This window comes from Serinus canaria, chromosome 2 (assembly GCF_022539315.1).
Source record: "Serinus canaria isolate serCan28SL12 chromosome 2, serCan2020, whole genome shotgun sequence".
Classification (NCBI taxonomy): Eukaryota; Metazoa; Chordata; class Aves; order Passeriformes; family Fringillidae; genus Serinus; species Serinus canaria.
Genome location: NC_066315.1, coordinates 3685427 through 3757515, shown reverse-complemented (window position 1 = coordinate 3757515; position 72089 = coordinate 3685427). Strand labels below are relative to the sequence as shown.

The window sequence follows — 72089 nt, the reverse complement described above, 5'->3', positions numbered from 1 at the left end:
TTTTGGAGAACTTGGAGAAATGACTGATTTCTGTCTCCTGCTCAAGCTTTGGCAGGAATGAAGCTGTGAATCTGCTCAGAACTTGAACTTTTGGCTCTGAGGGGACCTAAAGACAACCTGGTCCCTGTGGGAGCACTTTGGTGATTTGGGCACTCGAGATTCACATGTTTGAGTTGTGTTTCTGTCCTCACTCAAGGACTTTGGCTTGTCACATGAGGACTTCTCACATGGATTTTCAAGCACTTCATGCTTCTGTTGCATCTGACCTTTTGTCAAAACATCCAGAGTGGTTAATTATTATGCTGTGGTTTCCACTGCATGAACAATAGCCTCTTTCTTTCCCTAAAGGATTGTTTGTCCAATTAACTGCTTTTGTCTGATATTGTTAAAGAACCTTGACTTTGGCTCCTTGACACATAATAGCTCTTTCCTGAACCCATTCAAACTTTGAATTCATTGTTAAATTTTAATAATGGCCTCAGAAAAACCGTAGGGTTTCACCACTAGGCATTTATTCCAAATATAAACCAGCATAAAAGATCTAAGTTGTGCCCAGTTTTATGAGATTTGTTTAGTAAAGTGACTTGGATGTTTTGCATGAATAAAGAAAATGGAATAGAAATGGAAGAGCTGCAAAGTCTGCAGATTTAATTAATTAGCAATGTATGGGATTTAGTGGTAGCTGAGGTATGGAAACCAGTGGGACCCCACACTGTGCCAGGCTGGATCCTCAGACTGGCATCTGACTTCCATGTGACTCAGTAAAAAGTGGGTGTAGCTGCATAAAACTGTGCATGGAGTCTTACCCATGGAAAAAGCACAGATGTGGGCCAGAGTTATGTAAAATTACTGAAGAGTCTGTGTGGAACACACCTCTCCAGCTCTTGCTAGCCCAGTGAAGACAGAAAGCAATTCTTGGATGAGTTTTGATGGAGATGCAGGTGGAAGCTGATATTAAGTTCATAGACATGATTTGAACAACTGTTTTTATTGCTTCTTTAAGGGTTTGGGATTTTTTTTTAATTTTTTTTTTATGTGGGAGGGAAACATTATCTCTTCATACAGCAATCTGTGAATGTTTTGAAGCAAATTATTATTTTTAATAATGTTAGGACACTGCATAATTATATTGTTCCAAGGAAGATGAATTTTGACTTGCAAGCCAAGACTTATAAATTTAGATGTTGGCAAGGCAGGACTTCACTTGTGAGCTGATTTTCTAAAGGCCCAAAAAAGTCACTGCAAGTCTACTGAATTCCCTTAGAGAAACATGAAAATTCTTCAGATGATAAAATTAGGTTTAAATGGATAACTGAAAACTTCCCTGACAATTTTGATGGGATCCTGATAGACTCCAATAGAAACCTGTCTCCCTTGTATGTGCCTGTACAGATTTACACAGTCAGGATACCAAGACAGGATCTGTAGTTTTGAAGAGAATATTTTTTAAAAATCATAAAAAATCCAACAGAAATAAAAGCATTTGCAATATTTGACATGGATTTTTACACTCTGGTTTTTTACCTTATAGCTGAGTTTGAAAACTCAAAGGCAAATATATAAATTATCAAAAATAAAATGCATTTCCTTGACAGAATGACAAGCACTGGAGAAGACTTTAAATGTAGTCTTGTCTGGTGAGAAAGAAGGATTTTATATTCAACTGTGTCAACTGCCTCTCAACCACATCTAGATATAGACAGAAATTATTTGCCAGTACTGAAATAGAAATCCAGCAGAACACTAAAATTTTAGTACACAGTTGTCTGATTAATCCGTGCCTCAGGCTGGTGGAGGCAGTTTGGCTGCTCTGCAGAGATTTTCAGGGTCTCAGTCTTCCGTGAGACCTGGGACAGAACTGGGGGCATTCCCTGGGGATACCTGGAGCCAAAATCTGCTCAAGTGGAGGTAGAAGTAGGAAGGACAGGCTAAGGGGTCCCAGGCTGTAGGAGAAACCTTGAACTTGGGTATATAAAACAATGTTTCTAACCAGAGGGCAAGTGAATTTTCTGTGCATAAAACTTTCTCTGCCCATGTCTGTGGCCTCCAACAGCCACCTAAAGCCAAGAAAATCTCTGACAATAACATAAAAGTTCCATTTTTCTTTATCTCAATTCAGCAGGTTGTTCTCTCAGCCATGCCACCTTCTGCCTGATGGTTATCTGTGGAAGGCTGAAGCCTCCCAACCCCTCTGGAGCTGAGAGTTCAGCTGAGATTGCATCCAGAGGAGACAGCGAGGCTGGAGAGGGGCTGGGAACACAAACCCTGAGAGGAGCCCTGAGGGAGCTGGGGGTGCTCAGCCTGGAGAAAAGGAGACTCAGGGGTGCCCCCATCACTCTGACAGCTCCTGAAAGGTGCCTGTGCTCAGCTGGGGCTGGGCTCTGTCTGCAGCAGCACTGACACACCCAGAGCTCACAGCCTCCAGCTGCACCCAGGGAAATACAGGCTGGAGAGCAGGGAAAAGTTTGTCATTAAAAGAGTGATAAAGTTCTGGAATGGCTGCCCGGGGAGGTGGTGGAGTCCCCATCCCTGGGTGTGTTTGACAAAGCCTGGATGTGGCACTGGGTGCCAGGGCTGAGTTGAGCTGTTGGGGCTGGGTTGGACTCGATGATTTTAAGGTCTCTTCCAACCTGGTCATTCTGGGAATTCTGTGAATTTTCCCAGGAATGGATGTTCCCTTAGACACCCTCATTTGTACAAGGTCAGCCCTGCTGCCTTTCCTGCTGCACTTCAATTCCTCAGGATCCCTGGGATGCAAACAGGGGCCTTGCTGCTCCGTGCACTTCTCTTTCAGGCAATCCCAGAGGAGTGGTAACTAAGGAAAACCGTCTGCAACCTGGAGTTTTAAAAATAGCAGCAGATGGCTGCAGCTCTGCAACCAGCTGGGCTGCAGTTTGAAAAAGCTCGTGAGCCATTTTAAGGTCAGGCCTGCACTGTGGGAACAAACAGCCCCTGTTGTGTTGGAACTGGAGACTGAAAAATGAGCCACAGCAGGAGCTGCTCTCTGACTCTGTTCAGAGCCTTTCAGGAAGGTTGTCCTGCTTTGTTCCTTCAGCCAAGCAGACTGGAGATGGGACAGGTCTGGCTGTGCTACAGAGAACATCCCTTGTCAGAATGCTGAATTCTTTTTGCATGTCTCCCTTTCTTTCATCTTTTATTTCAGATATTCTTCGTTAACTTTTAACCTGACATGGTTTTCTTCTCCTCTTCTTCACACTGGAATATGTCATTGGGCCAGCCCCAATTTTAGAATCATGGAATGTTTGGGTTGAGAAGGAGCTTAAAGGTGGTTTCATTCTAACCCACTGCCAAGGGCTGGGACAGATTTTGCTGAACCAGATTGCTCAGATGTCAATTCCACCTGGCCTTGAACAGTTCCAGGGATGAGGCATCCACAAAATCTCTGGTCTTGGTATCTTTCTTTGCTTAGCACCTGTCCCTGATGATGATGATGATGATGATGATGATGATGATGATGATGATGATGATGATGGTGATGATGATGGTATCTCAGGTTTCAGCTTTTCTATTTTCAGGTTCTGTGCTGCTTTAGTGTGTGGGTCTGAGCTTCACATCATGGCATGGTGAGCTCTGTGCACAGAGCAGGGAGACAAAACAATTCCTGCTCCAGCTGGGCACCAAGGACAAATGAGCCAAATCTCAGGCCAGGAGCACAAACCCCGTGGGCTGGAGAGAGAAAAACAAGCAGGGTGGGAGTGCCTGGGCTAAAGCTGGGCTGGGACAATGAACTGCAAGGTGGGAATGGAGCAGAGCTGATCCCAGGGAGAGACCCCGGGAGCGCTGGTGCATTTTGGGGCCATTTTGGGTCATCTTGGGTGCAGCCCTGGCTGGGCTCTGCTGCTGCCCAAGGTGCATCCATGGAGGAGATCCTTGGAATCAATCCCTGCTTTATTCTTTAGCTCTGTCCAGCTTCTGCTCTAGCTCAGCCTTCACAAGGCATCAATGATGATGATGATGATGATGATGATGATGATGATGATGATGATGATGATGATGATGATGATGATGATGATGATGATGATGTGTTTTACACCTTTGTCACTGCCTTAAAAGGAATTTGTTATCTCAGTTCTGCAGCATCTTCCCTCATTGGCTTTCAGAGCAGATGTTCTACCCAGCAGCACACCAGGCAAACAGCTCTGGGCTGCTCAGCTCCCACCTTTCTCACAGGGCTCCTGGCACATCCATGTGTTCAGAACACCCATATTTTGGAGTAGGTAAAATTAGGAGTCTTGTTTTCATTTTCCCTGCTAAAATATACAGTAGCATTCCCAGCTGAACAGTTTTGACTTGGACTGTGGGTGATCAGCGATTTATTTTGTTTTTATTCTCTTTGTCTTGAATTCTTTTATATTTTGTTTTTCCATAGAAGAAAGACACTTTTCTTAAATATGTCAGGTTTGAAAAAGATGCTCTAAAGCATTTTACAGACCTGGATTTACTTCTTAATTTGTGTCTAGAGCATTTCCACAAAATGCTGTAGAAGTTACTGTCTCACAGCTGGCTGAAAATATCTGCATGTCCTGCTTGGTTTCTTGCCTTTACCCAGCCACCTCATTAGAATTTGAAATGACAATAAATATTAGGCTGATAAACTATTAGGGACATAGCACAAGCTGAGCTACCTGAAGGCAAAGCTCACATTTCTTCCAGTGAGCAGCTCCTCAGTGATGGAGTTCTGAAGAATATTAGTGTTGAACAAGAAAACCACATCCCTGATCTGTCAGGACAGGACTTGAGGCCTCTTGCAGAGAGACATCAGTGCAATCTGAGCAGCAGAGAGGCAAAAATCATATGGTGGGTACAGTATCCAGCCTTGTGCTTGCTGGCATTGTGTCACCGAGGAACATACCTCCTCCCCTGAGCTAAGGGAGAGACAGGAAACCTAAAAGCAGCATTTATTCCAGCAAATGTAATCTTCAAGGGTTTTCTCCATGGATGAAGTCATTTCAAGGCTTTGTCAGACAGCTTAAAACAATCTGAAGGATGGCCAAAAGCAGTGACGGCTGCTGGACTGGGCTACAGCTGGGACTGAAAGGTTGACAATGGCTGAGGTGGGAGAGGGAAGTGCTGCTGCCCAGGCAGATAAGTCACTTGATGGAAAAGCTTTGCCAAGCTGCAGTGGAAAGCACATTGTCTTTAGAGTTCTCAGCTTTGTCAGAGCCCTCCTGCACCACGGGGAGTCAATACCTTGAGTTTTATTGGTTTCTCTGGGTCTGGACTGAAAGCACTTGAGACAGCAGTTCCTGTTCACACTCAGGTGTTTATTATTTCTGATCAGTAAAACAGTCTCACTGCTGGGAGTTCAGCAGCTTTTCATTAGAAGGCACAAAATGGCCACAATCTCTTGTTCCAAGGGCTTTTAAGATTAAACTATCCAATTCAGAACTGACACCTGCATTGTTTTCCCTTTTAACCCAATAACTGATCCCTCAAAGCCTGCAATGGGGACTGTTCTGCCCAATGACAAAACATCACCCAAACCCAGGAAGAAGGAGGAAGAAGGTAAAGAATAACCTACCTCCACCCTAAAACCTCCATCTTGCTTCCTATTTATTTCTATATTATAAAATCCCAAACTCTGAATTTTTCCACCCTGTGGTATCACACACTTCTAACCAACCACACACCTGTAATCCCAGTGCTATCAATCAATTTTGGAAGCCTTCTCCACAGCCTCAGGTCAAATGCAGTGTTCTCTTGTGGGTCTGTGCCTTTAAGCACAGAAAGTTTAAAATTCTCAGCATCCAGGATTCCAACAAATTCCTTTGGGTGCTTCTTGCCCTTTTTACTGGCTGGGAAAGAGGGATGAGCAGAACACACTGTGATTTAGTGAGAGAAAGGCCCTTTGAAGACAATCAGAACACAGCCTGAAGATAGTGGGAGGGGATAAGACCAGTGCAACTTGCCAAGGGAAACCTCCACAATTTTGGCCTCAGTGCACTGGATGCAGAGAAGTTTCTCCCAGGAGTTGTCTCTCTCCTGTCCAACTCTTACCAAGGACAAAGGCCAATTCTCAACCTCCCAGTGTGACAGAGACACTTTGGGGATGGAGATTTCCCTGCTCTCTCTCCCCAGGCTGGCTCCAACGAGGTGCACAGACCCTTTGACAGCTTGACAAATGTTTTTCAGCACCATCCAAGTGCACTTCTTGGTTAGGCCCCTCTCTCTTCTTCACAAAGTGGCTCTGTGTTGTCCCTTTGGCAGCCAGAGACAGGGCTTGTTACTAACCAGTCTGAAGGACTCTGCTCTTTAAAGGAAAATAAAAATAGATCCTTCACACCAGCAGAATAAGGAGGCAGTGAGACCCAAGTAACTTGCCAGGAAGTTCACATGGGTGGGATGCCCAGTGTGTTTTCTCCATCCCTACTCACAAGGATTTGGGTGCCTGCCTTTCATAAATATAGCCAGCAATGAAAGGAACTGGGAAAGGAAGGGGTTCCACCAGGGATGTGCTCCAATTAAAGGAAAAAATAGTGATTTCTTCAACCTAATTTAAAAATTTGAAGCAATTCTTCTACAGGGACTTCCAAAATGCTGGTGTCTGAAAGGCTTCAATGACCTCACAGCCACCAAGAGTGGGAACTGGTGTTTTCACACTGGATCAAGGTGGATTGTTTGGTGTTTTATTTTTTACATCTCCAATAAGTTTGCAGTGCTTCTGGAGCGTGCATGGGGATGTACTTACAGATTTCATTTCCCAGCCAGGGCCCAGGGTGCAGAGTGCCAGCCTGGGGCTGTGCCAATATTGTTGTGTTCTGGGAAAACACACAAGGAGAACTTTTTTGGGCTGTGATAAGGGGTCCAGTTAAGCAGAGCAGAAGCCAAGTCATCCCAATTTACAGCAAAATGCAGACTGTGAGAGCAGTGAAGGTGCAGCATGAAGCTTTCAAATAGCATGAGCTAATGTCTAGAAAGGGAGAGTGGAGGAAGGGCTTTGCTCCTGGTCCAGACACCAATTCCATTCATGTCTCAGGCAAATCATTGCAATAATTGTTAGGCAATAATTGTTATCCTGAAGAAAAAAAGAGGCTGTATACAAATAAAAGCTGGTAAAAAACCCCATCAAAAACAAACAAACAAAAAACCAAAACAAAACCCAAACCAACCAACCAAACAAATCCCAAAAACCCAACCAAACACAAAAACCCCACCACCCAACCCTGGAATATTTGCAGAACTCCAAAATATTCTGGTGTCACACTGTAACACCAGAAATGCACCTAAATATGGATGTACAAGACAAACACACAAGTTGTACTTTTCTTCCTCTCAAGTGAGATTTTTGAAGATTTGGACTGAATTAGGAACTCAGATCTCAACATTATTTTCTGGGACCCTAATTCACTCACATTTCTGAATTCCTGTGATATGTAATTTTCTGTGTTTTCCTATCTCTGTCTGGGACAGGGGCTGTGTGTGAAAAATAATTGTATTTTTACATCAACTCTGTCCCTAGCAGCAAGCTCTGTCTCAGCATTTTAATATTAAAACTGCAAAAGCAACATTTTATTACGATGCAAAGTTCCTGTGAACTTTAATTACTTAAGACCTGCAAATACTCTGAGTTACAGTTTTCATTTAGTATTTATTGTCATTTTAATGGATATAATGACACAGGATGAAGTTATACCAAATATTTCTAGCTTAATATCTATTTCTTCAGGTTTGAGGGTTTAAGTCTGGTCTTTGCTGCATTGTAGTCTTGTGTGTATTTTTAATATTTTTAAAAGGCAGGGCAATGCCTTAGCAAGATCTACAGCCAACAATTTAATGTGTAATTAATGAAAAGGATGCTCTGGGGTCCCTCTCAATTTGGTATTTTCTTTCTTTCTTCACATTGTGAAGAATTACAGTTTTTTTAGAAATTTAGATATCCTCTACTTTTTCATTACTCAGAAAATATTCTGTGTGGTGACTATAAACAAAGCACCACAACGTGGGACTCTCTGAAAGTTGTACCAGCTCTTCTCTGGAGAGCTATTAAGGAAGAAAAAACAAGAAACAATAAAATCTTGCTTTGAGATGAGTTATTCCAATTTCCTTGTCCAAGCTGAAGTATAGCAAAGAAAAACCAAAAAGAATCACAATGTATTTGAGTATTGAAATGCCTGACTGTTAATGATAACACTCATCTGGTACTTCTGCTTTCTTGGAGCCTTTTGTGGATTTCTAATTAACTCTCTCCCTTTCACAATTCCAGAAGTGCTTCAGAGGAGATGAAGATGCTACTCATGTAGTTTTGCTGTTTTTTAATACAATTTTCCACTCACTTGTTCACTTTAGGAAATACTTTGATGTCACTGATGGTTTGCAATTAAAATTGTTTTGTAAATATCTCCCTCTCTTCCTCCCTAACTGCTCCTCTTCATTCTCTGGAGAATTATTTCTCAGACTCAGGCACAAATCTGCCTTTTTGCCCAGGTCAAGTGGGATGAACTTGTGACCTTTTATAATTCACAGAAGATAGATTCAGTAGTGGTGGAATTACTCACAAGCAGACACAGTTCCTCTGAAACTCCCAGAATTGTCACCCAAGCAGTGCTGAGGGCCTGCATGGGCTCTGTCAGTGGGAATGAGATTCTCACAGAGGGGTGAGTTACCTTGCACTCACAGCTGGGTCTTTCTGGTCAAATGAGATTCCAGAAGAGAGAAGAAAAAAAAAAATCCCCAAAGCCAAAAATCAAACCAAAATAAACAAAAAAACCCAAACCAAACCAACAAACAAACCCAACAAAACAAAACAAAACCAAAAACAACCAAACCAAACAAACAGAAAAACTCAAACCAAACCAACCAAAAAAAAAAAAAAAAACCCAACAAAAAAACTCCAAAAGAGAACAAAAACTGAAAAAGGAAAAAGCTGTTTATTCTATAGCAAGAAGAAAACTAACTTGGAAAAAAACCCCAACCCAACTAATATCAGTCACATAGTCTTTGGAAAAAGGTTTATAAAGTAGTATGGACAATGCACACAATAGTAACACTCAGGGAAAATCAAATATTTCCTGAAAAAGAAAAATAAAATAATCAAAAGTCAGCCCTCATGACCTCAGTGGAAGTGATTGTATGTGTCCTGAAAAGGGAGAAACAATCCAACAGCAAAATCAAAAATTAAACCCTTCATCTAAAAGGCTTTCAAAAATCTCCTGGGCTGGCCCAGGGAGAGTTAATTTTCTTTTTAGAGGCTGGTTCAGTGCTGTGTTTTGCATTCAGCAGGAGGATCATGTTGACACCACCCTGGTGTTTAGGCTGTTGCTAAGTTGTGCTCACCCTAAATCAAGGACTTTTCAGTGCCTCCTGCTCTGCCAGTGAGAAGCTACACAAGAATCTGGAGGGGAGCATGGCCAGGGCACCAGCCTGACCTGGCCAAAGGATGTTCCATCCCATGGGACACCATGCCCAGGGCAGAAACTGGGGGAAGTGGGGCTAATCACAGCCTGGGGATGGGTTTGGGTGGTTTCAATCACTGGGTTTCAGTTTGGGTTTCCATCACTGGGTGGTGACAAACTGCATTGTGCATCTCTTGTCCTTTTGGGCTTTAGGGCACTGTCCTCCTCTGCTATATATAGGAATGATCATTATTAATTGTAATAATTATCATTATCATTACTATTATTTTTTATTTGTTTCAATTATTAAACTGTTCTTATCCCAAACCATGACTCCTATTTTCTTTTCCAGTTGTCCTCCCCAACCCATCAAAAAAAGGAAAGAGAGTGAGGGCCTGTGTTTTAATTTGTTGCTAAACCTGGACAAAAATTTCTATAATGTGTTTTATCCACAGGACACCACTTCTTTCTGGGCTGATATTCAAAGTTTCACAACCCCACATCAATGGGTGTGATCAGAGGCAAGCAGTGATCTAATAACCGTGGTGAGATGCCTGCTGTCAGCATCAAAGGCTGCACTTCTGGAGACAGAAATTCCAGCTGGGACATTCTTGTGTCCTGTGTCACACAAATCAGGATGTTCCCAACACTTTGCTCTCTTATCCTCATCCAAACTTCACATCATGGAGTCACTTTGGTGTGAAAATCACACGTGGTTCTTGGGCAGGGCCAAGGTGTCAGGAATGATTTCACTGCTTGGAACATCCCAGGAATTGAGATCCACACAGGGACGTTGCCTGAAGGGGGAATTCTTTTGGAGGCAGATTTCTGCTTTTTTCCTACTCTTCCTGGGGGGAATTGGCTGTTTCTTTGCACTCCTCAGGACAAGACAGTGCATTTCACTGCTCATTTGCATTGTTCTTACACAAGCAATGCACACTCACCCTGATCACTGCACTTCATTGCTACCACATGATAAAAAAGGACATTTTTGAGCCTCCTTGCTCATCCTCTAGGAACCTACCAGATAACCACTGCTGCTGCACAAGCTCTGCCCTCCCTACATCCTATTCCACCAACTTCCCAGAAGTGAAGCAGATTTATAAATGCTTTCCTGCTTCTGACAAGGCCTCTTGGCTAAGTTTACAACTCAGCTTTGTTTGCAGTTGTTTGATTTCTTCCTGTAGCAAGCCTCTCCCCACCCTGGCATGGATGTGGTGATTTGATAGTTGGGTGGCTGTCCTGACACAGCAAGAGGGGAATGAGAGAGGGAAATTACTCCACTTCCCCTGTTCTGAGCAGAGAACAAACGGGAAGCTCGATGACTTTTGCTGTTTCAGAGGTCAGTGGGTCACACTGTCCACTGCAGTGAAATGGCTCAGTCATCCTCAGCCCTCTCCTTTTGTCTTTATGAGGAACAAAACTTAGAAAACCACTTAACCCAGATGCTCCTTGCAGTTTAACTTCACAGAAATCACAGAATCCCAAGGCTGGAAGAGACCTTCAAGACCATCCAGTCCAACCCAGCCCCAACACCTCAACTCACCCCTGGCACCCAGTGCCACATCCAGGCTTTGTCAAACACACCCAGGGATGGGGACTCCACCACCTCCCTGGGCAGCCATTCCAGAAATTCATCACTCTTTCTGGGAAAAACTTTCCTGTAGATTTATGATCAGCTGGGAGAAAATAATGGTAGAACCATTTGCTTTACAATGAAAATGTCAAACCCTACAGACAACTGATTGATGTGGGAATCCCATAGTTCTTATGGAACTGTCCAGTTGTGTGAGCAGGAGGGACTGGAGAGCTGCAGAAAAAGTGGAAAATTCTCCAGGATGTTTCTTACTCTCTATAGCCAATCTTTGGCAGAATTGTCATGGTCCTTTTGGTCACATTTAGGTTGGGAGCAAAGCCTTTGACACATTGGCTTTTACATGGAAGCACTTAAAAGAATCTTTAAAATTTTGGGGTTGGGTTTTTTTGGTGTTTTTTAAATTTTTTTTGGTTACAATATTCTTATAAACACTGCAACTCTGCAATTAAATAAAGCAGAGGGACAGAGTGAGCTCATACAAAGCTGCAAGAATGGAGAAGCTGGGCAAGCAAGCAAGATCCAGAAGAAACCTTAAAGAACTGGGCGTGTGATTCCAGAGGGAAAGGAAGATTGGTGATTAACTGAGGATGGCTAAAATAGATGTTACATAAGAGACAAGCATCAGTTATTCCTTCTCATCACTATGGGCAGGAGAAATGGGTTTACAAGGCAGCAGGGGGGAATTAGACCAAATATTAGGAAAAAACATCACAACTAAAAAAAAATTCATAACTGCAAGGAAAACCAGTCAGTGGAGTTGGTTGCCAAGGGGAGGATGTGAATCACTGTCAGAGAAGATCTCTGTAGTTGAACAGCCATCTGTTGCAGAATTAAATCTCCATTGTAGTGTTAGATTAGGGTTGAAATCCTTAGTTATTGCTGTTATTGCTGTTAGAACAAGTCTTGCATAACTGGTATTCATAATTATGGATAACCCAAGTGAAACCTGCTTTTTTGGTTTTTGTTACAGGTTTTGTGCTCTTTTTTTTCCCTTTTGATATGTCCTGTGTTTATGAAGGATTGTGTAATACAACAGCTGCTACATTTTGTTTTTCCATCTATTTATCCATTTTAGGAAACCACCAAAATACAGCAAATAAAATGGGAGAGATGGGGAATATGTCTCTTGGTTCTTCCAGTAAACTTCCAAAATCTGTTTGCATCCCAGGAAGCTGAATAAGGAATTCCTTGTAAGGAAAAGAGGTACAGAAATGCCTTAGTCTAAATTGCAGTGATAAAAAAGTCATGGTGAGCTGTCCCTTCTCTGTTTATCATAGAATTATTAAAATATGTTAAAATTTGAAATTTGTCTCTTCCTTTCTTCTGTGCTGCAAAAATGGATGGTTTTTATCCTTACACAAGTCTTTACTTCAGAAAGACACAAACTTCTGGAGAGTTCCAGCAGCTTTAAGGGGTAAGCAAAAAGAGTATTGATCAATTCTGATTTTTTAAGATAACACTTAGGAGTGGAACAATGGAGAATTTATGGAGAAAACCCCCAATTTCTCATAGAGAAAGACTTTGAGTCTTTGTAAACTCCTGCTAGATTATAGAGCTGCTCAAGGGTTGGATAAAATATGGCAATCAGGTCATAGATATCCTGATCTGTCTGTAGAGGCTGAAGCACAGGCTTGGTTTATTGGGCTAATTTCATCTTTTGTCTTTCTACTGAGCCCTGAAGTTGGTTTCAGGATTTCAAATATGCAGTCTTCAAAATTAAAATATTGTCTGATCTTTCTAGGAAAGCAGTTCAAACCTGTGCATGAAAAGACACTGAATCTTGTTTGAAAGAGATAAAAAATTTATTCTTCTCCAAAGTTGAAAATGTATCATAATCATCACAGTTAAACCATTTCCACACTCATCTATACTTTTATTTGTATATATTCCTTGCTGCTTTCCTTCAAAATCTTTTATTCCAGTTTTCCTGAAGGTGAACAATTTGCCTGTGCTGAGAACTATTTCTATGGCCCTTAGGTTTGTAAAGAGAGAGCCCTTCCATGTCATTATGTCATTTCCTCAAATAAGGGTCTGTGTTGCAAGATAGAGGAGTTAATTATGGTTCTCTTTTCTCTTCAGTCAGTCCTGAATCACCACGTTGTGTAATTACTCAGCTACTACTGTGCAATCAAAATAATAATATGTTTCTTACTTTTCTCATCACTGTTGTAACCAGTTCAACCAGAACCTTTACTTTTTGGCCCAGAATGTGAGAGTGTGAAATTCTGCAGAATAACCACAGGCACAGGCTTATCTGTGGCCCATGGGCCACCAAGAGAGAAGAGTTGACTTATCTCAAGCCACTCATAATTAACACCACCATCATCACTTGGGTGTCACTGACTTCATTATTGGGCTTTTCTTTTTCTTCCAGTATGATGGATGCTGTGTGAAAATTTCTGATAATTACTGAGTCTCTAGAAATTAAGGTCTCTGAGCAAGAGGTTGGTCCCTGACCTCACCCAAATTTTGACCCTTCTTCTGTCCATTTATTCTAGAAGCAGCATAACATAAGAACTTTTAAATTAGTGTGATGGGTTAACCCTGTCTGGATGTGAGGTTCCCACCAAGCCACCCCATCCCTCCCCTCCTCAGCAGGATAGGAAGGGAGGGAGAGAAGGAAATAAAATGGATAAATGTCACAGGTCAAGAAAAGCCTGCTCAATAAAGCAAAGGCCTCATGCAGAAGCAAAGAAAACCAAAATCTTTCTTCTCTACTTGGTGTCAGAAGGGGCTGTTCAGCCACTTCCTGGGAAGTAGAGCTTTAGTACACTTGGTGGCTGCTCTGGAAGACAAATGCTGTGACAAATGCCCTCCCAGTCCCTTCTCCTAACTTTTATTGCTGAGCACATGTGATATGGTGTGGAGCATCCCTCTGGTCAGGTGCTAGGTTGTGAGTTCAATCCCTTTATGGGCCATTCATTTTGAAGTTGGACTTGATGATTCCTGTGGGTCCTTTCCAACTCAGAATACCCTGTAAGTGAGGTTTGGATCAGTTGTCCTGACTGTGTCTTTTCCCAGGATCCTGCCCAAACCCTGCCTAGTAGTGAAAGAGAAATGTTGGAGAAAGTCAAAGAATCTCGGATTGGTTTGGATTAAAGAAAGCTCAAAGCTCATTCCAATTCCCCTGCCAAGACAGAGACACCTTGCACTGTCCCAGGGTGCTCCAAGCCCCATCCAGCCTGGCCTTGGACACTTCCAGGGATCCAGGGGCAGCCACAGCTTCTCTGGGCACCCTGTGCCAGGGCCTCCCCACCCTCACAGGGAATAATTTCTTCCTAAAATCTAAACCAAATTCCCCTCTAGTCTGAAGCCCTTTCCCCTTGTCCTGTCACTCCAAGCTCTTGTAAACCATCTCCCTTCATCCTTCTTGCAGGCTCCCTCCAGGTACTGAAAGGCCACAACAAGGTCACCCAAATCCTCCTCTTTTTCAGGCTGAACAATCCCAATTCTCCCAGCAGAGCTGCTCCATCCCTCTGATCATCCTGGTGCCTCCTCTGGACTCACTCAGACAGGTTGATCTCAGCAGTAGCCAAAATGCTCCTGTGTCCCCAACACCTTTCTAGCCACCAACACACAGCTCAGCTGCTTTGTGGAAAATTAATTCCACCTCAGCCAGGCCCAGTAGAGCCAGGGACAAGGTCCAGACTGAAATCTGGACACCTTTTTTCAGCACCTAAACATGCGTGTGCAGAGGGAGAAATTTCTGACCCAGGCACTCAATGTCCTTGTCCTGACATGATGTCTGTGGACATTTGAGAAATGCCAGGGTGTTGAACACACCAGTGCTGATGGATTCAGGGAACACCTGTGCTATTCCTGTCCTGCTGGAAGCTGAGCAGGATGAACAAGAGCACCTCAAATATCAATAACCACATGTGGTCAGGTAACTGAATCCCATCCCAGATGTCTGGGTGCACACTGAATTCCACAAGGACCTTTTCAATGTGTCAGGAGGCAATTTTCCTTTAGGAAGGTAAAAAAACTGACAAAAGAAAGTTTTTCAGCCATCCTTTATAGGTCTCATCACATTGCTCACCCCAGGTCATGACATGGCTGCACTCTGTGTTCTTGCACTAAAAAGAATTGGATTTGTTAATGAGCAGCACAGAGAGTGAAGCAGAACCACGGAGTCCTGACTTTTCCAGCATCCATGGTTAATGAATTCCATTTTTGAATGCATAGTACTCTGGTATTGTCATTATTCAGGGGGAAAAAAAGACCTAAAAAAGCCTCAGTGGTGTCTTTCATCAGCCCACTTTTTCTCAACCTCTCCCATGATGATGATGTTCAGGGATTTACTGATTATCTTAACCTTTGGCCACTGATACAATCAAAAGAACAGCCAGTGCCCTTCCCAAAGTAAAATTTGGCAGTGCACTGGCTCGAAAGAAATAAACGTGATTTTGTAAAAGAACAGGGTTATAATTTAAGTAATGAAATTGCTGTCCACCTGCTTAATTAAATACAAATGTTCCTTCCTGAGTGAATTTTGCCTATCCCTGGCCAGGATACTGACAGTTTATTAGAGAAGAGTTAGAAAAAAATACCTCAGTCCTACTCTGTTCAGTGAAAAGATAAAGGTCCCTAAAGACTGCTTCAGTGGGTCTCTTCAGTTTATTGTTAATATTCTAGCACTATCTGTGATTTTCTGTATGCTGTATCAAGAACAAATGGGTTTGCTCCTTACTGAGAGCATGGCAAACATTCCTATTTCCACTGACTAAGATATTTTTTTTTTTGCCAGGAATTGTTCCATTAATTTAGAAAAATAATATCCCTTTTATATCTTATTCCTACTCATTCTTTCAGTAAAAATATTTTTTGATTTTACAAGGTTTGCACAATGGAGCTCATACTGAAGTTCATCTCAGAGACATGAGTGGTAGTGACAGTTTCAATTTGTTGTCTAGAAAAAAAAAAAGGGCAGAAAAATTGTCTTTTCTCTCATTAGTTTTTGAACTGAAAGAAGTAAAAATAGAATAATTAATTCTGTTTTTTCTGCCAGTTTGACTACGAAATTAATTCCTGGTATGGAAGAGGAAGTATGACACTAATAAAAACTGTTTTCTCCTGTCAAGTTCTGCTCACTTTTCCCACCACAAAAGACAGCTATGTTGGCAGAGCACTTCAAGGGCTGATCTTCTGTGACTGATAAAATTCCAACAGAATACAGGAAAGCACCTTGAAAAGACTTCAAAACATCAACTGAGCCATTGTCCAGCCCCAAGGCAGTCTAAGACATCACTCCCATGGTGTTTGCCTGATCTTTTTCAAAACCCATCCAATGATAGAGATTCTACATTTTCTTCTCTTCATTTCTTAAACATTTTAACAATTTTTACTGACAGAAAGATTTTTTTCCAGACATCCCATCCACAATTTTCCTCTTGCACTTTTAGCCAGCGTCCTTTTGCCTGACCTGACACAGCAAAATTACTCCTGTTTCCTTTCCAAAGGTCTTTTAAAATACCAGATATGTCATGTCACTGTGGTGTGGTGGAAGGTGTCCTGCCCACAGCAGGGGCTTGGAACTGGGTGATTTTTAATGTCCCTTCCAACCCAAACCATTCCATGACCCTGTGGTTCTGTGATGGATCCACTCCATCTTCCCTTTTGGCAAAACCATTGCTTTCCTTCCAACCTTTCCCCTTGCTCTGCATTTTCCTGGCTTCTCCTCAGACTCTCTGCTTGCCTCTGGATTCTTTCCTGCACATCCAAAGCTTTCTTGAAAAATACTTCCTAAAAAGGCTTTATCTTAGACTGGCCAAGTGGCTCTGGCAGTTTGACTGCTTACCACCAGAAGTATTGCTTTATGCAGGAAATAAGTGATTCCCTCATTTATACACCCTAAAAATAATAATTTTGCACTTTCTCTGGTATTGTGACACCACTGACATCATTTACTCACCTTTGTGGCCACCTCAACCCTTGGGTGCTTTCTTGGAAGCCTGTTGATTTTTGCAGCTGTTTCTGTCCATATCTTATCCCGAAATTCTTAATGTAGAAAGTGAATTATTTTCCTTCTCTGACATAAGGCACTGGTTGAGTATGACCAGCAGATAATGAGGAATTGTGAATTTAAGGACCATCTTTAGAACTTGAAAGTTCTAATGAGTAACTGATTAAAAGAGGAGCAAGAGAGAGAGATATTTTGGATCACACAGAAAACATCTTCCCATACTTCAGCATCCAAAAAATTCTGGGTTTTTTGTTTTTGTTTTGTTTTGTTTTGTTTTTTTTTAACTGATTAAGAGAAATGTTAAAGGCAGCACTCAAATGGCAAAGTCTGTTTGTCTGGAAACATCACCTGATGGGCACCTGCCCTCTCCTAAAGCTGGCCCCACTCCCCTGCCAGGGGCTGCCTTCTCTCTTCCACTGCCAGCATTTCTGAGGTGCCCTGGGGAACTGATTCTTTTGGGGGAAAAAATATGTGTATTTCTAGTCTGGATCAGCTCCCTGCTCCAGTTCCCTGCCATGCCCACAAACAGCTGTGGCAGAGAGGGAGCAGCCCAAAAGGAGTTGGACTGGGAGAGGAAAGAAGAGCTGAAGAACTGTGTGCTTCGAGCCATAGCCTTGCTGCCAAGCTAAAATCAATTATTCCAATGGAAATAAAACCAATCAAGCATGCTGGTACAGGCCCCATATTCTAGTGCTTAAACAGATTTAATTTCACATGATAAAGAGTTAATGTTCTACATTGTGTGCTGTTTAAGCAGCTTTAGTTGAAATCCATCAGCCCATTTCATCCATGATGTGAGCAAAAGGAATAAAATTATCAACCTCTTATACTGCAAGGAAAAAATTAATTTGACTGCATGATTATTGACTCTGCAAATTTTCCAATCTTAAAAAGTGATAATTCAGGGCCTCACTTATAATGAGCTTCTTTGAGGTCTGGGCTGGATAAAGTTTTGAACATTCCCTTTTTTCCTGGGAAATGAAACATTCATCTGTCACGTCTGCACAGCAAAACTGCCTATTCTTGGAGCTGTGGTTAAATGACTTGGGCCCAGCTTTCCTCCTCCCCTCCCTCCCCTCCCACACCTTCCCTCTAAATTTCAATAGTATTAGGGAAACATCCTGGCAATAAGAGACTCTGGGAGACACCAGTAGAGACTGAAATTTCCTTTTATTTCTCTGTAGATTTGCTCCCAGTATTACAAATTTCACCACAGCAGTCTGTGCCCATCAGGGTGACCTTGGTAGCCCACAGAAGCATTCCTAGCTCCATTTTCACTTTGGACACTGCTGGTTCCATTAGTGACTTCAAGAAAAATGCCATCTGTAGCTTTTTTTCCCCCAATATTGAATTCTAATACTTTTTTTTGGTCATGTTCTTTGGGAAATATGAAGCTGCAGCAATGTCATCTCAGAAGCTGTAAAAATTCAACTTGAATTGTTTCCTTTATGGTTGGAAAATCCACGGGGTTTACATGTCAATGAAGTAAGTTGTTACTGCCTTTTTTTAGTTAAATTGTGAAATAATAATTTAGAATGTTAAGGTTTCCTCCATCTTTCCATCATCATAAGAAAACTAAAATCATGAAACATGGACAGGTTTAAATTGAAAGGGACCTTAAAGTCCATCCAGTTCCAGCCCCTGCCATGGGCAGGGACACTTTGCACTGTCCCAGGTGGCTCCAAACCCCATTCAACCCTGTTGAAAATTTCAGCTGTAGATCAACCTTTGTGTAAATGTCTTTTTCAGGACAAGAGTTTCCCCAGAAAAGTTGTGGAAATTCCATTCCTGGAAGTATTGAAGCCCAGCCTAGATGGGGCTTGGAGCAGCCTGGTGGTGTGGAAGGTTGGGACCAGATGATTTTAAGGTCCCTTCCAAGCCAAAGCATTCTGTGATTCTGTGATAATGAAGGGGTGTTGTAGAGGGAGAAAAAGTGGCAGAAAAAACACCAAGAGCTTTTTATAAGTTCTGGGATGTTCTATGTGTAGGGACAAGAGTACAGAAACAGGGATGGCAGGGCTGGGAGGAGGCAACAAGTTGTTTTGAAATCAGCCAACATTTTATAATCTGTGAAAAATTTAACAAAAACTGAAACCATTCCACAAAAAGCTGCAAGGGAATCCTTGAGAGACTCGTGCAAATGTCAGGTTTTCACCTTTGGAAAGCTCAAGGGGAGAAAAGCAGCTCCTTTTACTGCATATCCAGTGTGTCCTCTGCAGCTGTGCCATCCTGAAGGCAAAGTGCCACCACTAGAAAACTTGGCAGAGGAGCTGCTGGAACAGGGAGTGTGTTGATGGTGGAGGTGATGAGTGGAGAGAAGATGCAGTAATTACTGATCTACTCCGTGCCTGCCTCTGCTCAGGAGGAGTGTGGGAGCAGACTTGCAGAGGTGGGTGGTGTTCAAGGAGTGGTAGGAAGTGAGAAGTTTGTGCCTGTGGAAAACTGGTCCTTCAGATGTGCTTTTCTGGTGAAACTAAGCAGCTCGAAGTTCTGTTGGTTATTGTGGAGACTTTTTTGTTTAAATGTAAAAAAAAAAAAAGAAGTGATTTTAATGAAATAATAATAAAAATAAAGACTCACAAACCCTTATTTTCCTTTTAGACATGTCTTTCTCCTTAACCACAAACAGCTGGAAATTTGCACACAACAGCGACAGAAGGAAGGAACTCATTTTAATGGAATGTCTGAGCTGCAGAGTGGCAGAATCAGGCTGAAAGCACAGAAAAGCCAGGTTTTCCAAAATGATCCATGGTGATCAGAGCTCAGCATAAAACCCCTCCACACCAATATTCATTCTGCCTGAAAAATGAAAACCTTTTGAGATACCTTACACTGGGGTTTCTCTGTGTTCTCTCCTAGGATGAAAAGTGGCAGGCAATGCCTTCTGTGGTTTTTATAGCCATGACTTCAACAGCACTGAATAAACACACAGAGGGCTTCAGATGTGGTGGCTGAAATGGAAAATTCAGATGTGGACACCAGCAGCTTACTCAGAGGCAATTTATTTTTCTGATACATGGACCAAAAAAGTGGATCCCCGTGGGATGGGAGGTGTTGCTCCTCTGAAATGGGTCTGTTCATGACCCTTTTCCAAACACTGGTTGAAGGGGCTGTGGGGTGCATGGTCAGTGGACAATTTGTGCTGTTTAAGCAGCTTAAAGATTGTTAACCTTAAAGCACTGATCCATTGCAGGAAACCTGATGGATGCTCAGTCAGAATTTTTTTCTTAAATTTGCAGTGTTTTTGAGAAGGAGGGGAATGTGTCCAAATTCTGGCATGAGCTTGTGATGACAGCACTGGTCACAATAGTTTTATAAGATTTTCAAGGGTTATAAAAATATTAAATGTTTGTAAGACATCTAACTGTTGTAGTCTTACTACTGAAAACACTTTGAATGCAGAACAACCTGAATATTTACACTCTCCCCAAATGGGAATACAAAGTAATCAGCAAAATTCAGGTAAGAACAGAATATTGTCCCCAGACATTATTTTGAAGGTATGTGTGCTGGTGGATTAAAATTTTGTAGGTTTAATTTCTCTTACCAGCTTTTTTTCATTACTACTGAAAAAGTAGATTTAACATTATGGGATGAATTTTTTCCATGTTGCACCTCTGCAGGGAAATCTTGCAGTTCTTGAGATTCTGTAGCTTCTGAAATGAGTTTAGGAAAAAGTATGAGATTTGCCCATGGTAAATACATTTACAAGTGTTCATTTACCAGTCTAGGGCTTCATCCTCTGGAATGAGCTGGTTAGAACTGACAGGAACACAGCTCTAATTTTATTTTAGACATGCCTTTGAAAGTTAGCATAAGTAAGGAAGGTACAAGGCTGTAGGGGAAAATGAAATAAGTCCTAAAGCACACACTGCAAGGAAAATTTGCCCACTTCAGCTCTCCAGAGACACTTTCTTGCATTGGATATGCTCAGTTCCCTCCCAGACCCAACCCACAACTAAGCCTTGGAGGCTTCAATCCCACAGATATTCCCAAAAGTAGGTACAACTGCAGTTCCTCTCAGCTGTGGTGACTCTGGGAGGTGAGAGGCTTCTTTCCAGGCTCTCAGCATTCCCACAATCTGTGTAGAGAAGCAGAGAGAAAATACTTGGAATAATTAAAGAAAGATGGACAGGGTTGATGGACAAAGAGCAGCTCCAGAGGTGGAAGCAGGGTTGTAGGATGGACTTTTGTGTGGGAAGTTGGGAGCTGGGGTTTATAAATTAATTTAAGGAATGGCATGAGATGAGAATAGAAGAGCAGGGAACAACATTTGAAAGGGATTTCATATCCTGGGTCTGATCATGCAGTGTTGGCACTTGCCTAATGTTGATGGGGAATTTGAAGTCCTTCAAGGTGGTACAAACTGAGAGATAAATGAAATAAATGTTCCTTTAGCTCTGAGTGAGAATGGGCATTTCTGGAGTGGGATTCAGCTGGCCTGAATGAATCTCAGGATGAGATGAATGAGCTGAGTGTTTGTATTTCTAGACTTTGGCTACAGGACTTGACTCATTGATATTCAGACACTGAACTTTCAGAAGTCTCAAGCAAACTGGGAAGAATGGTCTGTGAATTTTTCCTTCAACTCCATGCCCAAACAGGTACACAGTAAAATTTGTATTCACAGGCCTGTCAGTAGGGTTTAATTTTGCATTTTAAAGTGGAGCACTGTGGTCATTACACTCCATAAAACACCCAGATACACTGGACCCATATAAGAAAAAGGTTTCATTATAAAAAATTGATAATAACTGTTAGGAGACTGTTTCTTTTATGCCAATCATGTTGATTTAATATAGGATTAGTAACTGTCCATCCCCCCAAAACCATTTTGTATTAAAATAATTGAGTTTTGCCAGGAGCATAGACAATTCCCATAATCCTGGCATCAATCACTCATTTCATCCAGTCCAGTCTTTGAGCAAAGTCAAAAAGTTGCAAAGCTTGAACACAGCGTGGAGAATTGTTAATATTTATCTCCCACTTCACATCCCTCTTACGTCACTTCTGTGCAAAAAGATAAATGCTTCAAATCAGCAACTGAGAGGAGAAAGAGAAGCCAAAAAGCAAAAGGTGAAAGATGCTAGGAGAAGCTGAAGAAGTGAGGTCTGGCTCTTGCTTTGGAACATGAACTCTTGTTCTTTATTTCACTGTGCCCTGCACACCCTGAGTCTGGCAGTGCTTGTAAGTAATTGCATGGAAAAAAAGCTTTTACTTCATTGTGTTTCAATAATTGTTCATTTCCTTGTGGGAGCAGATGGTCAGATACAGCTTTATTTTTAATTTTTTTTTTAGTCTCTTTTCTCTCTGTTTGCTTTGGATTCCAGTTAAACAAGGCAAGATGCAATGAAAAGTGTGAACAGCAGCAGAAGGGACCCACGTTGTGAGATCTTTATGTCAGTTTATTTCTCTGCTTTCTTATGACACACTCAGTGAAGAGAAACACATAAAGAGAAACTCTTATTTTGTGTGTGTGGGCTTTGAAAGACAGTGACAAAGAAGAAAAAACTGGAGGAGGGCTGTTACACCAGAGCAGCTGAGTTTTGATATATTTCTTTTTAATTTCAGATTCTGGAGATTTTTTGTTACAATTTCAACTGCCTTGGTGGTAGCAATGATATTATTTGGCATGTGAGCAGCTGAGATGCTGCAGGTAACAAAAGAGTGGAACCGGCAGGGATCTTTAGGGCAGATTTAGAAAAATCCAAAGCCATTAAAAAGCTTGGAGCTCTTGCTGATAACTCACTTTGGACAGAGATTGGCAAACCAAGATCACACCAGTATCAGGAAAGGTTTGTGCAAATCAGGGCAGGATATAATCTTTACTTTTGAGAATAATCACATCTTCAGCATCTTCCTTTTGCCATGCCTCCTCTAAATCCTTTCTTTTTTCCTGGGAATCTTTTTCCTGAAGGGACATTTCATGAGGGATAGCACAGCAGTTTGGGTTTTTTTTTTTCTTCATTGAGGAAAAGAAACCACTGTGAAATGGCTGCACAGACTTTTTACTGGTGTGAAACAAGAGATTCCTTTGTATCACCTGTGTGACAAACCCACTTCCCTGATTGCTCTTAAGTAGAATAGCAGGACTCAGTGCTAATGGTTAAAAATATGACAGAAGGTCTCTGTAAGAACCTGCCTTATTTACCCAAGAGAAACAGAATTTTCTTCTACAAAGTTGGGTTGCTTTCTATATTATTATATCCTGAACAAAACCAAGTCTAGGTGTTAGTGTATGAAGAAAATCTCCTAGCATGTGTTGCATATTAGAAGATAGATAAAAAACCTTTATTTGAGTATGAAATGGTAGAAAAGCAGCTCTCTGTTTTTGTTGGTGGTGTAATTTTTTCATGTGCTTTCTCTGGAAAACATGAACTCAGCTCCTGGAGAGGTTTGGAATGCTTAAGAGACTGACTCTCATCTCTTTAAATCGGGGGTCTGCTAGAGATAAAGTGTTTTGAGGTGATAAATATACCTAAAACACAGCCTGGGAGTGGAATAAATATTTTAGTTTATTTAACCTGAGTTTTGTCATATCAGATCTGGCACTCAGTGTCTGCTCAGGCAGTGGTTAGTGCTGACTTGCAAATAAACTGTGACAGCACCTCCTAAGCCTGGCTCTTCTTGAAGGAAGAGGCAAAAATTTAAATCCCTGGTACCTGAGCAGCCTCACCTTTTCATTTAAGATGCATGTGCTAAATTAGGTGTTCTCACAATCTGGAGACTTAGAAAGTAAAAGTGGAAAAAGAGACTTTCCTGGAGTTTCCTGGATTGGTGAATGAGCCAAACAAGCTTTGCTCTTGCCATGAACATTTCAGAGAGCAAAGAGAGTTTTGACAGGCAAAATCTAGCAATGCTTTTTTGCCAGGAGAAATAATCTGGAATAGTGCAAATGGGTGCATTTCCTCCTGCTGAGGTTTTTCTGGGCACAGTTCACTGAACCAAGAGAATGTTGTAAAAGAGATTTTCAGTAAATGGTTTGACTGTTTTTTCTACTGACTAATAAAGCTGCTTCTTGCAATAGCTGTCATGCACCAGGGTAAGGGAATTTTCCTGCAGTCATTGTCCAGGGTGAGCACAAGGGGAGAAATAATATATATTGGCATGAAAAGAGGCATCCAGACAGCAAAGCTTTTCAAGACAGATGCTAATTTTCTGTAATTCTGCCTGACATTGCATTTCTTAGTGAAGAGAAATGGAAGGTCTCCTTAGTTTTACTGATCTGGATGACATCCCTGGGGCATCCCACGTGTCAGATCTCCTCCTCTTGGGGCAGGGAAGTGTCTGTGCTCTACTCCATCCATCCATCCATCCATCCATCACCCATCCATCCATCCAGCCCTCCCATCCAGCCAGATCCAACCAACCAGACGCAGACCCTTCCATCCATCCCATCCATCCCCCAGCCAGTAATCCATCCAGCCAGCCATACCAGCCAGCCCACGCCAGCCAGCCATCGGTCCATCCATCCTCGCAGTCCTCCATCCATCCCTCACCATCCCATCCATCCACCCCCATCCAGCCATCATCCATCCATCCGATCCATCCATTCCAGCCTCATCCATCCATCCACCTCCAAGCCTCCATCCATCCATCAGCCATCCCGCCAGCCACGCACATCCCTCCATCCATCCATCCATCCATCCATCCATCCATCCATCCATCCTTCCATCCATCCATCCACCCACCCACAGTTCCCCTCCTCTCACACTCACCAAGCTCCATTCAGCCTGCAGAAGGAGCCCTGCTTTTCACTGCTGCCTTATACTGATCCATGGCACTGCTGTCTGCAAATGTGGCAGGAAAACCACATCCTCCTAAAAGTGCAGTAAATGGGAAGCAGATGAGCTTGCAGGGCAAACATGTGGAGATGATGACGTTTTTAACAACCAGGGCCCAAACCCCAGAAAAATAAATATTGTGGAATGAATCCACTGCTCTCCAGCAGCCTGAGAGCCTTGAATATTTGGTCAATATGCAGTTCAAATGCTCTGCAGGCCAACATGAGACATGGACATTAACATGGAGGGGAAAGACCAGCTTGTTGGAAGGGATACAATCTGCCCTCTGAATGAACTGAAAGCCAGAGAGTTATTTTCCAAATTCTTTGAATATTAATCCTCTCTGGGTGGAAGAACACTGAGCCATATGCCAGCCACCTGTTCACCATGCAGTCTCGTCCTGGGTTCATTTTCTGTTTTGTCTCTGTGTTTTTGTGTCTGTATTCACACATGCAGAGCACACCAGCACCCGTGGCCAGGGTGAAGAGATAAAAGTCAGAGTGTCTGTGATCACAGCTCATCTTCTGGGACTGGGGACAGAGGTTAAGGCTGGACAAGCACATATTTTTTAATTTTTGTGAAATAGTCCTGTGCACTTCTGCCCAGTGTGTGCATCCTCAGCAGTCTGGATGTAAGAGCCTGGGCAGATTTTTGTCCTTTGCTGCCCACAGTTCTCTGGATGCCTTCAGATCCTTCTGTGGTTCCCATATAAGTCTAAATAAGGACTAAACAACTGAATGTCTCCTGCTATTAAAACCCTGGGTGTCACTTTTTTCTTTACACCATCATACCAAACCAACAAATGCTTTGATGCAGAATGCTTTTTTTTCACCCAAATAAAGGAGTTTTGCCTCCCATCCTGTGTAAAGAAAGGCAGATGGCAGAAGGGAGAGAACTGATTCACTCCTTTTGAAGTGAGGAGCCCTTTCAGGTGACAGTTTTGCAGTAATTTTCTGTGATCTCTTGGTGATGCTTCTCTGGATGTTGGCAGGAGTTTGTCTGTGCACAGGTTCTGCAGCATTTCCTGCAGCACTGAGCACTGACAAGAAAGTGAGCCTGAGCAGGGGCAGTGTGCCTTTCTGGGGCCATATTTAACAGGGTCTAGCTAAAGTTAGGCTGTAAATGAATCCTGCACTCAAACTCAGGCTCTAGCAAAGGGATCTTTTAATCTGAATGTAGTCAGAGGAATTGATAAATTTTCCAGTGCATTGCTGTAACTACCACCTTGTGCAGAGACAGTAGCAGCCTTTGGATGCAAACCCTAAGCACTGTTCTAGGTCCTTAAACACTTTAAGATGCAAAAGTAAGTCTGGACTTATTGCCTGATGAGATCACATCCAACCCCTTCTAACTAATCCCCCAAACTCTCCTCCCTGCAGGTTGCTGGGAATGTCCACCCAGAATGTGATTTCATGGTGGAGCTGAAGAAAAAGGAGGCTGAATGTCTGGAGGCCCCACAAGAGCATGGAAATGCAACATCACCAGGTATCCATCCATGTGTGAGGGAGAGGGAGGGGACCAGAGTCAGGACATGGCCAGACTGCCAAAGGACATGAGGATTTTATTTATGGTCCCATCTGCTGTTGTCCTGTCAGCTCTTCTTCCATCTACTCCCATTCCTTCCCATTTGTTTTTTATTTTTCCATAGTCCTTCACATTCAAATATTTATCAGACCTTGTCCAATTCCTTGGCACCATGCTTGCTTGTTTGTGAGGGTGTGTTGATCTTAAAAATAGGGCAACCCCTGAACAATTATAGTCATCTGATCTTTCTTCCAGCCTCACTCTTCATTTATTGCATTCTTTCTGAAAACTCACCTCAGTCTAACACAGGGGTTTAACTAAAGCAAATTAAATAGCACTCTGGGGGTGTTTATTTCTCATAATAAAACTGTGGCTAAACTATTTTTATAAGATATGGAAGGGGTGGAGTGAGAGAGTTTAAAAAGGTTTGGGGTTTTATTTTGCTCAAATTCAACCATTCTTAAAAATATATTTCACTTTCTGTCTGAGGTTGCAAGAGAACTTGGGACAAATTGCTGTGCTGGCCAGAGGCAGATGCTGGAGAGATTCTTGCCTTACCATGTCCAAACATCCTCTTTCACTTCATGAAGGAGCCAGGTGATGTCCTACCATGGTCACTCCTGTCGTGTGTCTGGCAAGAGCATTTCTGAAAAGGGAGGGTGAAGACAGAGAATTTCATGTTCTCATGAGCTGGATGAGAGAAGTACTGCAAAGATTTTAGGAGGATCTGAGGGACCTTAGTAGTTCTCATATTTTAAGGATTATCCATAACTGGGTTTGATACCCATAGTCTCTGAGGAGGTCCTGGATCAAAAATATACTGAAATACAAGGAGTGATTCCTTGGTTTCCTTGTGCTTTGGGATCACTTTGTTGCTTGAGTTTCCTACAAAGCTCATCTGGAGGCTGTCTAGGTCAGAACTTAAGCTTGGGGTTTCTTGAGATTTATGCTGTGTTTGGTGTGGATGAAATGAAAGGCAGAGGAATGAACAATGTGATTGTTCTTTAAGACCAAGGTTGGAGATTCAAAGCAGAATTTAGTCCTTGGAACAGCACATGTGCTGCAAAACTGCAAACAAATGCCTTTGTGTCTGCCCCCTCTTTGGGTGAGCATGGCCAGTAACAAAATGTGGGCCCACAAGGAGCAAACCTCTTCCAGGAAAGACCTGGATTTGGCAGTTCCACAAGAAAAAGAAACTGCAAAGCCCAACCTCAGCCAGATCCAACACATGCTAGTTATAAACGAGGGATAAGGAAAATCCCTTTCATCTGTGCAGATTCATTTCCTGCCCTGGGATTCTTGACTTCTCCTTCATCTGACTCATAAATACTTTTGGTGGAAGTGTGCTGTCCTTGTGGATGGGGCTGCTTATCCCAGCCTCTGATCTGCTGGGAAGAGTAAGCCCCAGGGGAGGTGGGAATGAGAAGGGATATGGTGGAAGGGTGAGTGCAATGCAGAGCTGAAATTTATGGAGCAGTGCTTCCCAATCTTCTCCAGGGTGCCTGATATAATTCCTTCCTTAGTCACCTTTGTCCTCTCCCTTCTTCCCATTGTTTGTCTATAAATAAAACACAAAGTTCTGGATCTGATGATCTGAATGTGCACAGGAAAATTGTCCTACCAACTCTGTGAGATGCTCATGATCCTGGTACAACTTTGTACCAGCCAGAAGTCTTCTGGCTTTTATTTTCCATATTATTTTGTCCTTCACTGAGAAAATTAAATACTTATTTTTCAGCTGGGATGATAAAAAGAAACTGCACAAAAAAGGGCTGGTCTGACCCATTCCCTCCCTACCATGTGGCCTGTCCAGTAGAGGATGAGATTCCTCTTGAAGAAGTAAGTTTAATTACATAAATATATGTGAGTGGTGTGCTGATTTTATAGTATTCCTTTCTATTCCTGAAGAGGGAAACTCAGAAGAAGCTGAAATTTCTCTCTAAGTATGGGATATAATTCCAATTTTTACTCTGGCCACTTATTTTGTAAGATAACTGAGAATATTTTATTATTCAGGTGTAACAACAACAAAGCCAGCTGTAAATTCACAAGTATAACAGACAAAGATGTAGCACAAAATGTTTATAAAATGTGAATTAAGACATTTCAGTATTATCAGGCAGCAAGATGAATTTGTAGTATCACAGCATCTGTACAGAAAATGTGCTATTGAAAGACCACTGTTACAAATTTAGCAATATCTAAGGAAAATAGGGGGTTTGGGCATCTCATCCTGCATGAAATATCTGATTCAACAATGGAAAAAAAAAGGTCCCAAAATCTCTGTAATCTCTGTAATGCAGATCAGAATGTGACATATTTCTTCAGCCAGATTTTCACTGTTGGTGACATTTGAGGTTAAGGGCAGAGGAAAAATATAGTGCTTGACCCCTAACTGATTAGGATAAAACACGGTTCATATCACCATGGGGAGATCTTGCACAGGGTGCTCAGAGAAGCTGTGGCTGCCCCTGGATCCCTGGAAGTGCCCAAGGCCAGGTTGGACAGGGATTGGAGCAGCCTGGGACAGTGGAAGGTGTCCCTGCCATGGCAGGGGGTGGCACTGGCTGTTCTCCAAGATCCCTCCCAACCCCTTCTGTGAAGATTCCATTATTCTACCTAGAGGAAACTCCTCACTTGTAGGTTATCCACTTAAGGAGTTGATTATTTTCTGTTTTACACATCTGACTTGTTGCCAGCTATGGTCAGCCTAGCACAGTTTTGATGTTTCTCATGGAGTGGTGCACCCAGACTTCCTGGCAATCTTTGGAGCTCTGAGGTACTTCAGTGAGCTCTGGCTGGAATGGTGCATAGTCAGGGATTTGGGTAATCCTATACAACTCACACTAAAAAAAAACCCATTATGCCTGGTTTCCACCCCATTTAACTTCATCAGTCTCAAAAGAATACTGTGAAATTTGGAGCCAATCTCTGCACCATGGATCTGTCTTAGTGCTTTGGTCAGGATCAGGTGGGAATTTTCCAGGGATATCTCTTGGCTGTCCCCACTTACTGCATTCACAACTGAGGTGTGCTCTCAGAAAGGATAATCTGGTTTCTCATGGATAAAACTGAACTGGAAGGCAAACTCAGGGTGCACCTGCTCTGCTCTGACCAGTAACAGCAGCTCAGCCCAGTGGATCAGACTGTGGATAATCACAAATCTGCACACTTGGATGCAAAGTCCTTGGCATGAAAGGTTTCACTCTACTAACCCAGGAGTTGGAAGTGGATGAGATTTAAGGTCCCTTCCAACCCAAACCAGTCAAGGATCTGTGATTCTATGACCTGCTTTTCCTAAGGCAGGTGTAGTGATAGATCCTTTTTGTGGGTCACAGAAACCAATAAAGTTGGATTTTCTAAAGACTTGGATTGTCTTCTGAGAATGTTTTCCTTCATTAACTATAAAAGAAAAAGGATGAGAAAAACCAGGTTTGTATTAATAATTAAACAGCTCAGGCCTGTGGCCAGGCTCTTCTCGTTCTACTACAGACTCATATTTAGGCAGCTGATTTTTAAGCAGCTAAATAAATTAAATAAATGTCGGTCTTATAATGCCTAAAATTCTACTTCAGGTTCAAAGTGAGCATCTCCCCTTCCCCAAGTGAACTGTAGGAATGCACTGCACAGCTGTGCAGATTTTAGGTTATAACAGCATTGAAATGGGACCCCAGAGACAGATCAGGTGAGACTGGAGTTAGATGTGCAGCCTAGAGATTATTCATTCTGTTTTCTGCTTTAATCTGTGAGAGCTGAAGTCAATTTATCCTCACTCAGGGATTGTGATAGAGGAGCCTCTTAAATTGAAATGGATTCTGACTGGCATTCCAACTGAGCAGCAGCTGAGTTTGGCAGCAAGAAAAACAGAGGAAAGAAACAACCCCAGTGTCACCAACATGCTCTGTGAAAAATCCCTTCCTTAGGATTTTTCCCTCCTGAGAGGCATCAGGAACAAAATGCCAACAATTCTTATCTGCTGCTGTGGAATGCACCAGGTGGATCTGGGATTGGGCTCTGTGGTTGTTTCTCATTCATGGCCAATCCCAGCCCAGCTGTCCAGACTGTCTCAGTCAGACACAAACCTTTGTTATTCATTCCTTTTCTATTCTTAGCCAGCCTTCTGATGAAATACTTTCTTCTATTCTTTTAGTATAGTTTTAATATAATATATATCATAAAATAATAAACCAAGCCTTCTGAACATGGAGTCAACTTTCTCATCTCTTCCCTCATTCTGGGACCCCTGTGAACAATGCATCACCCCAGAAAAAACAAACAAACAAAAAAATAAAACAAACCACCACAACACAATAAAAATTGAAAGGAGGAATAGACAGCAAAAACGGAAATAAGGAAGCAGAGAGTAAGAGAAGTGGAGAAAAATAGAGAAAGGCTGACAGAATTCTGTGTTCATCGTGCTGCCAGCAGCATTTTCCTGCTTCTGCTGGGGAGAAAACTTGGCATAGAACACAAGGTTTATAAAAATTGTGGAAGATTTTGAACAATGCCTTTTTGAAGACTGGTGAGGGTTTTTAGGTTTTTTGTGAATGAGCTTCAAATTACCCAGATCAATACATGTTCCAGCATTAGACTGGGCTGTATCCACACAGCTATGGAATGGGGCTACACAATAGAAACATAATGAGTGATTTAAGTGGAATTTTGCTGTAGGAAAGAAGACAGGGGAAAAGGCAGTCAGGGATGTCAACAGAATGGAAGCACCAAACAAAGCAAAACTGACAGAATCAGTAAAAAACCTGTCATTTAACAGCAACTTGTGTGACAAATCATTCCCTTCTTTTATAGCAATCCTACTTTTCTACCATAAAGATCATCTACACCGTGGGATACAGCTTGTCCATCACCTCCCTCATCATTGCTGTGACAGTTCTGGTTGCATTCAGGTAAAGGTGTCCTCTAACCCAATTCTTTTCACAGTTCTTCATTTCTTAGACTGTGGAAGACAACATTAGACATAACAAAATAACAGAAATAGAAATTTAGGTGAATAAAAATAAAAAATTCCAGCCATCTTGGGTAAATATTATGAAACTGAAGCTGGAAATTAAAAGGCATCAGAGAGAGCCAGGAATAAGAAGATTCAGATCTGGGAAATGAACCCAGCTGTCTCTTGGCCAAACTCAGCAACTCACTTTGATCCTGAAGAGCCAACAGAAAAATTTACTTGCTCTAGGCTGGAATGAAGATTTTTTTTTTTTTCATAAACTATGCATGCCTGCCTGTTATGGCTCCAGGGAATTTTCAATAAAAATATACACAAAGGATTTGAATTCTGAATGAATGTTCCTATGGCATTGTATAGATTACTATCAAAACATTTGCCACTAAATACATGTTTTAAAGTTAGTTTCGGAATTTGGTCACATTTGGTGAGAATTCTTTCTTACTGAGTTAGGTATTTTATACATATTTATAAGTATTTTCAGGTCTAATTAAGAGTATTTTAAGTAATTTATCATTTCATATAGATTAAATGTTTGCCACCATGTGGGATTTATTTTATTAATTTTTGTTTTTTTCTTGTATTTCTGTGAGACAAAAAAAAAAAAAAAAAGAAAAAAAGGGAGGAGTTTTAATATTATGCTGTGAGAATCAGGGTTCTCTAGGGAAAATTTCTTGACCTCTGCTGGTTCCTAGTTCATGTCTGGAAGCCTCCAGATATGTTTATTGACATCCACTCTGACCTCAGGAAAACAAACCAGCCCAAATGAGGGGAAAGAAAGAAACAATGGACATAAGGAGATGCAGTAATAGGGAGGAAAAAGTCATAATTAACAATGGGGTTGACATTTGAGGTCAGCAATAAAATTCTGCACACTCCAGGTGAACTTTCAGATTAGGTGACCTTTCAGATTACTGGGTCTGGGTAGAATTTGGCTTTTAGGGGAACTTTTTGATTATTAACTCAAGTCCTCATCTCCAAACGAAAACATGAAGCTGAAGCTGTATAACTCCCTCAAAAATCTGTATATAATAACAGCAAAAATTTAATCTTAGTTAACTGGGAATTTAAGGTAGACATGTAAATTGAATTGAAAGTAGATGTGCAAATTGAATTTAAAGTAGATGTGTCAAATTGTTTTAAAGCTCTTCTGAGCTTTTACTTAATTTATCAAAATAACTTTGGCAAAGTAAGGAAAAAGCTGTAATTCTGGTTAACAAGTAAAGAGATTAAAATGTAGATTGTGGCTGATTTGCTTCACATGAGGAAGTTTTCTGCCTCTCTCTGAAAGAGCTCAGTGGATCAAAAAGTTCTTCCTAAACGTGTCTGGAAGTACTTGAGATAAAACAAGGGATTATTGTTTATTTTATTTACTACCAGCACAAGTAAGTTAATTATCTCAGAGGGATCTCTCTTCTTTTCTTCCAGGAGGCTTCGCTGTCCCAGGAATTATATCCATGTACAGCTCTTTTTTACTTTCATCTTAAAGGCTATTGCCATTTTCATTAAGGATGCTGTCCTTTTCCAGGAGGAAGGCATTGATCACTGCAGCTTCTCCACAGTAAGCACATGGAAAGCAGGATATTGTGGCATTTGATGGTTTTATGGACCATTTATTTATCCTTTCACTTTTTATCCCTCTTTTTTACTACTTATTGGTTTGGTTTTTTTTTCCCTTCTGACCTGGTAATGAAAATGATATAATTCTTTCAATCAGTATATTTTGCTTCCATAAATTTGTACTTTTTGGTCTCCTATATTCTTAAAGCATCAATTTGTAATGTTGCAGTACTCTAAATGAAATTTGGACTTTCACATAGCAACAGAGCAGTATCATTCCACTGGTATGTTCCAATAATCTGAAGTCTAAAATTGAAGATCTTTGAGTACATCAAAGAACAACTTTTAAAGCTTATTCTTCTGGAAATGTTGGATTTCTTGTTCTGGTTGGAAGCTCTGATCTGTAAAGCACAAAGCACTCAAGGTACCAGGCAATGAATTTAGCATTCATCCAGCCCCAGATCTTGGCAATGGTTTTCAGCAGAGATTTATGGGATGGTTCTGCATTGCTCACAATAGAATTTTAGAGCATAAGGAGAAAATGGGCCCTTGAACCTTTATTCAAGGAGCATTTGACCCTGAAGGTACACTCAGGGCAGTGAATTTGTGAGAGAACTCACATGCTTGGCAGCCCAAGTTACATTTCTAACATGGAGAGACAAAAAGCAAAATGCAGAGGGGATTCCAAGGTGTTATGATGGCTAAAGCTTACTACTCAGAAATCCATTTCACATTTGAAGCTCTCAGTTTAAACATCAGTTTAAAGATCTTGTTCTGGGTAAAACTCAGCCAACATCACAGATGTCTCCTCCATGGTCAAACCAAAGAGATGTATCTGCAAGCAATGCCTAAACTGTGCCTTTCCTGTTCCCCAGACTGAATGCAAGATCTCTGTGGTTTTCTGCCACTACTTCATAATGACCAATTTCATGTGGCTGCTGGTGGAGGCTCTCTACTTAAACTGCCTGCTGCTCTCATCCCTCTCTCATGGAAGAAGATATTTTTGGTGGCTGGTTCTCTTTGGCTGGGGTAGGTATGGATTTTACAGGGAATCAGTAAAAGGCAAGGTGTTAAATGAGGCTGTGCAGCCTGGAGAAGGTAAGGCTCCACAGAGACCACAGAGCAACTTCCAGGGGGTACAAGAAAGCTGGAGAGGGGCTTTTCCCAAGGAATGGAGTGATGGGACACGGAAATTCCATACTGTGAGGGTGGTGGGACCCTGGCACATGTTGCCCAGGGAGGCTGTGGACTCCCCATGCCTGGAAGTGTCCAAGGCCAGGTTGGATGGGGATCTGAGCAACCTGGGACAGTGGAACCCTGTGGGTTGGAGCCAGGTAATTTTTCAGGTGCCTTCTCCCCCTGGCCATTCTATGACTATGACTCTATGATTCCATGATTCTACAGTTCCATGGCTCTATGATTTCACAATTTCATGTTTCTATGATTCCATAATTCCATGGTTCTACAGTTCTATGACTCTATGATTCTATGATTCCCAGCTCTATGATTTTATGGCTCTATGATTCCATAATTCCATGGTTCTATGATTCCATAATTCCATGGTTCTATGATTCCATAATTCCATGATTCTATGACTCTATGATTCCATAATTCCATGGTTCTATGATTCCATAATTCTATGTTCTATGATCTATGACTCTATGATTCCATAATTCCATGTTTCTATGATTCTATGACTCTATGATTCCATAATTCCATGTTTCTATGATTCTATGACTCTACAATTTCATGATTCTATGATTCCATGATCCATTCCTATTAAAAATACTGGATGTGGAACCCAGTTGATCTAACTAAAGTACCTAAGTTGGGTGTGGCTTCCATTTGATTTTCATGAGCCTACTAATCAGAGGCAATCAAGTTTTTTTATGGCAATAAAGCCCCTGTGAAAGGGGTGGAAAATCAATTATATTGGAGAATGCACAAGGAGACATCCTCCAGTCTTAACCTTCTTCACCCCACTGAAAACACCTCTAGGGAATTATCACAAGCACCAGAGTTAAAAGTGCCTTGCTCCAGTTTGTGCAGAATGGTTACACAGGTTGGGAAAGGGAATTGTTTTTTTCCTAAGCAGAAAATCTTTTATTCCTGGTATTTCTACAGCCAATCTTATGCACTGAGCTATTGTATGAATGAAGCAGCTCTGTCCATTAAATAACAGGACAGGCAGTGAAACAGCAACATCTCCTCTCTGGTCTGGTTGTTGTCTGGAATAAATGGAATTGTTCAGACTTAGAAACCTGAAACCAAGTGGGTGCCCACAGAGAGTTGTTGTGGGAAGGAAAAAGCAGAGCACTCCTCTATGGCAGGTGAATGCACTTGGCCAGGGGAATCTTTTGTTGCTTCAGGGAGGGAAATCCATGCCTGTTGCCACCAAAGATTAAGAAAGGTCTGACAATTCAGCAAACAGAATCACTTTTTGTGTTTTAGGCACTGTATTTAAAACAATTTCTGTTAAGGGAACTGACCCCAAAAGATAATTCCAGCTCTCAAAAATGATTGATGTGTATCATTGCAGCAAAGTTACAGTGGACAAGGCTTGGATTAATTATATTTTATTTTGAAATGTCTGACAGGTTTTCCAACACTTTTCACCCTAATATGGATATTGACAAAATTCTACTTTGAAGACACAGCGTGAGTCATCGTTTCCCACATTATTCTACATCCTTGGGTTATATTTTTAATTGATTGCAGTGATTACATACTCATCTTTTTCTAAAGATTTCTTTTTCTTACTATCATGTTCACAGATGCTGGGACATTAATCAAGGCTCTCCTTACTGGTGGCTAATCAAAGGACCAATTGTAATTTCTGTGGGGGTAGGTACTTCTGAGTTTGCTGATATTACTTAGAAGAAAAAAAGGCTTTTGTATTGAAATGGGTTTCTTTGCTGAGTTATAGGAAGAGGAATGATAAATTTCTACTGTTAACAGCCCGTGCCCAATGTAAACTAAAAAGTTTGTCTTTCAAACAAATTGAAACTTTCCTAGAATTGTCACTTTAGTGGAAGTTAAAAGCAAGTGAATGGACTAAATACTCCTTATATTTGAAAAAAATATTTTAGCATAAGAGCTCAGAATCAGCCATAAATTTTAATACAAAACTGTCAAGGGAAAGAGGTTTCTGTTCAGAGCTGACACCTGATAACTGTTCTTGAGCCTGGCATTTATTGAATAAACTGATGGGTTTTAAATGATTGTCATAAATGTTTACTCCCACAAGTCATTAAACCCGAGCAGTGTTTGAGAAAGCAGTTAATGGATGACCTTAAGGTCAGCTATTAAAGCTTAATTTAATTGGAGGACAGATGCATGCAAATGAGGGGAGTAGAATCACAGAATTTGGGTTGGAAGGGACCTTAAAGATCCACACAAACTATGTGAGTGAAGAATCTCAAGTTGAATTCTGGCCAGAGCTCGCTGTGTTTCAACAATAAAATATTTCATGTCCTTCTGTTATTTCTTCTGCTGGAATTCACATAGAGCATCACTAATGGATAGAATGAGGTTGGACTTTCTGGTAAAATGAGGACATTCTTAGACAAAATTAAACATTCAGACTCGCCTAAGGAAGAGCTGGTGTGTACAGACACTCAAAAAGAATGCTTGGGGAGAATCCCTTTGATGATGAAAAACTGAGCAGCCTCACAGACTTTGCATAAAGCTGTGCCAAATTACAACTGTAGAAGAAATGATTTGCAAGTTAGGACTGACCCTAACTGCTGTGGAGCTGAACTAATGTTCCTCAAGGGCTCCTTCAGAGCCAACAAAGGGAAATGTGCACTTTTGGCAAGTTTCAGGTTCAGATTCACCTGATTTAAAACAAATATCTACCTTGGGAGGAGGTGAGCCACCCCCAAGCCCACCTGAATCTCTATTAACTCTCCTGGCTGGTTCTCCACTGGCTGCAGAGGCAGAAGAGAGTGATCAGCTCTGATGGAAATATCTCATTGTAGAGGTATTTAGGCAGAAAAATTCTACTAATGGTGCCCAGAGAGATCAGCCAGAATTTAATGCAATATTCCTCTCTAAGGAGAATCCAACTGATTTGAGCTACAAAAGGTAAAAAGAGAGTCACACAAGCTAGTGACAAAAAAATTTTGCTGAAAAAAGTGAGTCTCAAGTTTTCATCCTCAGCCATCTTCAAGAAGGAATACAACTTATTTAAATACTTGAATGCTGCCAGCAGGAATAGCATTAACAACCCTACATTAAAACTGCAGAAATTACATTCGAACTAAAATAAAAAAATAAAACTTACCAGATTTTCTCTGCAAGGTTTTACATCAGAAATTAACTTTTTCTTTTTCTCCCCACCCACGCCTCAAATGTTGTGAACAGGTCAATTTTGTCCTATTTATCAACATCATCAGAATTTTGCTGAAAAAACTAGATCCTAGACAAATCAATTTCAATAATTCTTCTCAGTACAGGTAATGTATGGAATAATTTTTAAAAACTCAATTATTTCAATTATAATAATTAAAAGTTATGTTGTCTTTTCTAAACAGAGAAGGACTTGCTCAGTGTCACAGGCTCAGTTTAACTGGTATTAAATTTTAGAATTCCCAACCTTATCCCATTCCAAAGGAAATTAGTCAAAGGGTGAGACTCAAGTCACCTCATATTGGCCAATGGGATGTATCCAGATCAGCCCAGCCTTCCAATTGAAATCAATGGGGAGACAATGAAATTAATTGAATTGGCATTAAACCTCTTATTTAAGATAGGAAAAAATACCCACTGTAGCTGCCTTACTCTGTATGAGAACTGCAAGGAAGACAGCATATTTATTTATATTTCACATATATTTTTATATATACTAGTTTCTTTTTTCTTCTGTTCACTGCTGTGGCACACTGAGTGCCTTAATTTTTACTCAGAAAAATAATATTACCTTATTTCTTCTCATCTCCTTTGCTAGACGTCTCTCAAGGTCGACTCTGCTACTAATTCCATTATTTGGAACCCATTACATTGTCTTCAACTTCCTCCCAGAATATACCAGCCTGGGGCTTCGGCTCTATTTGGAGCTCTGCATTGGCTCTTTTCAGGTAAAATTACCACAGATCCTTTGGTTCCTTCTTGCCAGTTTTTCTATTTTAGCCTTTTGTCCTCATGACAACAAGAATTGTACAAAAAGAAACCTCGGATCCTGAAACCAGCGTCTGCTCACAAAGTTCCTGGTTCTTTGCTGAGTTAAAATGTCTGAAGAGGTGACAAATCCAACCAGGCTCAAGGCTGGCCTCCAGATTTTGGAAATACAAAATTTCAGATAAGTGTGTAAATCGGATAGGGGGCCAAAGTCAAGAGTGGAAAATCTTCCTTGCTACCAGGACTTGTCCACCTGCCTGCCCTGACTTCACTAACAAATTCAAGCTGACTTGGGCTGATTTAAATCCTCCAGAGCCAATCAAAGTTGTAGGTCCAGCTGCCTTGCTAATTCTTTGTGAAAGATTAAATTGATAATTAAACATAAGCATCAAGCAGTGCCTGGTGTGTGTACCAGCCCCACACTGGCTGCTGTCCCAAGGAATGCCACATCCCTTCCCTCCCTGCAAATATTGGGTTGATGGCCCCCACTGCTCTGGACTGGCACACAGGGCATGGACAGCTTGAGGAGCTTGATGCCAACAAGGAAACTCCTGCTCTGGTGTCCCCTCCAGGTGGTTTTGCTGCCTGAGTTATGAGCTGGGCAGGACCCAATTTCCCTTTGCTTCCCTCCTGTTCCCTGTGCTGCACCTCAGTCCAAAGCAGCAGCTGTGGGAATGCCTCCAAACCTCCCCAGGGAACAGATCTCTCCCTGGATGGTTCCATGGGATTGTTCATGGAAGAATCCAGGGATTGTTCATGAGCATCCCAGCAATCCATGAGTTTTGTGCTGGTTTATTCCTCTTGAGGATTGACTCCATTGTGTCAGTCCTGCCCAACAAACCCTGTCCATCAATCCCGACCCTCTGTACAGGGAGGGGACCTTCAATGAATAGTTAATGAATAGTTAATGAATAATTTAATGGAATAAAAGGCTGAGGTGTTGAGCCAGGATCTGGTCATGCAGCTCCTTTGGCCTCCTAGGATTTGTCCTGGATTTATTTCAGTTCAGAATCTTAACAAACACATTCATTAGGCCAGAATTGGATCTCATCTGGTAGTCTAGAGAGACACAGCATCTGACTGGAGAGCTGTGTGAGTTCCATCCATGGATCTCCTTCTGCAGTCTCTGTTTAACTTTCTTTAGAGTGCATGAAGAATCAGCTGTCAGTGTGTTGGGCTGGAGAGTGGACCACACTTCCATAGCCATCAATCACATTTGTGAGCTCATAGCCTGTGCCTGATTTTGATGAAATGCCACTGAGCAGGTGTTTATCTTTAAAGATCTTCAGATTTATTTGAGATCCATAAATGATCTTTCAACTTCCAGCTATCTCCCACCTATAGTGATACTCACTAATTCACATGCCTTGAAGTTAGATAATGCAAGTAGCTTTTTCAAACTGTGTTAAACTTTTTCTCCTGGCCTTTTTCAGGGGTTTATTGTGGCAGTTCTCTACTGTTTCCTGAACCAAGAGGTAAGGAAACTATATCAGATATATCTTCTACAATATTGCCTTCAGTGGCAGATATATATTTAACAATCAGTTTCATACGAAAGACAACCAAATCTTTCATTTTCTTATGACTGTCACATGGATAAAAACGTTGATGAATTTCATTTCAATGATCTTCATGGGAATGAAGCCATCTAGTGGAGAAATGAACTTTTACTACTTTGCTATTCTGCCAAGTATTTTTGACCCTCTCTGCACATTTTTGTCCTGTAGCAGGGCTTGGAAAACCCCTGCTAAGTCCAAATCTGAAAATACAAATTGCTTCAGTGATGCAGAGTGATCTCCATTTACTGAAGGTCTATGTTTAAATTGGAAAGAATTTAAATGCATAGCTTTCCCCATTAGTGAAATATATTTTTTTAGTATTTTTAATAGTCTCATGAAGCATCTCAGTATTTCTTCATGTTGGTAAATCTGGTTTTCTGTTTAGAATGTTTAAGTCAGAATTTTACTGTTGATGGGAGAGGAGTCTTTCATTTTAACTTAGTGTCCATGTCCAGTCTAGATGTGATAATAATGCATCCTCAAGGAAATATACAGAAAACATGAAAGTTTATCCACCATATTTTAGAATATGCTGAAACTAGGGATTGTCCCTTATTTTCTGAGTGCAGAGTAGCTGAGATTGCTCCTTTGGAATATGACTGGGATTCAGTTTCAGATTGACACTCTGCTGGATTCTGTCTGCAGCTCCTGCAAAGGAGAACCCTGTTCCATGTATGCCCACCCTTCTCTTCAGAAAGGGCATCCCTGGAGTGTCAAAGGGGTTTTTAGGAGAGGAATCTTCCCCTGATCACTCTAGACTCCCTGGACTGTATTGCTAAACCTTCATTTTCCAGTTTAAAGTTTAAAGGGCTGATTAAGCTTTCAAACAGTATTTAATCACCTACACAAACCGTGGGCCAAACTTTCTGAATTTTATCAGAAATTTCTAAAAATTAAATATTTTTAATATATTAACATTCTCAGCCTTTTGGTTGAGTTTATGGCCATGAGTTACTGGCTGCTCTAATGATGTTTATGTTTAGATAAAAATCCTGTCATTAGTTTATTAATAACCCTAATCCCTTCTAACCACAGACCACAGCTACACATCCAGCTCGACTTCCCAGACACGCAGCACTTCCATACAGAAATTCCCTTCCCTCTTAAACATCTGGGGAGGCACACTGCTAACAAGAATCAGATGTGACAGGAGGCTTTAGTGGGTGGCCTGGACCCTCTCTGTGCTCCTGTGAACATGCCAGGACACGACACACAATGACACAGCTGTCAACAACACACAGCAAACCTCTCCTGACTGCTGCTGGCTTTCCCCTCATCATCTCAGATGCCAAAGCAGCATTATTTCCCAGCCACAAATTGGAGAATGCTGATTAAGAAACTAGCTGCAGATTATACTTTTCTAGAAGCAGATGGAACCAAGACAACATCCCTTAGCAACTGAGAAAGAGCAGGCAATGTGGAGAAAATATATTTCATTATGTAGGCTACGTTGGTGAGTTCGATGGTAGAATAAATATTCATAGGAATATTTAAAAAAAAAAGGAAAGGTATATGAAAAAAAGCTAAGATATTTTAGAAATGGAGTAAATGGTGCTAGAGACCTCAAGCTTAGTGCTGATAGAGCTTCAGGAGAAGTTTTCATCAGTGCAGAAAGATGGCCATGCAGAGACAGGATTCTACTTCTCCCTATCAGCTGAAAAGGAAACTAACTTGGCCAGAGATGCCCAAAAGGTTTAGTCTTTTCTAGCCCCTCTTTCTGTCCTGCTTCTTTCCCACTGTCTGCTCTCAGCAGAATTCTACCACAAACCAGCTTTTTCCTTTGTTCCTGAGGTGCAAACGGAAATCGGCCGGAGGTGGCACGGGAATAGATACGGGCTGGTGCCAGTGTGGAGGAGGACCAGGTGGACTGTGCCCTCCAGCTCTGGGGTGAAAATGACCACATCTGTGTGCTGAAAATGTCCACAATCTGTGTGCTGAACATGGCCTCAGGCTCTAGAGGAGAAAACACCCAACCAAACAAACAAAATTTTACCAAATGTAACAATTGCAGTTTATCCTGAGCAAATTGGAGGAGGATCCTCCATTTCTGACCATGGGGATTTTCTGCAGGACAAGCATTGCAAGGACAGATTAAACCCTGACTGATCTTCTAAACACAAAATAACCCTCTCAGTGATAACTCTGTACCACAGCAAACATAACAATCACCTGTTCTGGTGATTCTACTGATAGAGCACTGTGGTATTTTCGGGGTCCCCCATCACGGGGAGGAAAGCTGAACCTGACTCCATGTTCTTAGAAGGCTAATTTATTATTTTATGATATTCTAAAATATTAAAGAATGCTAAACTAAACTATACTAAAGAATAGAGAAAGGATACAGACAGAAGCTAAATATAATAATGAAAAACATTTGACTCCTTCCAGAGTCCCAACACAGCCTGACTGTGATTGGTCATTAAGTTAAAACAATTCACATGAAACCAATGAAACACCCACCTGTTGGATAAACAATCTCCAAACCACATCTCAAAGCAGCAAAACACAGGAGAAGCAAATGAGATAGTATTGTTTTCCTTTTGCTCTGAGGCTTCTCAGCTTCCAAGAGAAGAATCCTGGGAAAATGGACTTTTCAGAAAATATGATGGTGACAGAGCACAAAGTACTTATGAGTGGACACCAGTAGCACCCTCCAGAGGCACCATAGATGACCACCTCTGGAAAACGGAATTCAATTCTAATTTAGTGGGGGCTGGAGTCTATCCAGCTTCTTCAAGCTTTGTTCCATATCCTGATTCCATAGACATATAAATAAGAAGCCCAAAGTCTTGCTGAACTGCACCAGAAAAAGCCCTTTTGTGTTCTCTTTTTACATTGTCTCTTTAGTAGTAAAAAGATTCAATTTTGCCATAAAACGCTCTCAGTTCTGATGTTATTTCAGGAGTTACAGGTTAGAAAACTCCTGAGAGCCAAGTAGCAGGAAAGGGAGGCATTGGGAAGGCCAAGGCTCCATATGATCATCATTAAGGAAATTCTTTGCAAGGAAATGAAAAGAAAAGGCCAATTTTTGCACAGAAAGAGAATGAGACCCCCAGGAGATGGATTGGGAGACTGCTGGGAATATTGCTAAATATTTTCTTATGCATGACTGGTTTTGCTCTCCAGTGCTGTAAAAGACTCAGAAGCTTGAAAATAAACTTGGAATCCCAGTGTTTGCACTTGAGTGGTTTTGTTTTATTTTGGTTTTGGGTTTTTTCCACGGTGGTGATTGTAACCTGTAAATTAAAAGATTGATTAAACTTTTTGATGGGAATATCAGGGCTTGGAAAGGGGTGAAGGAAGTTAAGCTGTACTAACCAGTGAGGATCATGGTATCAATCCACCTCACCCTGCTCTTCTGGGCATTTCAGTGAGCTGCCAAGTTTGATTAAAACCCAGAAATTTCCCTTTGTTGAATCCAGGTAATTACAGCAAACCTGAAGAAATGGAATGTTGCTTCACCTAATTTTTGTATAAAAGCTCACTGCCCAAGATTTTCCTCTTCCAGTTAAAAAAAAAAAGTGTTGGTTTTTTTCCTTGTCATTCTTCTACCCTTGAAAATTACAGCAATGGCTGGATTCAGACCTGAGCCTGGGACAAGTTGTTTATTTCCATTTCTGAAGGGACTCCTTGGAACACATTTTACAATGTGGAGCCCAAGACATTGTTTTTTACTGGTTTCCTTCCATTATCCAGAAGAATTCATGCTGATCTGGGTGGAGAGAAGGAATGAACAGAGAGATTTCACATGGCTTTCAGTGTCCCACTGCACCCAGCTCTGGGGGAAAAGTGGCATCATCAGCAAACATGAGCTCTTTCCTGGAGAGGAATGTTTTTCAGCCTCCCAAAGATCATGGTCTCTATCAGATAAAATTATAATAACTCATGAAGGACAGATAATTTTTACCCATCTCTCCCTATAAATGTTTAGATAGAAAATTTCTTGCAGCTGCTGCATTGCTGCTGGTGGGAAAATGAGCAAATTTACTGTGAACACCATCATGCTCTAAAAGCATAAGACAAAAAGCAATAAAAACCAAATTCAATTCCTTCTTCTCCTGAACAGATCAAGCACTGTGAGGCTCAGCTGATTTCTGAATGTGTGATGGCACCTTCTGGTCTCCCTCTCTCAAACAATGCTTTAAAGTGTCAAAGAGTAAAGAGTATTAAGACTCTTCACCACAGAAAGTGGATTTTCTGGATTGTAATTAGGCCCTGAAATTCTGAAATGGGGTTCCCATGATGACTCTGACTTTAAAAGGATGGGTTAATAACAGATATGAAGACACATGAACACAAGGAATTCTCAGGGCTCTTGTTTTTAGAGAAATTTGGATTAAGGGATTGTCCCCAGTCCCTCTGCATCAAAAATAAGTTGGTCTGCCCAAATAATTTCCATTGGATCCATATCATCTATAAAAGCAATTAATTGGCTTCATTCCAGTACCTGTGGCATCTATTGTCACCTAAATAAGGTTATTACACACTGGGTCTTTGCTCTTCTCCAGCCATCTCAGCTTTTTCTAGCATGAAAAAGAGCAGGAATCTTAAAGATATCATTTTGTTCCTTCCTGAAATCAACCCTAGCTATTATCCAGGGAATATTTTCCTTGGAGATTGCTGAAAGTGGAAGCAGAAGTGGTTAAAATCAAAAGATATGACTCAAATCATTTAATTAAAGTATTAATATCAGTTATGACAAGGCGTGACGTGGAGATTAGGATTGCATTGAGTTTTTACTAAATCCTATACTGAATATAAAATGTTGAGCAGGATTTAAAAACTGAAGCAATTCAGCTTTTCAGGATGGGAATTGCATTGAATTTAGATAATTTTTTCTGGCCTCAGCATGAGTTTAAGAGAGTGTGCACACTTACCACATGAGATTATTTTTCTATTGTTCTTGTTTGTCACATGCAAGATTTGATAACAAAAGTATGAAAAGTATAAGCAGCAGAAACTCCTTAACCTTTGAAGAATGAATTTGGCTAAGTGTGATTTACTTTCACTTGAAGTAGGGCCAGAGCAGCAAAAAGCTGGGTTGAAGACAGAAAATTATTCCCAGGGTGTGCAAATTGCTTCAGGGTTTACAATGCAATGAGAAAAGACAGAAATAAAAAGGTGCTTCCAGGCGTGAGGGTATGAGCTGATCCCACTGCAGGCTGCAGAAGTAAAAGAAATTGTTAATTTTCAAATTTCTGCCTGCTTAGGTGTAAGTTAAATCAACATAATGTCTGACCACAACTCATTGTATAATATTGGTCAATTTTTCTGCTCCTATCCTCAAAAACACCTGGCAGATACCTAAAAATAAGCAATACCTTCCAATTAGTTCTTTGAATGGGAAACATTCCATTTTTTGTGGGAGCACTTGGTTAGTTTCTTTTACATTCACATTCAGGTGGCATTTTCTGTTGGACTTTTGCCCACTAGTTTTGTCATTATTTTCTCACCTTCCCTCAGTCAGGCAATAACCCTTTTACACTGATTTTTTCTGTCTAGCTTGTGGCCTTACATGCTTCCCCACATGCTAAGTTTAATGGCAAATTCTTTCCTACTGACAGTATATATTTCATATGAACAAAATTAAATAGTGTATCTCATAACAAGTACCAGAGAACACTTCTGGTCCTTCTGTCTTTATCTGATATCAAGGAGAGGTCACCCTTATTGTTTTTATATCATGAAATAATTTCAATTTTCAGTGAAGCAAGGATAACTGTTGAATTATTTGAATTATGATTCAAGCTCTGGTTCAGCAAACCCTTGGCACCTCTTCCAAGGGAGGTCCCCCAGTGATGACACCGACCTTAGAGTAGGACACTAGAGAAGGAAAAACATAAAAATATTAAAAGTGGCCCAAAGGTCCTTTAGATTGATTATTGTAATAAAAATTCTACATCATCATTTGTTACCTGAACCAATTTGTAGCTGAAGTCCTTCCATGTAGGATCCCAGATGTGCTGTGCTGCCTGTAGGAAAAGGGAGATGTCACTGGGATGGGTTGGGAACAAGCCTGGAACACCCTTTAGTGATGATTCTGCTGTTCCCTGCTGGTCAGGGAGAGCTCTGGAAACTGAAATTGAGATCAGCTTTGATAGCAAGAGACACAATCACATTTACACCAGCCCTGTCTGGCTTCAGTTGTGCTCTGGTAAAATCAAATTAAGATGTTAATGTGGCACTCCTCCGTTCTGCCATTGTCCCCAAAGGACAAAGCTTTGCATCTGATCCTGCCCACTGCAAGTTTTGTCAGAATGATGGGGAAGATTTTGTGGAAATTCTTTTATGGCACACTATGAAAATCCTATATCCAAAGAGCTTAAAAAAAAAAGAATTGTAGTTTCTATGAATATTTCATGATTTTTGGGCAACAGAACATAATGTTGTTTAGCTGCAAATAAAAATACATTGTGTTTATATTTCTTAACATAAATTAAACAACTGGAATGTTTGTTTCTACTATATTTTGCTTCAAATGTCACCATTTTTTAATATATATTAAAATTTAACAGTATAAAAAAATGTTAAAATATTATTTGTAATTTTATGGATCAATAGGATTTTCCTGTCATTTTGGATCTGATTGAACAAAACCAATGGGTCAAAGTGGACAATAAATACCTTTCTTAAAGCAACAGGAGCACATACAATATATCTTTATTTCTTTTTAACATAAATGTCTGCAGTAGATCTGTGTTTTTTTCCTCTAGAACACTCAGTTAACTTTTGAGACCATTTTATCTAAATTGTAGCTGGGCCTGTGCAGAGCTGACCATGGAAGGGGTTGGAACTAAATGATCTTGAAGGTCTCTTCCAACTCATTCTTGAATTCTGTGGTTCAGGACAAACTAAAATCACACATTTAAACTGGGAGTGGGATTTATCTCCAGCTATTTTAGCTAAATGAAGTTTAGGAAATGAGAAGGTGAGGTAGTGCCTCTCCTTCCTAAGCACAAGCTTTATTTTCATAACTCGGGTTTCCAGCCAGAAAAAGCCCCATGTTCCAGAGGATTAGGTCTACAGGAAATTGTGGAAACACCTGGTTTTGGCAATAGAGGTAATTTTTGATGATTTGAAGGGATTTTAGAAACCAGAGAAATACCCACACCTAATCCACAGAGTGTCTTAACAAGTTCAGGATTTTCTCCATCTCCTGGGTGAACAGATAATGACAATGAGTAAAAGAGAACTCTGAGTCCAAATCAGCTTGGTGGGAAAACAACCACCAGATATTCTCTTAATTTTGTGCTAACTGTGTTTTCTTAGCCACTGAGACCTACAGTGAAAAGGTCAAATGAAGCATTTTAAAGGAAAATGAACAATGTCAGGGTGGAAGTGAAAGGGTTTTTCCTTGAAAAGTTCCCTCACACCCTGCCCAACACTGAAAGCATTGTCAGAGAGGTAAACTCTAAGTGGGTTCAAGACAAGGTTGGAGAAATGAATGGAAAAATTGGAAAATGCCCAGGGGGAATCTGGGAAGCAGATCCCATGCCTGCCCTAAGCTTCCCCTCTTCTCTGGGGGTGAGGTTTGACCATCATCACTGATGGGCAGCATGAACAAAATGCTGATCAGAAAGTTCCAAAATGAACTTCCAGTTGAAACATCTGCCCCCTTTCCTAGCAAAAAAAAAAAAGAGCAGTTTTGTTGCAAAGAGCACACAGGAGATCACACACTGGGGTGGGGGAATTTCATCTGATTACTCTGCAAATGGCCCAAATTTCTCTAGTTTGAATGAAAATCCTTGTGTGGCTTTCCACGGAGGTAAGAGGGAACACAAACCATTCCAGAAAAGACTGACAAGAAGTTCTTTTACCTCCTGATCTTTTAGCCCCTCTTTCCTGCAATTACAACGTGGTTCTGTCCCCACTTTCACTGGTTTCTAGGCTACTTTATTTTTAATGTCTTTTTTTTCGAGTGAAGATGTGATTTATCACAGATCAGAGACTCCTTCTCTGTGATATGTGCTACCTATATATTTATTTTAGTCTAAAAGACACATCCCTTCTCCACTAGATGGCAGCCAGGACTTTCCCAGAGCCCATCCCTGTGACGCTGGATTCTCCTTTTGCCGGATTCCCTCGGCACACACCAATTAAGATGTTCCATCCAGCGGGTGAATTATCTCACCACCCTTCCAGTGACACCCTCAGCATTCCACACCAATGAACTCCACCCTCCTTCCTACAGCCAGGACATTACATCTTTCCTTACCTTGCTGCTTGTCCAGGTTGGACTCAATGACTTAGATGTTTTTCCCAACCTAGACAATTTTATGGCTGCAAAAGCACCTGGATGTGGCAGTCATATTTTCTGGAAAAATTCCTTCGCCGAGGATTTTCCTCCTGGGAAGCTGAGAAGCCTCAGAGAAAAAGGAAAACAATATTATCTCATTTGCTTCTCCTGTGTTTTTCTACTTTGGGATGTGGTTTGGAGATTGTTTATTCAACAGGTGGTTGTTTCATTGGTTTCATGTGAATTGTTTTGACTCTTTGGCCAATCAGGGGCAAGCTGTGTCGAGGCTCTGGAAAAAGTCAGGAGTTTTCATTATTATCTTTTTAGCCTTCTGTCTGTATCCTTTCTGTATTCTTTAGTATAGTTTAGTACAGTTATAGTATAGCATTTTTTTATATAATATAGGATCATAAACTAATAAATCAGCCTTCTAAAACATGAAATCAATTCATCATTCTTTCCTCTGTCTGAGAACCCCACAAATACAATACCAGGAGGTCCCTCAGGAAGGTTGTGCCACCTATTTATGCTGGACATCCCTTGGTGGAGTGAGCCCAAGGAACCCTTGAGGCCAGCCTGCCAAGCCTTGTGCAGGCTGTGAGATTCCCAGGTGTGGATTTAGGCATGGCTGGAGCTCCCACTCATCCCTGAATAAAATCCAGAGTTGTCACTATAGGACACAGAACAATACGACACACACTCGCTGCCCTTTCTAAGGTAAAAAAGGGATTTTATTTTTTCTGACTCCAACATTTATAGATTTCCAAAAGTGACAGTGGATTGGAGGGTGACAGTGCCCCCTCTCCAATGACACTGGACAAACCAACAGTCCATCAAATTTCTCCTCCTCCATAAAAGAATGCAAAACAATAAGTTATTTACAGAAAGTGTGTGAGAAAGTTTGTTACAAGAATGTAAACATCAGAAGGCTTAGAAAATCTTAAAAAATCAGGGTGACACAGAGTCTCCTGGACCACCCAGCACGGAGCCTGGGAGCAGATTTCGAGGACATTGGTGACTGAGAGCCAAGTGGAAGATGTGTCACTTCCCTTTTCCAGCCACGCTGGAGGCCACCCTTGGGGACACGATGACATTCCATGGCAGCAGATACACAAATCCAGGCACGGTGGGAATAAATTGCACTCCCTTGCATTGCTGGTGGAGTGTCTGGGAGGGGATGTTCTGTGTGGCCATCCCCTCGCTCTGGAGAAGTGGCAGATGGCAAAGTTGCCAAAGCAAAGGCTGAATCATTTGGGTGGATTAATCAGTGCCTCAGAGCTGAGGTTTGAGGGAAAGCAGCTCCTGCCAGGAGCAGGGCTCTCAGGCTGCATCCCAACAGCCAACAAATGTGGGTTTGGAGCAAAAGCCTGTCTCAGATTTCTGTGGTTGAGATGACCCCCAAGGTATTAGAAAGTCTCTTTTTTCCCAGCCCTGCGCTCGAGGAAGAAGTGGAGATTCCTCAGCTCTGCTTTTCAAGGTTGTTTATTTTCTCTTATCCATTCCATTCCCTCTCTGCCCTGCTGAGCTCTGTCCAGCAGGTCGGGCTGTGGCTCAGTCCCTGCCCTTGGGCTGGTGTTAGGTTTTCATACTAAGAACTACCTGTGCTTTATTTACAATAATTTCCCAATCCCTATCACCTACGTTTGACAGTCTGTCTCTGCTCTAAACCAATCCAGAAGTGCCACCATCACAGCAGAAGATGGAGGACAAGAGGAAGGAGAAGAAGGAGGACAGGACATGCCCAGATTCCTCCATCTTGCCTCTTGAACCCCCATTCTAAATCCCCAAAATTCTACTTTTTCACCTTGTGATAAATTCACTGTCATTCTACTCAAACCCTTGTGACTTGTAACTCCTCACACAAAGTTGGGAATGGTTTCCATGGGCTAAAATCCAAGGCACAGGTGTCTTTAACTCTGTGCCAAGGTCTCTGAGCCCCTGCCAGGGTCTGGAGTCCTCCAGAGCAGCCAGAGGAATGTCCTGGGTCCCAACAAGCCTGGAGCTCAGAGCAGGCAGCAGGGTTGTTGTGGTTACACAGAGCTCAATTCAAGCTTTAAATCCACCTGAGATGCCAAGAAAAAAAACCAAAAAAAAGAATGAACAGCTGGCCTGAGCTCATTGCCAGCGCTGCTTGGCTGCTCAGCTGTGGGAAATTCATTCATGGTGTCCCCTTGGTCACTTGGTTGTGACAGTAGTGAACACATTCATGATGTCAGCTCTAAAAATCACAAAGTGACCCTACACTCTTGTGACAAACCTCAGCAGTTCTCTGCTATTTTGTTTCCTTTGGGATTTTATGTTATTTAAATACATTTCAGTGGATTTTTTGAGAGAAAACTTTGTAGGTATATAGCGACTTTTGTCAGGATCAGTTTTGGTAAAAAGTTGGACCTGAAGTGAAGATGGATTCTGGTTTTGGTAGGTGGTTGGATATCTCTAGGTTTCATTAAAGAAAAAAATTTTTTGGGGAAGGGAAGGTTTGGGAAGAGAAGGGAAGGGAAGGTTTGGGAAGGGAAGGTAAAAGGTGAAAGGGAAGGGAAGGTTTGGGAAGGGAAGAGAAGAGAAGGGAAGGGAAGGGAAGGGAAAGAGAAGAGGAAGAGGAAGAGGAAGAGGAAGAGGAAGAGGAAGAGGAAGAGGAAGAGGAAGAGGAAGAGGAAGAGAAGAGAGAAAAATTTAATTAATGTTGATGGATGTTATGGAATGATGAATGTTAATGGAATAGTTCCACAGACCACCGTCACAATCTCTAGAGCTCTTATATTTTATAAAGGGAATTAGAAAATATCATTCCCATTCTGACTGAAAATAGCTTTTGCAATTTTCTCCTGATAAAAAAAGGGCTGCAGCAATGCAAGTGCTGGCAAAAGTAACTTACTATTAGTGTCATACCCAGGGCTAGATGGAACATTTTGGAAATATTGACATTTTATTGAAAATGAACATTTTATTTTCACTGATTTTAGAGTCCCTATTATGTTTCTGAAGGGTTGTTGCATCTTTGGGCAACAGTCCACACCAGCTGTGGGAACCAGATTGACCCTTCCCATGTTCAGTGCTGAACACATGCTCAATTCTGTATGATTCCAAAGCACTCCTTTGCTTTCATTTTTATTCATGTTAAATTTGCACTAATATTTTTAATTAGGAAATGCAGAAAATATTAAAAATCAAAATAAATTTTTCATCTACTGCAGAAAAATATGCCAGGGTTCCCTTTTGTTGGCCACCTTTTATTTTTTCCTGCTGAAGAGATGTCAAAAGAGCTGTGGGTCTCATATATACATTTTTTTTAATAGGAGAATAAAACTTTTACCCTTTTTACCATCTAGGAAGGTGCAAAGAGATGGGATTAATTTGACAGTATTTAGTAGTCTAAGAAGTAAGTGCCTAAATTCAATCCAGGCAACCCAGGCTGTCTTTATAGATAAAAGAGAACATTTGGAGGTGTGATTTACCTGATCCATTTTAGAATTTCAGTATAAAATCGAGATGAATGGCACAGCAGACTCCCCTTGCTGGGTCTCCTTGGCTTTCAAAGGAATCCCACCTGGATCAGCTGTAGATGTTTTGGCAGATGGTTCCTCCCAGCACACGTGGCAGGAAATGGTGGCTCACACTCCACAGGTCAAAACATAAAGGCTTCAAACTGAAAGAGGGAAGGGTTAGATGGACTAGGAGGAATAAATTCTTTGTTGTGAGGGTGGTGAGGTACTGGGATAGGTTTCCCAGAGAGGCTGTGGCTGCCCCTGGATCCCTGGAAATGTCCAAGGCCAGGCTGGACAGGGCTTGGAGCAGCCTGGGACAGTGGAAGCTGTCCCTGCCACGGCAGGGGGTGGAATGGGCTGATCTTTAAGATCCCTTCCTACCCAAACCATTCTCCAATTCTCTGAAAGCTACAGGTTTCAAGACCACCCTGGAGTCTCCTCAAAGCTGGTTCCCAGCAGCTGTGACCAGTTTTAGCAGTCAGCTCTTCTGCTTGGCACCCACAGGGCACCTCCTGCATCCACAAGCTCTGCACTGGGAGGTGTCAGCATCCCACAGGATGTCTCAGGGCTCACATCCAGGGCACTCCCAGAGCCCTGCATGGCCATGCAGACACTGGGCTCATCCCATCTCTCTGTCCTGGGTCCACTGCTGCTCAAGAGTCCTTTCTTGGGGCAGCCAATTTTGCCACCCATCAGAAAGTGGTAGCCCAGCTCTCCCTGCTTTTGGCTCTGGGTGTTGGAGAAGCTCTTCTGACCATCTTAAAAACGCCCCAGTCTTGGTTACCAGTGCATTTACAGACTTATTTTGAGATTAAATGAACCCAATGTTCTTTCACATGCTGATTTCTGTCACCCAACAGCACAGTCAACCCCGAAGGTTTTTTCAGTACTAAATTAAGCATGTACCTGTTTTCCTGGCACATGGAACTTGCTTTGTTTTTCATGACACAAACATGGGAACAGGACAAAATACACTGAAGTGACCCCGTGCAAGAGCTGCCTGTCCTCCTCCCTCAGCTTTATGCATCTGTTTTCTGAGTGCTCTTTCAGAACCTCAGTAACAAAAGGAAAGTAGCTTTTAACTACTGGTTATATTTTAATCTCCATCTGTCTCTGCTTTAAAAGCTTTGGAGAAAAAATAGAGTGGCTTTTAATAAAGTAGAAGCTTTTGTAACACCAGTAATTTTCTTTCCTCCCAGAGACTCGGTGGAGGACATTTAATTGGATTAATTCACCATTCACATTTAAAATGTTGGGTTCTTTTTGTTTCTCTCTCTTTTTTTATTTTTTCTGCCTTTCCCCCCTCCTCTCCTCTCCTCTCCTCTCCTCTCTGATGCTTGCATTTATCAGCTATTTCACAACAATTCAGATGCTTTTAGAAGGAAGTTGTTACCTCTGTACCCAGCAAGAGAACTGCCAGAACATTGGTACCTCAGCTTTTGATGTGTGATGGACAGGAATATTTGGTGACTCATGTAATGACAGACTGAGACAACAGGAAGTTAAATTCCTCTAATTTTTCTGCTTTTTTGCTTCACAGGGGACTGCTCAGCTTTTGGTCATGTACTACTCTTCCATGAGTGCTTCAATTGTCTTTCTTTATAGTCAGATATTTGAGCAATGAATTATAAAACAACAAAAGAAAAATGAAGTGTTCTCATTGCAGTTCAATGTGTGTGTCAAAAATCCCTCCTTAATGAAAACAAGGTGTTTTTCACAGGTTGTTGATTTTGAGAAAAGATTATCAAGTCCATGCTGAAATCTTTGATCTATCTGAAAAGCTAAAATTCAGATGCAGATGTCAGACCTGAACAATTCAAAGCAATTTAAAACAGTGACTAACTATGAACATCTTATTTGGCATTTTCCTTAGGGCTCCTCTGAGCAGTTGGAACAGGTATTTGCTTAATACTGGTTTTGGTTATGACACAAGGCCAGGCTGGATGGGGCTTGGAACCACCTGGGACAGTGGAAGGTGTCCCTGCCCATGGTGATAGTGGGGCCCTGGAAAAATGTTAAGATAGACTCTGAAATGTTAAGCTTTGCATTTCACCTGCATAAGTAGTATGATATAATTGTTAGATGTGATGATTGTTTAGTAATTAAAATGTATAATCATGAGAAGAACAATGAGAAACTGTATGTTCCTAGTCTAAGGTGGCTATGCTTGGCTGAAATCTATGTATACAATTGAACAATACAAGTTTAATAATTAACATGAAAGTTATATAATGATAGAATATAAAAGCATATCCATCCTGAACTTATGTCGGAGTCAGATTTGGGTTTGTACCCCTGACACCCAGAACTCTTCAATAAAAGCACCTGCATAGACTCATTTCTTGTGATTATGTGTTCCTGAACGCTAACAATGGCAGGGGTTGGAGTGAGATGATCTTGGAAATCCCTCCCAACCCAAACCATTCCATGATTTTGTGATTCTCTAATCCCACATCGTTTTTCCCCTGCATGTCTCTTTACCTGAGCACTTCTAAAATATCTGCAGGAGCTGTAACCAGCTAAATATCTCAATAAAGAGATTACAACCAGTCTGTGCCAGCGAGTGCCATCAGCAAGAGCAGATACAAGCAACGATGGAACATATGCTGATAAAAGATCCTCATAAAAAACATGAGGCTTTTGAGATTTTGAGTGCTGAGGGCTTTTTTGTTTTTGCTGAGAAAAACAAGGCTTTTAGCAGCAAAATTGGGCAAACAGCAAGCAGCTGGTTTCCCACTGGGTAAACATGTGCAGAGGAATCAGCAGCAGGGCAGTCCAAGGCCTCTGTGGCTGCTCTGTGCTCACCTTGAAAGGCAGAGAATTGCAGGGATTGACACCTGTTGGGGGAAAACACAGAGTGAGAGCCCTTTGCTGGGGAGCCTGGATAAATAACCCAACAGGGCCAGGAGGCAGGAGCTGCTGTGCTCAGCTGGAGAGCAGGAATCAGTCCTGCAGCACTGGGGCCAGAGGGATGCTGGCAGGGGAGCCCCAGGCTCAGCTCAGCCCTGGGCAGGCTGTTAGTGCTGGGGAGCAGCTCTCTGACAATTCTTTTCTCTTTTCTCCAAGGTCAGGATTAAATGTGTGAGATGGAATTTCTTGTTGGGACTCAGACTTTTACCAGTTCTTATCTCTGTCACAGTCTCACAAACCCTGAGCTCTGCAGCACTTCACTCTCACAAACTGAAAATGGAGCCCCAGCTCTCTCTCTCCAAGGCCTTTGAAGGATCAACTGCCCAATTCAGAAATGACACCTCAATTATTTTCACTTTTAACCCAATAACCAACACCCATGGCTGCAATGGGGACTTTTTATCCAATGACACAAAACCACCCAAACCCATGGAGGAGAAGGAGAAGGAGAAGGAGAAGGAGAAGGAGAAGGAGAAGGAGAAGGAGAAGGAGAAGGAGAAGGAGAAGGAGAAGGAGAAGGAGAAGGAGAAGGAGAAGGAGAAGGAGAAGGAGAAGGAGAAGGAGCAGCCCCCACCCCAAAACCTCCATCTTGCTTTATATCCATCACTGTATTCTAAACCCTCAAACTCTGAGTTTCCCACCCTGGGATATCACACACTTCTATCCCAACTCCACACCCACAATCCCAGTTCTGTCTTTCCATTCTGGAAGCTTCTCCAGGCCCTCAGGTCACTGCAGTGTTCTCCTGGGGGTCAGTGCCTGGCAGCACAGAAATCTGAAATTCTCAGCAGCCAGGGCTCCAACAATCTCTTTTGCAAGGTGTGCTTAAAAATCTGCCTGAGGTAGAAGTCGCCAAAACTTCCAGAAAAAAGTCCCAGTCAGGCCAAGGCTGCCTTGCCATTTTCAGCACAGGTGCATCAGGAATTCAGCTCCAAGGTTCAGGATGGATCTTTGAGCCAAGGTATGAAATATAAATGAGATCAAGCCTAAGAAGCAGAGTGCAACTCAAGCTCTTCCTGGTCAAAGTCAGCCAGGGAAGGCAGTTCAGAAACACTGAGTATTCTTCTTTTTTCAGGGATGTAAAGTTTAAAAATTGCTATCTCAGACCTTCTGGCTCATGTGATCCCTTTTCTGATTCTCTTGACAATATTTCAGCAAACACTAAACAACAATGGCTAAACTTTGGACATCTGATGATTGTTAAAAACCTGTCTTGGATCATAAATGCTGTCCCACATGGTTTTTCTCTTATCATTGTTTTTCTCTTATCTTTCATTGTATTTTCTGTTATCCAGATCATGGTGTGTGTCAGAGGCTTCCTAGGGAGTCAGCAGGGTATACAGGCACCTCTAGGGGCTGGTTATTTTTTCCTAAGCAAAATGTGTAAAACAGTGAGATGAACCACACTGCAGATGTGTTATCACTCAGCAGTGGCTTTTAAATTGTTCTCTGTTTAATTTAGAAGTTTAATTTTTAGGCATCTGACTTTTAAAAGCGTCTAAATTGCAGCATTTGAATCCCAATTCAAGAATCACAGCTGAATCCTATCTCTACTGCATACATGTGTGATTTTTTTTGTAACTGAATTGCAGCTGAAAGTAGGATGAATCTTTTCTATAGAATAATTTAGGAGGGGAAAAAAAACCCTCTAACACCATTGAGTCCAGCAATCAACCCAGAACTGTCAGGCCCACCACTAAACCCCCTCCCCACATGCCCCATCTGTGTCTTTTAAACACCTCTAGGCCTGGGGACTCCCTCACTTCTCTGTCCAGCCTGTTCCACTGCTTGGCAACCCTTTCTGGGAAGAGGTTCTCCCTAATATCCAATGGAAACCTCCCCTGGTGGAACTGGAGGCCAAATCCTCAAGTTCCTCAGGACTTTGGAGAAGAAACTGCCCTGCTCTGGCACCACCTGCTCTCAGGTGGTTGTGGAGAGAACTAAAGTCTGGCCTCATCCTTCTTTGGTCCAGGATGAACCCCCCAGCTCTATCACTAGGTCCTTATAGGATTTATCCTCCACACCCTTCCCCCTTTCAGTATCCCCCTGCTTTCCAAGGAAGCAAGACATGCAGGGTACCAAGAGTGAGAGGGAAAGTTGAGGGAGAAGCAGAATGAGGAACAGAGGTGCTCTGTGAGACACTGCAGGCACAGAAGCTGAAAAAGAGATGGCAAATGGAGCTGCCCACTAAAGAAAACCAGAAGAGATGGCCCTACACATTAAACAGAAAATCAGGGCAGTTTCTCTGCAGCAGGAGAAATAAAATAAACTTGCTGAGAAGCATCAAATCCTGTTCCATTGCTCCTCTTGTTTGCTGTGCTGCTTATTTCAGTCTCCTCTGCAGCAGACTCAGGAGACAGCTCTGGACATGTTCAGCAGGTGAAATGTTTAATTTACTCCCCTCACATCTCAGATCTTTGGGGCTGTGAAGAGGAGAAGCCTGTTGCTGCATGCTCTGAATTCTTTCAGAGAGCAAACTGAAAATATCAAGCAGATCTGTAGCATGGTCCTTTAGAATTGATTTTTCCAATTTTCTCTACAGCTCTGCTTGGTCAGTGTTCATGAAATAAAGTTTTACATAAACAAAAAGCAATCAAACAAAGAAAACCTCATAAGCTGCTTTATGAATTCTTCAGGATTTCAGCTGTCTCATTTCTGTTATTCTCTAAAATAAAGTTGCCTTAGAACAAGCTTTCCCATACATTCTTTCTCTGTATATTTCACATGTGAGCTGTATCGATTTTCATATGAAAATTGGGTTTGCACAGGAGGTTTTGGTGGTGAAGGTTACAGAGGTGGCTTCTGTGAGAAGTTGTGAAGCTTCCCCTGTTGGAACCCTGGATGCTGAGAATTTTAAACTTTCTGTGCTTAAAGGCACAGACCCACAAGAGAACACTGCATTGACCTGAGGCTGTGGAGAAGGCTTCCAAAATGGAATGACAGAACTGGAATTGTGGGTGTGGAGTTGGGATAGAAGTGTGTGATTTCACAGGGTGGAAAACTTACAGTTTGAGATTTTAGAATATAGAAATAAATATGAAGCAAGATGGAGGTTTTGGGGTGGAGGCTGGTCCTTCTTCTTTACCTACTTCTTCCTCCTTCTTCATGGGTTTGGGTGATGTTTTGGAATTGGGCAGAACAGTCCCCATTGCAGGCTTTGAGGGATCAGTTGTGGGGTTAAAAGGGAAAATAATCCAGGTGTCAGCTCTGAATTGGATAGTTTAGTCTTAAAAGCCCTTGGAACAAGAGACTGTGGCCATTTTGTGCCTTGATAATGAAAAGCTGCCAAACTCATGGTTGTGAGAGTGTTTTAGTGATAAGAAATAATAAACACCTGAGTGTGAACAGGAACTGCTGTCTCAAGTGCCTTCAATCCAGACCCAGAGAAACTGATATTCCCCCATGTCCAATGTGGCTCCAGCATGGAACTGCCTCTGTCCAAGGCCAAGCCCATCAGTGACAGTGGGAGTGACTCTGGCAACCCAGAGTTAAAAAGGGGAGAAAACCACCTGCAACTTCATTCAGAGAAAAAGGAATGAGGATATGTGAGAGGAGCAGCTCTGCAGAGCAGGGCAGTGCAGAATGGCCAGCTAGAATGGGCCCCACAAAAACTGATCTCAGCCCTCACCCAGTGACACTGTTACCATGGAAACAGGGCTTCAGTGTTAGAGTTGAGAAAAAGTTTATTTTATTTTTAAAGCCTGTCTGGAGGTTAGAAGCCATAGGCAAGGCTTGGTTCTGGTTTCTCTCTGGAGTGTCTCCTCAAGAGAATGGAAATGAAACCACAGAGGCTTCAAGCATTTCAGAGTCTCAGGAAAAACAAAGCCTGAAAGAACTGGAACAGCAGAAGTTGAAGAAGCAGCGTCTTCTTTTATGAAATATTTATTTTGAAGTTAAAATGCAGCTTTGGAAAGAGAACCAAAGGCAATCCTAGGAACTGGTGGCAGTGCTCAGAGGATGAAGGAAATCTGTTTAGTTAGGTATGCAAATTACAGGGGAATTGATCAAAGTTCATGGCCCCATAGAGCATCTCTGCAGTGTTTAGTCCTCTTAGCTGCTAAAGGCTGAAAGCAGAAGAGAGTTTTTGTGTGTCTTTATTGCTTAGGTGGAGGGAAATATTTTTCAAAGGTGCATAACAGATGATGCATAAATCTGAGTGCATGGCAATTAAACCTACATGGCTAATTGCTGGAGCAGGCTTTAAATCCCCAATTTAGACATCACTGAAACGTTCAGACATTGCCTCAGGGGAGGCTGTAGGAAATGGTGGCAGGAATGTGTTCAGGAAACCTTCAGAGACAGAAAAGAAGTCACAGTGAGTGATGGAAATAAATTAGTGCAGACAAAACAAGTAAACAGGTGAAGTTCTCTTGCCTTCTTTTAGCTAGCCTGAAGTTGGGAATCAGATCTCAGCTGGTTGTGCAGAACATTTCTACTGTCATTTAAATGGAATCCAGTGAGATGGAATCCAGAACTTTCCACCTGTACTTCATCCAGCCTCTGCTGGCCACACCTTAGAGGGAGAGTCAAATGACTTTTGAAAGAGTCTCTGTCTCTCCCCTGAATAGCTATAAATTTGGCTTCAAAAATGGAATGGAATGGAATGGAATGGAATGGAATAGAATAGAATAGAATAGAATAGAATAGAATAGAATAGAATAGAATAGAATAGAATAGAATAGAATAGAATAGAATAGAATAGAATAGAATAGAATAGAATTTCTCCACTGGAAGGGCTCTACAATGATAATCCAGCCCAACCCTCTGACAGATTCACTTCAAAAGACACTTTGCCTTTAGATGAAATAAATTCAGTTTCACCTCTTTGCCCAAAACAATGGGTTTTTCAAAAGAAGATTGTTCATCCCCACAAGCAGTTTGTAGTGCAGGACATTGACACACACAGAGAACTCAATTCCTTCTGGGTACCAGAGGATGTGAATGCAGAGCTGAAGAGTTGACTCTAAGTTTATTGCTTTCACCTTTAGATGATTGACATTTTCCTTCTGAGCTTTCACAGATTCTTAAGTTTCTATTTCTCTCAATAAAGAAGCCCTCACTCTGTATCAGGAGAGAGAGTGCTTTAGAAGCCAGGAAATTCTGCAAAGGACAACCAGAGGAAGATACATCCATAATTTATCTTCCCCTGGGTGAGGGTATGAACCAGATTAATTACTTTTCATGAGCAACTGCTGGCAGATTGACCCCAGCTATTATTATAACCATTAGGCATCGAGGAGGAAGATAATCAATCAGTCAGTCTCTTCCACTTGTAATCTTGGCAGCAGAAACAACCAGGGAGCAGCAGATCTATTCATCTGCTGCCTTGTCTGACTGTTTTCCTACGTGCTCATCTCTTCCAGGCAGCAATATCTGTCCATCCCCTGACAGCCACTGCTCTGCAGGACTCGTTGTCAGCTGCTAGCAAACACAGAGCTGCTCAAACCACTTGAACATCAGCAGTTTTCTTTCCCTGGTGGAACAGCCCGGAATGATTTCCTCCCTGCAGAGGGAAAGTTGGATGAAAATGAAAGCAATTCTCATTCAGAAGAGCTGAGTCAGGGACAGCTGAAGCAAGGAAGCACAACAGAAACCCAGCATGGGAGAGGTGTTCTCTAAAATATAGAAGATTTTATGTATTAAGGGTGGGGGCTTGATTTTTATTGTGGTCAGGACCTCACTGCAGATGCAGCCACTAAAAATATCATGGCAAGCAGCTGTTGCTGTTAATGTACAGCATAAATCATCTCCCCACACGTTAATCAAGTGGATGGAGTTCTGCTCAGAAGGGACTCTTCCTGCAACCTTTCTTCTGCCACTCCAGACCTAATGCCTTCCAGAATGTCCTTTGTGGAAAGCACAGGAGAGAAAAGCTCAGGGGCTGTTCCCAGCCTGGAATGCCAGAAAAGCTCTTCCCCCTGCCATTAATTCATGAGAAAAAGGAGCCATTTCCATGCCTGTTTATCCATTGCACAGGCTGCTCCAGGAAATCAAACACTTCCCTGTCAAGCATCTTCCAAGTAGCCTAAAAAGAGCCAATTTATTTGTTCTGTGCTGTTAAATGATTGAAGAGGCTATTGGAGGAATAACAGCACGCGTTTGGGAGATCATACAAACATGAAATTTGAAGCTGTGACGAACCTCCAAAATGATCATTGTGCATTTTGAGTCATGTATCACTAACAAGGAGCTCAGCTGGCTGGTTGGAAGCTCTGTGTGCAGCCTGGCTCCTGATTTCCTTCAATTTCCTCTCAATGAAAGCCCTGGCCTGACAGACACGCTCTCTAGATTTTCCTTGCAGCCAAACACAAAACCAAAAAGATCATTGGAAAGCAGCTGGGAGCCCTCCAGAGGATGCCTATATTCCTTCTCCAAGGGTGGTCCTGCTTGCCTAAAGAATTATTTTATAAAATAATAATTAAATAAAAAAATATAAAATAAAAGATTATTTTATAAAACAATTCTATTTATGCAGTCTGCCCCTGCTGAAATCCCAAAGCAAAAAAGGCAAATAAAAATATTTCTGTCATGCTCTTCTTCGTTAATTGACCACATAAATGACAGAAAATAAAGCTGAGAAACCCCCAAACTTCCACAATTGTGGTTTTTTTCTTTTTTTTCCTGGTTTTGCTGCCAAATGCAAGCCACAAGACCTTATGCTTCCCCAAGCTTTAGAGTAGGATTAAGGTTGATATGTTAATTGATCACAATTAATTTTATCAGGAGAGCTCTCAATTTAAGCCACTTAAATAAGCAACATATTAAAAGTGTTTTTGCCTGAGGTTCTACTTATAAAACATGAAATTCACCTCACTTAATTAGAAATATTTAAAAGTTACATCTCTCACTCTGTGCAGGTCTTCCATTTTTTAGAGTCACTGGGGAAAAATAGGCACCTAAGAAGGTAATTTTTATCTTTAAGGATCACTAGTTCAGGTTTTGAAAGGCAACCAGCCTACCTTGCATAAATAAATCTCACCTAAGACTAGAAACAGAAATATGGACACAAAACAAATTAAATTGAATTAGAATTTTCAACCAACCAAGACAAAATCAAAGGGATTTACCCACAACCATGCCACAGCTCAATGTCAGAGTCAAGAATCAAACCCAGTTCTCCAGAGAGTTCTCCTGTCATGACACAGAGAAACATGGAATTGTGTATCCCTGCCACTATGGCTGGTTGCTACTCCAGAGTCAAAAATTAAGGCAGGAGGGAGTGAGATGAGAATTAAAATCTAAAATCTAGTGCTAGATTTTAGAAGATTTAGATTTAGATTTTTTTTTTTTTTAACTAAAGCCAGAAAATGAAAACTAGAAAGTGACTGAATAGCAGTAGGATAAATGTTCTTTAAGAATATTATGTGTCTCAAATATTTGAGGTGAATATTTAACTAATATAATGCTTTGGGAGCTGGAGCCCCTCTGCCGTGGAGCCAGGCTGGGAGAGCTGGGGGTTGTGGCACTCACATTCTCTGAACATGATTCCTTTGCCCAGCATTTTTCTCCTGGGAAGCTGAGAGGCCTCAGAGAAAAGGAAAACAATTCTGATCTCATTTGCTTCTCCTGTGCTGTGCTCATGTGGAATGTGTTTGGAGATTGTTCACCCCCAGGTGATTGTTCCAGTGCATTCTGCTGGGAGTTGTTTTCACTCTTTGGCCAATCAGGGCCAGGCTGGGTCAGGGCTCTGGAGAGAGTCAGGAGTTTTCATTATTATCTTTTTAGCCTTCTGTAAGTACCCTTCTGTAGTCTTTAATAGTATAGTATTCTTTAATATAATATAGTATAATCAAATAATAAACTAGCCTTCTGATAGGATGGAGTCAGATTGATCATTCCTGCCTTCATCAGTGGCCCTGCATTTACAATAGGGGGTGCCCACCTGGAGAGGAGAAGGCTCCAGGGAGAGCTCAGAGCCCTGCCAGGGTCTGAAGGGGCTCCAGGAGAGCTGGGGAGGGACTGGGACAAGGGATGGAGGGACAGGACACAGGGAACGGCTTCCAATGTCAGGGGGCAGGGCTGGATGGGATATTGGGAAGGAATTCCTGGCTGTGAGGATGGGGAGGTCTTGGCACAGGGTGCCCAGAGAAGCTGTGGCTGCTCCTGGATCCCTGGCAGTGCCCAAGGCCAGGTTGGACAGGGCTTGGAGCACCCTGGGACAGTGGGAGGTGTTCATGGCAGGGGGTGGAATGAAATAAGCTCTAAAGTCCCTTCCAACCCAAAAAATTCTGTGATTCTGTGACTTTTTTACCTCTTACATAACCTTCCTTCCTTCACTGCTCATTAGAGAAATCTTGTAGCCCTCCCTGTAAGAAACTCTCAGAATAATGTACCCTCTGGAATTTATGGTCTGGAATACACAAAGCAAGAGCTTCATCCTGTCCCTCTTGTAGATAATAGCAGCCATTATCTCAAAATCAGAGTGACCTTTTCTCTGTGCTCTGCTGGAGAAGGAAATTGTTCAACCCCAAAGAGGCAAATGGTCTGCAAATATTTTCCCACGTGGAAGCAGACAGGCTGCAGTTCTGATCCCTCTCTCCAAACAGCCCCTTGTTCATGCACAGTGGACACCCTGTCCAGACCCCACTCCTGATTCTGTTGTGATAGCACAGGTGTCACGTGGCCCTGGAGATGCCCACACTGAGTCGTCCACACTGTGACTCACTGGTGGCCCAAGGGACCAGGAACTCCAAAAAACCAAGCTCAGCCTGCTGAGGGAGGTGCTGGGAGGTCCATCCTGGTGTCCCACCTGGTGCCTGGGACAGCCCTCGGGACTCCACAGCATTGACAGACCTTCCCTGGCCAGCAGGAGCACTCAGATACTTTGCACATATGTAAATATCCGTGTCTAGACAGCTAAATTTGTGTATTTTAGACAGAACAATGTTCAAGCCTTGCCACTGGATGCATGGATAGTGATATCTTTCACTATTTTCTTCTTCTTTGTTTCTTTCTTTCTTTTTCTTTTTTCTTTCTTGTTCTTTCTTTCTGTTGCTGTCGTCTTTAGTCTGTATTCTTTCTTCGTTCTTTCTTGTCGTGCTTCTTTCTTTCTTTCGTGGTCTTCTTCTTCTTTTCGTTGCCTTCCTTCCTTCCTTCCTTCCTTACTTCCTTCCGTCCTTCCTTCCTTCCTCCCTTCCTTCCTTCCTTCCTTTTCCTTCCTGCCTTCTTCCTTCACTTCCTTCCGTCCTTCCTTCTTCCTTCCTTCCTTCTTCCTTCCTTCCTTTCTTCCTTCCTTTTTACATAAATATTCATTTTATTTTTTATATTATTTTACAGAAAGGAGCCATAATACCCAAATACCTTCTTTCCATTGCAACTATTATTTTTTTAATGAACCTGCCTTTTAACTCAGTTTTGTTTTACTCTTAATTCCCCCATGGTATCTATTAGCAAGACCCTCACTCATTATCCTTCAGAGGTGGGTCACAACAAGGTTCTCCAGCCCTTGGAGCATCTCTGTGGCCTCCTCTGGACTTTCTCCAACAACTCCACATCCTTCTGATGTTGGGGACCCCAGAGCTGGAAGTGACATCTCACAAGAGCAGAGCAGAGAGAGAAAATCACCTCCCTCTACCTGCTGGTCACGTGTCTTCTTCTCCCTGCCCCTGATTTAGGATTTTGGTACCCTGAAGTCTGAATTTTGGTCTGACTGGATCCAGGCAGGGCAAGTTGGTTTGTTCAGATTTATAACAATAATCAGACTATTTTGTTAGCTGTAGAGTGGCTTTAATTTTTGAGGACTGAACCCTCCCACACAGAATAAAATTAATAGTGCAAATGAATGAGGGTTTTAGTCCAAATAGTCCTGCTCAGATACTTTTATTTCCATTTAGGGCTTGAGCCTTGTTGGAGGTATTGCTCTTCTCTTTCAAGCTTCAGTAACCAGAATGAGAAGTCTCTTGTATGCTGTGTTAGAAAAAAAAAAAAAAAGAGGGGGAAAAAAAGAAAAGACTAATTCTGTTTTATTGCATGTGAAAAATGTTTTAGGAAAATAATAATCTTTTCCAGGTGAAGTAGGAAAGGAGCCATCAATACATCAAATAGGACAGTCAAGTTACATTTCACATTACAAATTGCCTACCCAGGAGGCAAAAAATGAAAAATAATTGTCTTTGATACCACAAATCAGAATTTGACCAGGGCAATATGTGCATGACTGAATTCTGAGACATTAAATTGTAGCTGAAAGGCATCTGGCTGTCAAAACCTTCAGAATTTAAACCTTCAGAGAAAGCATAGTCCAGCAGATAAGAAATTACATTAAAGTTCATGAAACAGGTTCAGCCCTGCCATTTGCCACACACCTCTTGTGTGAGAGTTAATAAATCACTCTGTGTCACATGTGGGGTGGTGGATAATGTGTACTTGTGACAGTGGCCTCAGGTGCCAGGCTGCTGAGCAGGATCCAGAGGCATCCAAGATGGAATTGCAGGAGGAGGAGAGCTAAAACAGCCAGTCCTGCCCATAGGAAAATGCTGGCTGGACAAAAAGTAACTCTAAAGAAGGTTTGTCCCTGGAGTTGTAGTGCTCTGGAGGGTTTCAGTGGTTTATGCTGAACTGTAAGGACCTGCCTTCTCTTTGTGGGGAATTCACAGTTATCTATGTCCCTGGAATTTAACAACTCACTCTTTTGTCTGTATAAAAAAATCAAACACACAAACCAAAACTAAGTCCCAAAATAGAGAGGAATCCTTTCTTCCACCCTTTACCTGGGCAGCAGGACCTCCTCCTTGATGGTGAGAAACCCTGGCACAATCCCAAAGATGAGTGTGCACAAGATCCTCCAGCCAAAAGGCTCCCAGCTCCTGGGGACTTGTCTGGTGTGTGGGAAGCAGATGTTTCCACTCTCTCCTTAAGCTGCTCCACTTTGCATGAAATAATTCAGCATGAATTGGACCACTGAGAGAGAGAGAGATTAGTAAATGTGATTTGGAGCCCCAGAGGCCAGTTACTAACTGGAGGAAAGGGAGCAAGGTTTCAGTCCCACTTCCAATTAATATGTGTGATGTATGCATTCATCAGAGCACGGTGAACATGCAGCTCCTGTCTCCTGGGTGCATCAGCTAACCACAAATCCTATTCCTTCCTTGAGCATGGGAAACTGGTAATTAGCATGAATAACAAAAAACATAAAAAAAAATTTGAAATAATGTCAGGAGAATTACAGAACCCACCAGACTTCAGCCTAGTGGTTAGGAAAGGTTCACGTGGGTTTAGCTCTCCTTGGCTGAGACAAATTTCAAATCTCACCTCTAGTTACTGGATAAAAAAGGAAAAAATGAAAAAAAGAAAATGCCTCAATCTGTTGAACCCATAATTTCAGCAAAATAATTTATTTCTGTATATCTTTTCACTGGATTGGGAGAAATGAATGGGTTTTAAATCCTGACAGCACATAAATATGAATTACACACTCAGCTGCTCTGTTCCATCCCAATGTAGGTGGCTGTGGGCATGTCCCAAAGGAAGCATTTATCTGCTCCTGGGAGCTGCCTGCTGGAAGTGCAGCCACTGAAGGGACTCTTCCTGGTAGTGGGAAGGCTGATGGTGGCTGCTGCCTCCTGCTTTCCCCAAGATTGGCTGTTTGGGAACCAGAGCACTGAATTTTCAATGTGGAATACAGGTTTTATATGCAAAGTTTCATATTTATTGTAGATATTTATAGTTATAGATATTTATAGTTTCAATATTTATACTTGACCTTTGACTCCCTCTGACAGTGGAGATTCAGTGGATTGTGTGACCAACTTACCCCTTGCCAAATAAATATCTAAAACAGATAAAACAAAGCATGTCCTAAAACAACTCTCTCTTTTCCCCTGCTAACTATGAAGGAAGCCAAATTGGCCTTAAAAAAAAAAAAAAAAAACAGAGTTTTCATGTGATTTCTGTGGAGGTTTAGGTTGGATATCAGGAAAGGGCTCCTTTCCCAGAGGGTTTCACTTCACACCACACCTGACATGCCTGGCTGACAGGGTCAACCACCACCTCTTGGCTAAAGGGAAATATCAAACACTTCCTCATCTTCTTGTTGCAGTCAGGAAGACAAAAAGCCTCAAAAAGGATGGTGGGATGGAATTGGAATTTCTGAGGTTGGAAAAGCCCTCAAAGAGCTTTGAGCCCAAGCTGTGCCCAATGCCCTCCTTGTCCCCAGCCCAGAGCACTGAGTGCCACCTCCAGGGATGAGGACTCCAGTATCAATTTAATCAGAAATTAGAGGATTTTAGAGGTATTTTTGTACCTGGAGAGGAGCTTGAGCACCCAACTCCTTTATGGAGGTCTCGACTGTAACACCTAAATTTACAGTTCTGGAGCCTTTAGAGAGAGGACTTACATTGCACCCCTAAAAATAAACACCACAACTTCTGTCCCTCTTTTCCCAATAATATATTTTCTATCAGTCTCATTTAAAGTTCTTAAAATTTTAGAATGGAATGCTAACTCCTTGGGCAGCACATTCCAATATTTAATAACCCTTTTGGTACAGAAATCCTTTCTGGTGTCCAGCCTGAACCTCCCCTGTCACAGCTTGAGGCCAGGTCCTCTCTTCCTGTCACTGGAAGAAGAGGCTGACCCTCCCCTTGCTGCATTCTCTTTTCAGGGAATTACAGAAAGTGATAATTTAGATTTCTATCCTACAAATTAGGAGCAGTAATTTCACCAAGTCTATTTCTACTTTGTTATGTTGTCCTGCAGCTTATCAAAGGTGGTTTAGAAGAGACTTTAATGAGTATGAAGTCATCATGTGATGGTCTGATGCTTCCAGGTGTCAGGAGAATTAATATGGCCTTGTGGTTACTCTCAGACAGCTCTTCAGAACAGCCCAGCCACTCCTGCCAAGGAGCTGCTGATTTGGATCCATTTTAAGAATGAGGGAGCTCCATTAAAGACCTTGATCCATTCCTGCTCCTTTTCCCAGCCTGTCACCAGCATGCTTCTCCACATTCATTGCCCTATTTTCTTTGACAAAGAGAGACCTTACACTCCTGACCCTCACTGCACATTAAAATGTTCTGCTGTCCGGTTTCAAGCAATCTCCACAGACAAAAGCTGGAGTGGGAAATGCTGTGTGGTTTTAAAAGCCACAGAACTTTATGAAATAAATGCAGTAGACAAGTGTAGGTTTGACCATTTCTTTGCAACAATGGGTTATTTAAATTATTATTCCTCAGATGTCTTAGAATGGAATAAAGTTATGGGGAAATCCCCCAGTCATTAATTTTATCTTCCTTTGTCCATTATAAGCTAAAATTGAATTGTCCAAACTTGACAGACCTTTAAATGAGACTGAGAGAAAATTTCTTCTTGGAAGAAGAGGGACAGAAGTTGTGGTGTTTATTTTTAGGGGTGCAATGTAAGTCCTCTCTCTAAAGGCTCCAGAACTGTAAATTTAAGTGTTGCAGTTGAGACCTCCATAAAGGAGTTGGGTGCTCAAGCTCCTCTCCAGGTACAAAAATACCTCTAAAATCCTCTAATTTCTGATTAAATTAATACTGCAAAAGAGACTTTATCTAAGGCAATTCTTTGAACATGGAGCTTTAGAGATTGCAGAGCAAGCCTGCAGTTCTGCCCCTTTTGGGATCTAGTTTTGTCTTCAGCCACTTATTTGTATTGCAGTACTCACAGTTTTCACGTGAAGTAAGTTAGCATAATCATGCCCTTGGGAGAAAAGAGGATTTGATGTCCAGCTAAGGGTCTGTCCCTCCCCAAAAATTAATTCAATATTAATATATAAATATTTTCAATATCTCCTTGAGGAGAAAGCCAAGCAAAATCAGATTTATTAATAGTCCTCCATTTCACAAAAGCACTGAAGCAACCATATATTCTCATTGCATTAAATAAAAAAGTAGGTTGAGGTTAAATAATTTGGGGCTTATCAGCCAGTAGTAATTTATTTTTAACAGAATACCACTTGGATTTTTAATAAAAATTGATAAAATGCTTCTAGGTAATCTAATGAATTTCCTTATTAAAACTAATGCTCCTAACTTATGCATATTTATTAGCCTCTCTGAATAATAAACTGTGCTCCTGAAATCTTAATTCCACTTCTCACATTGCACAAACAGGCAGGGTAATGCTCCTTGGTATCCAAAGCAACTATCAAGGGGTAATAGCTGGCATATGGTTTATTTTTCACTCACTGTGCTTCATGCTCTGGAAGTCCTTCCCTTCCCTCTCAGCTGAAGGTTATAGTCTGCTTGTTTACTCTCACACATTTGTGTTTCTCCAACAGGATTATTCTCTTTGCTAAAAAATTAACAGCTACCCATGTGAAACTGATTAAAATTAGAGGAGCCTCTCTTCTGAGTGGTTCACACTTATTAACTGGTTTCTGTGCCAAACCCAGTTCATATTTAATGTAATTACTGGGAGAAATGGATGTCTGTGCTCCTGGAGAAACATCTTCCAGAATTCATCTGAAGGAACATTTCTCCTGAGCTTTGCTTCACCTTGGGTTGTGTCCTCATGTACAAAACCATCAGACATCTCTTAATTCAGGAGAGTGTATGAAATTCTGGGGGAAGTAATTACTTTTTGTTTTTTCTTTTTTCTGGAAGACATTAAACTCCTTCCACTGTGTTTTCTCTGTCAAAGACATCAATGATCACCCTCTGCTCTCTTCTGTCACTGGAAGCAGTTTCCCCCAGAGTTCACCCCTCTGATGAATTTTTATGATTCCATGGGAGTGTTTATTTCCCTCTGTGGATGTCAAAGGCAGTGACTGTCCCAAGATCAGACCTCTACCTTTTAAAGGATTAAATTAGGACACATCTATCACATCCTGAACTCTTTTTCTCTCTCCTGCTATGAGTTCAGTGGAGCACAACCCTCCCCAAAATATCCATTAAGCTGAACATTTCCACTGTGCCTTTGCATGTGCAAAGTCAGGCTCTTTTACCCTTTTCAATGGCTATGGTTGGTCTTAAAAAAAAAAAATAAATAAAATAAATACATCCCCAAAATAACCAAGCAACCAACCAAAAATCCCAACACAAAATTGGTTAAAAGTGAACTTTTTTCCAGCTTGGGAACTGATTTTCCCTCCTTTTCAGAGAAAAGCTTGACTTCACCTCATCTCTTTGTCTCCTGAATATTTTGGGCCTCACCCATGTCACTGGGATCACCTATGGGGCCATGGTACAGGATTTAGGGCATTATAACCTTGTGGTACAGCCTGGGGTGGTGATGTGGAGCTGCTGGAATGAGCCCAGAGGAGGCCAAGAAGATGCTCTGAGGGTTGGAGAACTTTGCTCTGGAGCCAGGCTGGGAGAGCTGGGGGTGCTCACCTGGAGGGGAGAAGGCTCCAGGGAGAGCTCAGAGCCCCTTGCAGGGTCTGAAGGGGCTCCAAGAGAGCTGGAGAAGGGTTTGGGACAAGGAAGAATGGCTTCAAATTGAAGAGGGGAAACTTGGTTTAGAGTTTAGGAGGAAATTCTTCCCTGGCACAGGGTGCCCAGAGCAGCTGTGGCTGCCCCTGGATCCCTGGAAGTGCCCAAGGCCAGGCTGGATGGGCTTGGAGCACCCAGGGCCAGTAGAAGGTGTCCCTGCCCATGGCAAGGGGTGGAACTGAATGATTTTTAAGGTCCTTTCCAACCCAAACCATTTTATGATTCACTGATTTTCAGGATCCTGTGCTTCATACTTCTGATCCTCCTCTTCATGGCATGGTGCCTTTACATCCACAGGAATTTTCCAGGGGTTGTTGACAATTTCCTTGATGGAGTTTTAGGTTATACAGAACTCAGCATGAATTTTTATGACCTCTGCACTTTCATGTAGATGTTGGTATTTCTCTCTTTGTTTTTCACTTAAATATCTTATGAGTTCCTTCAAAAAGTACAAATTGTGGCTGTTAGGAGCGAAATCATAACAAAAATCACCCTTGAAAGCATGAAAAGGAAAACTAAAAAAGAAAAAAGCCTTATCAGTCCCACAGGTTGTTTTGATCATTGGGCAGATGCAGTGCATTTAAATGAGTTTATTCAAATTGTTTGAAATCTCTGCTTTCCTGACTCCTTTGATGTCAGCCATAATAGGCTTTAGAGAACATATCCTGTATTTGGTTTGGAGCACTCTATTACCAATGTATAATGACTTTGGAGGAGCTGGATTCTGAGAATGAATTACACTGGAGAGGAACTTGCAGAGTTTCTGCTTTATATTTTTTGCTGTGTGCATATTATGCTGCTTTAAGGGTAACTTAAGAGCACTTTTGGTTTTGGTAGACATAATAACAGCTCCAGGCAAGTGAGCTGTTTTTGGTTTTTTTTCTATCAAAAATACTTTCTTCTCGAAGCAAAATATAATTCATTTCCTGTTTTGCATTCCCAGGATAACAGCATTTCACATTCAAGTGAAAAATAAGATAAAAAATGGCTTTTTGATTTTATGGAATCTGAATAGAAAAGATTCACCAAAATAGGTTTGAGCTTTAGCAGGGCAGAAATGCAGTCTTGCCTTTGAAGTGAGGGTGGCAGTGGCTGCATTTCAACCAGGCTGGTTGGAAATCTCTAAGCCAAGAACCTGGGGGTGCTTCCCCTGCAGTTCTGCCAGAGGCTTTCAAATGTACAGAGAGAAAAAGAGGGAGAAAACCTGCTCTGGGCATTTCTCTGGGTGTCTGTAACTACAGGAGACATCTGGAAAAATTTGTCTTTGCTGCCCTACTTGGCAAATACAAATTCAGGATATTCCAATTTACCAGCACAAGCCTGGTCTCCCAGCCCTTCTGAAAGTGCAGGAGGATAAATATAAAAATGGTGTTTGTTGTCCAAGATTAAAAACAGAGCAAAGGATGTGGCTAAAACTCAGTAAATCCTCTTCTCTTAACCCCAAATCATTGTACAAAGATAGCAATGAGAAGATTCCTCTTTCTTTGTAGGTGGCATTGGAAGAGAAAACAAATTTAAGTGGAATCTTGGATTTTAGAGCTGCTGATGTTGCAACAATGACAAAATAAAACAATCCAAAATGAAATTTAAAAAACCAGAGCAGTGGATGGAAAGCATCAATGTTGGGGAAGTTTTTTGAAAGTTCTATACTCACAGTGACAAAACTAAAAGGAATAAAAGCTAAAAGAAAGCAAAAGTAATTTGTTTTTTCTTCCATCAGGTCTTGCTGAGGACAAAAAAAATAAAATGGCTTCATTTTTGTATGGAAACAGCAGAGAACTGAATGTTCCTTCTTGGACAATTTTTTAAGTAGAAAGATTAATATCTTACTGAAAATTTCACCAGCCTGCTTTTCTCTCTGATCCCCAGCCTGCAATCAAGCAAATTAGAGAGCTGTATGTTGTTACTATAGTAATAAATGTGGCAGTGCATAAGAAGAAATTGGGCAGTCCCAGATACATTTCTCTCAGGGAAAATGGAATACAATTTTTCATAATTTTGACCACCCAGTGCTTTTGTAGCTGAGGGTTCTAAGAAGCCAATGTCCCCATGTCAGTGGAAATGTTTTCCTACTCTTTTGCTATTTTCAAAATGAGCAGACATTTGAATAGAAGCTAAAAGTTGCTCCCAAATTGGTGGTGTAAGCAAGGAGACAGCACTGACAGCACAATTCACGTTGACTTGTGCCAGACATATCTCAGTATTTATAATGTCTTCTTTGCCAGCTTTGTTTTCAAGCTTTGAATTGAATAAATTTCAAAAAGAAATAGAAATAAATTTACAGTTTGTTTTTTAATCTGCATTTCTTTATGTCTACACAGATGGATTTTGTCTACATTTTTATATGTGACAGATCTGTGCTTCTGAATCTCCATGAATAGCTGATGTGTTTAAACAGTTGTGTGCTTATACACAGCAGTCAGATTGTAAGGATAAATTATTCTGGACTAAATTGAAATTAAAAACTACCATGATGTCAAATAGAACTAAAACATAACACAGCAATCCTTATTCTAAAAAATAAAATAAATAACGATAATCTAAAAAGAGAATTTAATACACAATTTGAATGACAACTCATTAATTGCAAGTATAAGACAAGAGAACCAGAGGCAACAGTGAATTCCAGTCTTTATATTGAAACAT

The 72089-nt window shown here is 41.5% G+C and overlaps 1 protein-coding gene across 1 annotated transcript; it reads left to right on the top strand.

Moving 5' to 3' along the window:
• The first annotated feature begins 21981 nt into the window (after positions 1–21981).
• On the top strand, positions 21982–42590 carry GHRHR (growth hormone releasing hormone receptor). The gene is made up of 13 exons (XM_009086262.4): positions 21982–22099; positions 26076–26181; positions 26710–26817; positions 27959–28059; positions 31027–31124; positions 32612–32744; positions 33619–33772; positions 35341–35401; positions 35518–35587; positions 37109–37200; positions 37692–37821; positions 39295–39336; positions 41212–42590. Exons 1-13 carry the CDS (start codon positions 22043–22045, stop codon positions 41332–41334), a joined length of 1275 nt encoding a protein of 424 aa, XP_009084510.1. The 5' UTR covers positions 21982–22042; the 3' UTR covers positions 41335–42590.
• The last annotated feature ends 29499 nt before the right edge of the window (positions 42591–72089 follow it).

What these genes read in the sequence shown, in the direction of transcription:
- GHRHR (XM_009086262.4), top strand. Translation starts at nt 22,043, where the DNA reads ATGAACTCTTGTTCTTTATTTCACTGTGCCCTGCACACCCTGAGTCTG. An exon ending in GCTGGTTCTCTTTGGCTGGG is followed by an intron (nt 33,773 to 35,340) that starts GTAGGTATGGAT and finishes AATGTCTGACAG; the next exon opens with GTTTTCCAACACTTTTCACC. An exon ending in AATAATTCTTCTCAGTACAG is followed by an intron (nt 37,201 to 37,691) that starts GTAATGTATGGA and finishes CTCCTTTGCTAG; the next exon opens with ACGTCTCTCAAGGTCGACTC.